Below are 60948 nucleotides of genomic sequence, written 5' to 3'. Positions count from 1 at the left end.
AAGTGTTTATTTGCAGGGAGGGATGTTTCCATTGGATCTGATTTTATGGAGTTCTTTTTCCATGCAGTTAACCAGTTGCGCCTGCTGCCTTATGGAAGAGTCCATCCTTTCTCAACTGATTTGTCATGCTTTCTATCATTATGTATCCAGACTGATTTCCATACTCTTTTATTCCTTTGGTTCATTTGTCTATTGCGGCGCCAACACTATATTATCTTCCTTTAAATCTCAGCTTCTGGTAGAATGAGTCTCCCATCTTGCTCTTCAAAATTATCTTGGCTATTGTTGGCTGTTGGTTCTTCCGTATATTTTAGAATCTGCTTATCAAGTTCTACAAAAACCCTGTTGGGATTTTGTTTGGAATTGTGCTACAATTAAAGATTTGGTAAGAACTAACAGCCTTATGATAATGAGGTTTCCTACCCACAGCTGGTGTTTTGAGAAGTGGAGTATAGACTGGCCTCTGGGATAGAATCCCAGCTGTGATAAGGGACATATCACTTCATGTTCATGAGCCTCAGTTTCCTCAGCTATACAACAGGGATAATAATAGTACCCCCTTCACTGATGGTCATGAGGGTTAAATGAGATAACACCAGTAAAGCACTGAGCACAATGCTTAGCATATAATAGATGCTCAATAAGTAGAACCTGCTACTGGTAATGATTACCCTTTCTGCTCCTCTCACCAAGATTGGTATCTGTTTCCTGGTGCTTTGCCAAGGACACTTCTCTCTGGCAAAAGTTAGGGATTCATAGGAGTGATGAGACATGCAATTTCCTGCCACCTCCCAATATCTTCCCCCATAACGTCCTAGGAGCTTAGGATCCGGGGCTATGCTCCTACCTCAGGCTCAGTGAGTCATTAGAGGTGGCATTTGTTCCTCATTGGAGTAGGCAGCAGGGGTTCAAGGCCCTGGACCTCCAGTTCTGCACCATCTTGAGAGGGAACTGCCCAAGCTATTGGCCCAACACAGGGAAGGATAGACAGCAAGGGAGAGACAGCTGGGCTGATAGACAAGATGGAGGGAATAGACAAAGATAGTATCCTGGAAGAGGATGGATGAGCAAAGCCAGAAGCTCCTTGGAAGTTATCCTGTTACGCTCCTGCCTCGAAATTCGTTGGTGTCTCAAGCCATTCAGACAATTTAGGGTCGGGGTGGGTAATGGCTGAACTCACATTATAAGATTTTCTTGGGGACACTACCTTCTGTCTTTTCTTTTGTCACCCTCTTTCCCTCTCATGCCAGCCAGAGGAAGGGCTGTGAGAGCCCCCAGAGAAGGACAGATGGAAAGGGTATAATGTGGGTGCTCACCAGAAAGACTGAGGGCTCCATCTGCAATAAACAGCAGCAGTAGCAAAAGACACTAGATGCCCACGACTCTGCTGGTCGATGGTCCTGGAGGGCACTGAGAAGAAGTCTTGGTTCCAACAGGGGAACAGACAGCAGCTCCAAGATGATGAGGCACTGCTGGCACTGGTACCTTCTCTCATCTGTCTCCTGAGTATACCACCCCCGTCCCCAGTCATCCAGACTCCTTCCTGACTGGCCCCCAAGGACTTTACAGGACTGGAACCACTGTAGATAAGAAGGAGATGAAGGGTGAAGATCCCCATCAGCTTCAATGAGTGGGCCTCTGGGGACTCCCATTCCAACTGATGAATATCCCCAAAGCCCCTAAATGTCAGCCTTTGCTGACCAGCTGGCAGAGCTCTGGGCCTTCCAGCCTTCCCCCTCAACCCAACACCAGGGAATCAGAGTCTCAGCGACATGGATGAACTTACTGGTCTCCCAACTCTTGGGCTAAGAGCTGGCCAGTTGATTTTAGAGCTGGAGATCAAGCTGACCCTCTCCCCACTGCACAGATGGGGAAAATGAGGCCCAGTGACTTACTCAAGGACGAGAATCCAGTCCTCCAAGGCAGCTCTTCCTATTGTCTAGGACTGCTGCAACTTTCTCAAACTCTTGGGTGGCCTAGCTCAGGAACTTGCTGTGGCTCTCAATAGTCTTTAGTCTGAAGGTCCCAAGGAGACCTCACAGGTCCCAAGTACCCCACCAGATTTCATTCACCTGACCCACAAACTCCTCCTCCTATCTTCCAGCAAACTTCAGTGCTCCTCACCTCTGGAAAGCTGCCAAGATCCATGCTTTCCCAGTTGTTCTCCATTGTCCCAGGATAGAAGTGCCTGTACCTCTATGACTTGGTCAGTGGGTGATCTCATCAGAAAAGAGCATCCCAGAATGAGGGCCGGTCTTCTCTACCTTCAGGCTGTCTCCTTCATCAGACTGGGGTTTCCAGCCATGAGAAGCAGATTCCCACCCCCTCCCCCAACAAAAAAATTAGAACACTAAGGGGAGATTACGTTTTCAGGGTGCAGATTCGCTCTCCCATCAGACTGGAAAGCTCTAGAGGGCAGTCAGCAACTCTCCCTCTAGACAATCAGGCTTTTAAGGGGCAAGATCTGTCTTGCCCATCAGACTGAGGCAAGATTGCCCCAAGGGGATTGGAGATCAGACATATTGATCCCAACACAAAACTTTATTGTCAGTACACAGATGCCTGGCCCCACTGGCCTCACCTTTCTCCTCTTGGTGCTTAAGCCCACTTAGGCCCCAGCTAGCTCTGGCCTCAAGCAGGGGCTAGAGATGTCCACCCTTAGGACAAATCCTGGCTGCCTTGGCCAGCACCCCCCTTCTGTGCTCATCCTTGCTGTGGGGCTCCCTCTCTTCTCCAGCATCCTTGTCCATCTGAATTCCTCCTGACCTGGGGCTCACAGGCACAAGCCCTGGAGCCACCACCCCATTTACAGCCCCAGGCCTCTGCCTAGGTGTAAGTGAGAGGATGGGCTCAGGCCAAGCTGTGCCAAGTCATGCAGAGATGCAGGAAGATGCAGCGGCTGGGTGTGTGTGCTCAGGCCCCTTGGCTCCCATCCTGCCTCTCATCGGCTAGTCTTGTGTTTGTTAAGGAGTATGTTCGGGTTGGATTCCTGAACCTGCAAACCAAGGGGTTTGTCAATCCCCTACCTTCACAGGCACACACTCCCTCACTGCCCTCCACTAGCTTCAGCAGCTACCCCACCAGGCTTCCCGGGGAAGTCCTTCATATATCAGACTCTAGCTGCCTAGTATCCTCTCCCAGCTTGGGAGCCCAGGCTGTGGACATTCACAAGGCTCCGGATCATTCTAGTTCAGTCAGGTGCAGTGGGAAGCAGAGAAAGTAACTAAGTCATGTGGGTGTGTGCCTTTTTCTCCCTAGAAGCTTCCTCCCTCCGGAGGAGTCTGTTCTGATGCACTCTAGGGAGAACCCAGGGATCCCCTGCCCACCGGGGGCCTAGGTATCTGCCACCGGGCAGAAACTGAGCTGGCTCCAGCCATCCTAAGAAGGGGTAGGTTTGAGGGCATTAGAGACTTAAGTGACTCAGTGAGAGGAGCCTGATGGGTGGGGCAGAGCCTCTCGGAGGAGGAGGAAAGGGTGGAACCTAACCGGATCAGCGGTGGCTGCTGCAGTGCGTGGGAGTCCACGCAGGGGATCAGATCTCGGATTAGACAGAAAGTTTGACTAATGGGGCAGAGGCTAGGCTGGGCTGCGGGAGGGGGCCGGGCGAGCACTTATTGGGTGGGAGGGGGAAGCTGCATGCACCTTTTCCCTATTGATGAGCGCAGTGATCAAGTCCTGCTGGCAGGTCATGTCGCGGATGTCCAGGGAGGACCCGCTCTCCACCGAAGCGTTCAATGACAAGTGCTTTTGCATCAGCTCCTCCTCCTGCTCCTGGTTGAAGCGGATGGAGCGTACCTCCTCCACTATCCTGGGGGCGGAGGGGTGAGTACTTTCCAAGGGCTGGGGGAGCGTGGGGGGGGGAGCGGAAGAGTGGGCTGCCCTCCCACCTCGTCCCTGGCATCCACCCAGCTTCGCCCTCCCCCTTCACTCTATGGAGATCCAGGCCAGGCTGTGAGCTCCTGTGAATGGAAGGAACAGGGTGATCTGGATACCCGCTCCTCCACCCACGGACCCCCAGCAAGTCATTTAAACCTCTCTGGGCCCCAGGGTCCACATTATAAAATGGTTAGGGCGTGAAGCCAGAAGAATCTGAGGCTCCGCTCAGCCGGGACTCACGGGACTCGGGGTACCCCCAGTACCCGCCCTACGTGTTGAGCTCATCTCGAATCTCCTTGTACTGCATCAAGTTCTCCTGTATTGCCTCGAGCACCAAACAAAAGTTGTCACAGGTGTTTTCTGAGAGGTTAGATAGGTTGCCCCCCGAAAATGGCTCCAGAGGGAGGCCAGACATCTCCAAACGGGCGACCACACAGTGTACCAGTGGCAACTCGTTTCTTCCATCCTCCACCTCCCTGCCTCTCTGGGAAGAAGGAAATGGGGAGGAGACAGACAGCTCAGCTGCCACCCTTCCCCCCAGCTCCTTCCTGCTTGGCTTGCGGGGAGGATGAGTCTCTTAGGACACCAAGGTTCTAAAGACCCTCATCTCAGCTCCAATCTTAGTACCCCCTACCCTGCTGTGGGTCCAATCTTAGCACCCCCTACCCTGCTGTGGGAGCTCAACTTCAAATGCATAAGCCCCTCCCCCACCTCTGAAAATTCTCACTCCTTTTCAAAACTTAGCGCCCAGTTTCACTCCTGATAAATCCTACCCAGCAAACTTCTAAAGCCTGGCCAACTCTCAAGTCATAGCCCACAGTCTATCGACACTTTGGAAAGTACTCCACCCTCCACTCCCACCAACCTTTTGGAAGTTCCACCCTTGAATGAATAACCCTGTAGCAAACATTTAATGAATTCTACATGTGTGCCAACTACTGCTCATTCATCCATGTAATTCTCATAATAGTCCTATGAGAGAAGTATGATTATTATTCCCATTTTACAGAGGAAGAAATCGAGGCTTAGGTTGGTTACCTGCCCTAAGGTCACCCCACCACTCAGTTTTGAGTTGCCACAGAAACAAGACGTCAAGGAAATCCACACCCTTCAGATGGCACTCAAGGTAGGGGATGCTGCCCCCAGGTCTCAGGCTTGACTTTCTCCAGGCCCTTGAGTGTGCAAGCGTGCCTGCGCCCGTGGGTGCGTGCGTATACACACACACACACACACACACACACACACAGGTGCGCTCAAGTCAGCACTCATACGTTCATCCTCTCTTCCCTTCTGCCCTCCCCATCCCACTCACCTCATTGAAGTTTATTTGACACAATTTCCCGTGGTCTCCTGCCTTCATCATTTGCTCCAGATTCGTGGTCACCACAACGACCAATAAGTTGATGCCAATGAAGGCACCGATGGTGATGAAGGTGGCAAAGTAGATGGCGCCCCCAATCTCCATTGCATACTCTCTTGTCTCTATCCTGGAGATGGCAGGCAGGGGCCCCATCACCTCCCTGGACTTTTGAGTCTCAGTTTCCCCATCTATGAAATGGGGTGATTATTTCAAGTCCTACTGGGACTTCTGCTACCTCACTGCTGTTGGGCAGATGTAATGCCTGCTCTGACTGTCTAAGTAGCTGCTCTTTGCTGAGCACCTGCTGTACTGCCAGAGACAGGCATGGGCCTCAAGCCAGCCCTCTAAGGTGGGGATTTATACATCAGCATTATCAAGTTTAATCTATTGGCCATACTCTTTATGTTTTTCTTATTATCATCAAAAGTAATTCAAGCTCATTATAGGAGGATCAGAAGGAAGATATATAGGAAAAAAGCTTATCCATTCTTAACACTTTATTATGAATCTCCCCTAAAATATTTTCCTAGGTAATAAGGTCTTTCTCCCTTTCTCTCTCTTTCCATACACACAACACACACATATATATGTGTATATATATATTCTGTGCCAGGCTCTCTGCTAAGAGATTTGTACAGCTTTTCTCTATTGATCCTCATAGCAATTCAGACATAGTTAATTATTGTAATCCCCAAGTGGCCGGTGAACAAGCTGAGGCTTGGAAGAGAGACGAAGTAACTTGTCCAAGGTTGCATGGCTAGTGTCATGGAGCAAAGACTCAAAAGCCCAGTCTCCAGTCTACCTTTATTGCACACCCTATGATTTTTCTACTACCTATATCATAATGGGCAATGCCTACAAAAGCCCTTTGCCAACTGTGCTTCTACTCTCACAAGTGATAAAAAGAAATCAGTCAGGGCGACCCATTCCCTGGAGTGGACTGGACACAAATAGGGTTTAGATGTAATGGAAAAGAAGTAAAGAACAGAATCTGGTGACCATCTGTGACCAAAAATGACCTTGGGCAGCAAGTCTAAGAGTGAATGAAATGAGAAAGTTCCCAGGAGTCCAGGCAATGGGCTTGAATGTGGGCTGGAAGGCTGTCCTGAAGCCTCAGATCTGCTTTCTTGCTCAACTACGCAGTTGTTGAGCTTGACAGGGGAAAATATTCATGAGCAGGTCTGCCTTAGGATTTCTTAGGGGTGAATTTCAAGGGGGACAAGGCTTCAAGCTGACCACGACCAGTCCCAGGGGTCTCTTTTTCACCAGTTTGGAGCCCCAGGCAGCCCCCTCCTGCTGGGCCATTCTGTTCCCAAGCCCTACCCCCACTGCCCTGCCCTGCTTGGGGGGGGGATGGGGGAGACACCCCTAAGGCACTCACTGAAAGTCATTGTAGATGTCCACCCAACCATCCTGAGTGATGCAGATGAAGAGGGTATACAGGGCAACCTGCATGTTCTGGAAGTGCATGGGCAGAAACGCACCAAAGAGGGTGACCCCAAACACAGAAAACACCTGCCCAAGAGACCAAAGAAAATGGCTAAAGGACCTTGGAGACATGAACATGCAAATGCCATGCAAATGAATGCTGGCAAGGGAACCGCAGGGATCCAGGCCTATAGGCTTCTCCTCTTCTCCAGACACCCCTGTATCCCCAGTGACCCAAGGCACCCTGTTCGGGGAAGGGGAGCAGCTGGGGGGATAGGGGAGGGCACTGACCAGCATGAAGAAAAGGATGAGGGTCATGATATTGGCCATATCAGGCACCGACTGCAGGATGACACGGATGATCCGGGCTAGAGGCTCCACCGCCATGCATACATGTACCAGACGAAGCGCCCTGTGTCACAGCCTCTCAGGGGTGCCCCTCGGCCCTTCCGAGACCCTCCTCCCCACTGCCCCCTGACCTGCCCAGATGGGCAGAGATCCCATCCATCTCTTTCCCAGGGTCCAGACTGGTCCCCCCCCTTTTTTTTTTACTGGTCCCCTCTTTACCCCAGAGTTCCCGGCTCACCTGAGGGTATAGGTGATAGCGATGACATTGAGTTCATTAATGAAGAACCCCAGGAGCAAGATAAAGATGATAAGGAAGTTGAGGATGTTCCAGCCGTCCTGGGAGGGGGGTGGGCCAGCCCCAGTGGGGTCTATCAGGCCCAGCCCCTGGGGACATCCTGGGTCTGCCCTCCCACCATCCCAAGGATAGGAGTGTCAATGTTCCTCTCAGGGCAGGGCTGGTCATCTGCCATCCACTGCTATTACTTCTGCTGCCCCCCAAATGTGCCAGAAAACACACAGGCACTCGCTGTCTCATATGCACGTCAACAGCCAAGTGCCATCTCAGAGGCATACAGTGGACACTCACATACACACAGCTAGTTTCTAAGCTGAGCACCCACCTTGGCTAGTGCAATGCTGAAAATGGCCTTGCCCTACAGTTAGGTGATGGGAGAATGTTTGGATGCTTCAGGTTTCGTGTGACACACACGACAATAATATAATACAAATAAATACTAAGAAAAACGTTAAAGAATACTGCTTCAGTGGCCCATTCAAAAGTGAACTAGCTCTCACTGTATGAGAGAGAGAGGGAGAGAGACAGAGAATTTTTACAAGTGCTTTGTCCAGGAAGGCACAGAGTCATATAGGAGCAGGGACAGAGGGTATGCCTGGGTGGCTCAGTCAGTTAAGCGGCTGCCTTTGGCTTGGGTCATAATCCCATGACCCTGGGTTGGAGCCCCATGTAAGGACTCCCTGCTCAGCAGTGAATCTGGTCCTCTCTCTGTCTCTCCTGCTTTTGGGCACACATGAACTTTCTCTCAGTCACTCAAATAAATAAAATCTTAAAAAAAAAAAAGATAAAGAAAAGAGTGGGGACAGAGGAAGGAAGCTCCATGTACAAAAGTTCAAGCAGAGCCACCAAAGAGGGGAATTTAGGTAGCAAACAATGGATGCATTGACTTTTTTTTTTTAAAAAAAAAGAATTTATTTATTTATTCATGAGAGACACAGAGAAAGAGAGAGAGAGGCACAGACACAGGCAGAGGGAGAAGCAGGCTCCATGCAGGGAGCCTGATGTGGGACTCGTTCCCGGGTCTCCAGGATCAGACCCTGGGCTGAAGGCAGCACTAAACTGCTGAGCCACCGAGGGTGCCCCTGGATGCATTGACCTTTTAACCAGTGATCCCACTTCAGAAAATCTGACTCCTGGGAACTCTGGTCCCGATACAAAATTACATTTGTGTAAGGTTAAAAACAACTCAAGTGTCTGGCAATGAGACACTGGTTGGGTAAACCATGGAGCACTGTGTAGCCAGAAAAGAGGAATGAGAAAGATCCACGTGCTGATGATATAGAAAGGTGACCAGGATCCATTAAGTGACAAAAGCAAAGTACAAGGGAAGGAGGATGCAGGAAAGTGAAGGTTAAAACATGTACATATTAGCTTATGATTGCAAAATAACTGTGAGGATAAACAAATGATGATGAATATAAACAGATTACAGGGAAGGGGAGGGGAAGAGATGAAGAGAAGGAATGGAAGGAAATATTCTCTGTGTACCTTTCAATATAGTTTTGACCAATCTGTATCTGCATTAAATATTCAAAATGGAAACTATTTTTAAAAGATATTATTTATTTATTCATGAGAGACATACACAGAGAGGCAGAGACATGGCCAGAGGGAGAAGCAGGCCCCATGCAGGGAGCCTGATGCGGGACTCAATCCCAGGACCCCAGGATCCCCACCTGAGCCCAAGGCAGATGCTCAACCACTGAGCCACCCAGGTGCCCTGGAAACTATTTTTTAATGGAAAAAAAATGTTCTTAAATGTATCGGGCATTCCAATGAACACAAGCCCTCCTGGTATCCCACATTCAGCATGCCTGTGACTACACATCCAAAAGGAGATGTAAGTCTGTACAGATCCAGCCCTCTCCCCAGTCAGTATGAAGCTCCTACTATATGCCCAGACCCTGAACCCAGAACTGGATCGTGAAGAAACAGGATTTCTGCCCTGTGGGGCACACAGACTATTTCCAGGAAGAGAGATAGTAAATTTAAACTCCATGTGAGAGAGATAATTACACGGTATCAGGGAGGGATAGCAACACCTAAACTGGTCTAGCAGAGACAGGAGGACTTCCTGGAAGAGAAGACATCTCAACTGAGTATTAAGCTGTAAGCAGGAATAAAGTAAATGAATAAAGTGTCAGGGAGCTCTCTTTTTCCCTATCTGGGCTAGGGGTCAGCTTGGACAAAAGCATGGAGGTAAGAAGCAGCAGCTGTGTGTGTGTGTGTGTGTGTGTGTGTGTGTGTGTGTGCGTGCGTGCATGTGTGTGTGTTGGGGAATGCAACTACAAGCAGTTTGATGGTTGGTACATCAAGGGCAGGGCACAGAATAATAAGGCTGCAGAAGTAAGCAAGCCACATCACGGAAGGCCTTCAGCACTATAAAGCAATTTGGACCCGATTCTATAAACAGTAGGGAACCACTGCAGTAATTTGAAGGATTTGAGAAATATTTAGGTGGTGAAATAGTGATTAATAGGCTGTGGGGGTAAGGAGGAGGAAGGGACCCCACAGGGCAGAAGAAAGGAAGAGCTGGGGACAAAATTTTGAGGATTCCTATAGGGCTGGGTAATATTTTGAGATATTAATTTACAGAATTTCCTCCCTTTCCTGCATTTCCCCTTTCCCTCCTCTTGCCTCCCCTTTCACGAGAGCCATTCAACAGAGCAGGTTTTGTAAACCAGGACCTAGGGGAAGGGAGGGGGGTGAGGAAGGAGGAAACAGAAGCAGTCTCTAACAAGCCCTGGCTTTTGGTACTGGGATCCTGGCCCCAATGAAGGTTAGGGTTTAGGACATTAGCGCTCAGCCCAGGGATGGTTTTCCCCTTCAGGGGACATTTGGGAATGTCTGAGGACATTCTTGGTTGTCACCACTAGGAAAGTGCTAATGACATCTAGTGGGGAGAGGCTGGGAATGCTTCTGAACATCCTCCAGTCCACAGCCCCTACTACTAAGGATTATCCAGGCCAAAATTTGTCAGTAGTGCCAGCCAAGATTGAGAAACCTTGATTTAGGAGATAAGCAGAGTGCCTCAGAGGAACACAAGATTCTCAGTCTTGCTTCAATTCTTTTGTGCTAAAGAAACGCTGGGGCTTAGTCTTGAAAGTACAAGCCCCCTGGGGCACATGGCTGGCTTAGTAGAGCATGTGACTCTTGATCTCAGGGTCATGAGTTCAAGCCCTACACACTGGGAATAGAGCTTACTTAAAACAAACAAACAAAAGAATAAAAAAAAAATAGGGCACCTGGGTGGCTCAGTGGTTAAACATCTGCCTTTGCTTCAGGTTGTGATCCCAGGGTTCTGGGACTGAGTCCCAAATCAGGCTCCCTGCAGGGAGCCTGCTTCTCCCTCTGCCTATGTCTCTGCCTCTCTCTGTGTGTCTCTCATAAATAAACAAAATCTTTTTTAAAAATTTAAAAAACATTGTTAAGAAAATGTGGACTCCCTAACTCTGCTGAAAAGAAACTTCAAGAAGAGATGAAGAAGGAGATGTTTTCTCTTAGGGAACAGGTGTCTGCCTGTGTCCTGGGGCTAGTTCTGGTAAAGTGGTACAATGAAATGGTGACAAAAAGCATGGCACCTACTCTCCTCTTAAGTGTGGAAACATGTAAATATGCACCAGCCCATTCTTTTCTGTTAATAAACATCACTGCAAATGTTATTTGCACAAAGCAGTCTTTAAGACATCCAGACTTCAGAAATGTTCTGGGTTCTATGCTCTGTGTTCTATGGAGTGAAACCTCTAACCCCTGGAAAGCTTATAATTCTAAATGGTTGTCCTGGTAATGGTATTTATTTATTTTTAAAATATTTTATTTATTTACCTGAAAGAGAGAGAGAGAACAGGAGCAGTAGGAGGGGCAGAGGGACAGACTCCTCGCTGAGTGGGAAGCCAGCCAAGGGGCTCCATCCTAGGCCTAGGAGACCATGACCTGAGCCGAAGTCAGACTCAATGGATTGAGCCACCCAGGCACCTCCTGGTAATGGTATTTAGATGATATTTCCTTTTTATGAAAGGTATAAATACTTGAGTTTTTTTTTAAGATTTTATTTATTTATTCATGAGAGACAGAGAGAGAGAGAGAGAGAGGCAGAGACACAGGCAGAGGCAGAAGCAGGCTCCACGCAGGGAGCCCAACGTGGGACTCGATCCCGGAACTCCAGGTTCACGCACTGAGCTGAAGGCAGACACTCAACCACTGAGCCACCCAGGCGTCCCAACAGTTCTTTTTTTTTTAGATTTTATTTTCTTTTTTTTTTTAATTTTTTATTTATTTATGATAGTCACACACACACACACACAGAGAGAGAGAGAGAGAGAGAGACATAGGCAGAGGGAGAAGCAGGCTCCATGCACCGGGAGCCCGACTTGGGATTCAATGCCGGGTCTCCAGGATCGCGCCCTGGGCCAAAGGCAGGCGCCAAACCGCTGCACCACCCAGGGATCCCTAGATTTTATTTTTAAGCCGTCTCTATACCCAACCTGGGGCTTGAACTCACAACCCTGAGATCAAAAGTTGCTAGCTCTACTGACTGAGGCCTCCAGGCCCCCCTGATAGGTTTTTTTTTTTTTTAAAGATTTTACTTATTTATTCATGAGAGACACAAAGAGAGGCAGAGATATAGGCAGAGGGAGAAGTGGGCTCCCTGTGGGGAGCCTGATGCACGGCTTGATCCCAGGACCCTGGGATCATGCACTGGGCCAAAGGCAGACAACCACTGAGCCACCCAGGCGCCCCTGATAGGTTTTTTTAAAGCCTCTTCTCAAACATGCCCAAAGGCAAATACATCCCTTGACTTCAGAAATCATTTGACTGTAGAAGTCCTATTGGAAGAAAGTTTGAGTCTTTGTGTCATTTAATGTAGCATTAAGACCTGTTCCCACCCAGACAGTTCGCTGACACTCTCCAGAACTGAGTCAGCAAGCTATAGCCTGTGGGCCAAATCTAGCCAGGGGCCTTTTTTTTTTTTTCTGTAAGGCCCTCAGGCTGAGAATGGCTTTCATATTTTTGAATGGTTAGGGAGAAATTCAAAACAATATTTTGTGACAAGTGAAAATGATATAAAATTCCAATTTCAGGGGATCCCTGGGTGGCGCAGCGGTTTAGCGCCTGCCTTTGGCCCAGGGCGCGATCCTGGAGACCCGGGATCGAATCCCACATCAGGCTCCCGGTGCATGGAGCCTGCTTCTCCCTCTGCCTATGTCTCTGCCTCTCTCTCTCTCTCACTGTGTGCCTATCATAAATAAATAAAATAAAGTAAAAATTTAAAAAAAAAAAAAAAAATTCCAATTTCAGTGTTCAGTCTACTTATCGAGAACACAGCCCTGCTCGGTTTGTCTGCACTGTCCACAGGGCTTTTGTGCTCCACCGCAGAGGTGAGTGTTTGTAGCACAGACTGTATGGCTCACATAGCTTAAAGTATTTATTTGGCCCTTTACAGAAAGTTAGCTGACTTCTGCTCTTGAACTCTGTAAATTAAGGTGAAAACCCTCAAACTCATTTCTCAGGTAAGGAAATCGAGGTTTTCCCAAGATCACAGAGCAGGGGAAGGCTAACCCAGGGGCTGGAACTCAGGGAGGCTGCAAGTTATTTTCTGCTGCATCACAGACGTGTCAGGAATAGTCAGTCTCTCCACACCACACACACACACACACACACACACACACACATTCAGCTTGTTAGGTAAAAAGCACAGGGGTGGGGTACAGTCACTCCCTAAGGAGGAGTTGGGGCGATGGCAGGGAGGGCCCAGGATCTCACCTTCCAGAAAATCCAGAAGCCATTTAGCCAGCCGAGGAGAACCTCACAGATAAGGATGGTCAGCACAATGTCATCTATGGTAGAGAACAACTCATAGTGTTTCTACATGGAAGACAGAGAAAAAGAGAGGTCAGGGAGGTCAGTGGAGCAGAGCCTGGGTGAGGCCAGAGAGAGGAGCACCTGTGGGGGAAGGAAGGCCCATATCCTTGCTGCTCTTCATCCTCAGCATCTTTGCAGTTCTCTTTAGAGCACATTTTCCATGTACATGTGTCATTCATGGTAGCATCACCATCGTCCTACAAAGTTGGTTTTATTCCCATCTCAAGGAAGAGGAATCAGAGAGGTGCCCAAGGTCAGCCAGTTAGCAGTAAAGACTGTTATCTGACTATAAACCTTTGCTCCCAACCTCTAGAGTAGGGGTACTTGAGAAAGAGAAGTTGGGGAGAGGCAGGACAGGCTCCAGGATTGGGAAAAAAAAGCCCTGGACCCTGAAATGTTGGACACCAAGCCCCATCCTTCCTTCTCTGGTTGTCCCAACTACTCCTGATGCTCCAGCACCCAAATTCCCCAGGGAAGGCCTGACCAGACTGCTGCACATCCCCCACACTCATGGATCCAGTTCCCTGGGTGGACTGATGGATGATGGATGGAGGACTTGATGACCTTGAATTCTTTTTAAAATCCAACTCACTTTCCCCCAGTCTTTCATGAGGCTATGACCCTACTATCGTTTCTGACCCCACTAACAGCTCCCAGCCCTCAACTCCACTTTGGCAGTTACCAAAGTCTTGTAAGGACTCTTCCCTTCCTTCTCTTCCATGACCAACAGACTCGGTGACTCAAGAGTCACTGCTACACACAGAGGCCTCCTGGTTCCCACACTTTGCCATCACCTGTATCCCCTGGTCAAAGAGAGGCTGGGCAGAGCTTCTTAAACCCAGACAGGAGGTTAAGGTTATGGGCTTCCTACCTGTTCCAAATTCCCAAAGGGCATCACAGGCCAGGGATGTCAGTCTACAATGAGGAAGCACTTCCTTTTCCCTCATCTGTCCCCTCAGCTCCATTCTGCTGGCCCCAGGAGGCAATAAGCCCTCCTCCCTGTCTACTGCAAGAGCTTCCTAAATAGTCCTTCCTTCTTCAAGTCATGAGCATCTATGGCTAAATCAGAGTTGCTATCTTTACCCACAAGCCTGCCATGGCTCCCAGTAGCCTGCAAGGCAAGGTTCAAAACCAGTCTGGCATTCACAGGCCCTAGGATTTGACCTTCATGGATACACATCCTCCACCAGGGCCTTTAGCATGTTTGACTGGGACCCACAGTAAGAGATGTGTTTTATATTTCACAGCAAAATTCTCTGCCTCCCTCTTGCTCCCACCTCTCCTTCTCCCTCACATACACACATACAACTTCTATTTCATTCTTTTTCATTCTATATCAAAATGTTGGTATCTGCAGTCTGAACTGATTTCACAGTTGACGGATGGAAGCACATTCATTCTGCCATCTTGGCTGTTGGGTTTATGCCTCCACCACACTAGAGGCCACTCTTGTCAAGGCCACAAGCATTAAACCCAGGGATGCACCATGATCCTTCCCTGGCCTCCTCTTGTGCCTCTTCTGGCCCTGCACATCCTCCTTGACAGCACATTCTCCTGGGGCCTCCCAGTCCTCTGGCCACCCGTCCTCAGTCTCCTTTTGTGCCTCATCCTCTATTCTCTGTCCTTCACTGAGATGCTCTCCTCAGTGCTCTGGCCTGGCGTTCATCCCTTCTCACTGGATACTCTCCAGGTGGCCTCCTCTACTCCTTTAGCTTCTGGCAGCCATCCACTCAGATGCTGTCCACCCTCATTTTGCCATCTCTACCCCCGACCTCTTGGCAGGGTTTTAGAATTGACCTCTAACCTCTCCATAGACATTTCTGTGTGGATTTTGCATGCACATCTCGAACACTACTCAACTCCAACTGACCTCAGCATCCTCCCCAAAACTGCTCATGGTCCTATGTCCCCCATATCCCGACAAACACCATGGTCCCCGCACAGCTGCTCAAGCTAGAAATGAAACTCCTTGCTCTCCCTTTCTCTCCATGTGTGAGGTGACAAGGTATGTTAAACAAGGCAGCAGGTAATAAGTGCTCACTAAGTGTTAGTTGTAAAGAAAAGCAGTCAGGGGATGCCTGGGTGGCTCAGTCGGCTAAGTGACTGACTCTTGATTTCAGCTCAGGTCATGATCTTAGGGTCCTGGGATCTAGCCCTACCTCATCAAGCTCCTCACTCAGCAGGGAGTCTGTTTGTCTCCCTAGCTCTCTGCCCCTCCCCCTGTTCACTCTCTCCTCTTTCTCTCTCAAATAAATAAATCTTTTTATTTTTGAGAGAGAAAGAGCATGAGCACAAGCACGGGGAGAGGCAGAAGGAGAGGGAGAAGCAGACTCCCCACTGACCAGGGAGCCCAAGGCAGGGCTCAATCCTTGGCCCCTGGGATCATGACATGAGCTGAAGGCAGACACTTAACTGAGTCACCCAGGTGCCCCAATAAATAAATCTGAAAGCAAGCAAGCAAAGCAAAGCAAAGCAATCAGGAAGGCCCATGAATTTGACTCCTCGATGCATGCAATCTCTTTTATCCATGACCCTTGCCCAGGTCTAAGCCCCACCATCTTTCACTTAAAATCACAATATAGTCCTGCTGGCCCATCTTTTCCTGCTCCTAGCACCCTCTCTTCTATGGTCTACCCTGTGGGAGTGAGTATAAGTTTTCTAAAACACATGTCTGGTCATGTGACTTCCAAGCTTTAAACCATCTCCTGGCTTTCCAATGACAGAAGCCATCCTCCTTAAGATAACATAAAGACCCTGTGCCAGCTTGCTGCTAACCACCTCTTTGAAATCATCAGCTGCCACACTGGACATTTTTAAAATACTGATTTCAAATGGCGCAATTTGTGGATGTAGTATACTCCTTGTAGGAAATTAAAACATCAAGGATAGGACCAAAATCATACTGGACTTCAAGATGGACATACAGAACTTGCTCACAAGCTGTTTCTTCCATCCCCAAACATGCCTTCCCACTTGTTTCTGCCTGGCTGACTTCCACTTACTTTTATTCTCATCTGAAGCGTTCTTTTTCTCCCCAGGAAGCCTGCTCTGATGGTACAAATTAGGTTTGATGCTAATTCTGAGCGCCCACGTACTCTGTGACACTCAGACAGGCATTTATAATGACACACTTGTGTCTGAGACAGACTTAGGTCTGCTGTGATCATACCTAGAACCCTGGCACAGAGTGATCTTCTCATGGTGACTATTGACTAAAATGGGATACCCTTCCCCACCAGGCATCCATCTGTCTGCCTCTGCACACACCATTTTTCTCCTGCCCTGCCTCTCTACAGATCCAACGCCTTCCTCAAATCTGGGTCCCCTCCAACATGAAGTCTTCCTTGATCTCTAGTTCCCTATAAGGTCAGAGCTGACAGGCCCTTGAAGAACATTCGATGCAATCATCATGAACAGATGAGGAGCCTGAGGCCCAGAGACAAAAGCGCCTTGCTCAGGCCCACCGTGAGATCAATGGGGGCAGAGGTCAGGCTGGAGTCCCACCTGGCCAAGGAAGGAGTTGGTGCGCAGAGCAATGGTGATGGCGTTGACCACCAGCAGCAAGGCCAGCAGGAACTGGAAGGCCGGGTGTCGAAGCAGCTGCTTGACATACATGCGAGTGATGAACTCCTGTATGTCCCAGGCATCCTGGGAGAGGGTGGGGGACCTTCCTTCAGGCAGGTGTCACTGTGGGAGGCCTCTGCCTGAATGTTTGTTCTCAGTGAATGGGGGCCCTGGGGGGGATGCTGCTCTAGGGGGAGAAGTTGCCCAAGAGGAGTCATGAAATGGGGGCATCAGTGTAGGAGCCACTACCTAAATGGCCACTAAGAGAGGGTGACTGCTGAGGGATCTTTGTGGGAGTCATTGCAAGGGAGACCTTTAGGGGCTCTGGTAGAGAGTGGCTGTCATTATATAGAGGTTCCCGTAGGGAGCACTGCCAGGTGGGTCCTAACAAACCATGATGGGGTCACTGCAGAAGTCACCGCTGGGGAGGGTCCTCAGGGAGGATGTTTAGAAATTAGAAGAGGGAGAGTTATTGTGACAGCCTGCTGCCTCCCCCCTCCCCGGGAAATACTGCTGCACAAGGGTGACCGTGGAGGCGGGGGGCCTGCAGGTGCAGCCCCAGCTTCTTTCTTACCTTTGTGCTCATGATGTCTTGGCGGTTGATGAGCCCTTGTTCCTCAGGCCAGGCGTAGGGCTCGTGAGTGGCCCTCTGCAAGGGTGAGGGTGAGGAGAGAGCCCATCGATGCAGCCTCTGTCCCTGGGACCCAGCATGATGCACCTGCACCCCCACTCCTCCACCCCCCAATGTGCCCAGCTTGGTGGGCCAAGGCAGGGGCCACCTACCATGATATTAAAAGGTTTAACATTGGTGTCAGTCCACTGCTGCCACCACTTCTTTTGGCTGTCTATCATAGCTGCTCAGTCTCCTCCCACCTGTCAAAGAAACTTCATTCCAAGTGGTCTTGCTCCCCCTCGTGGTGATATCATAGAGGACTCTATGACCTCCAGCTGTCCACATTCCACCAAGGAATTCTTGAGCTTCAAGAAAAGCTCCTCCCACTGACTCCCCTGGGTACCCCACAGAGGAAGCCTGGGGCACTGAGGGGCTGGGCTGGGGTCAGGGGTCAGAGGCCGATGGGAACAAGTCAGGTTTCTTGTACACCCCTGGATGGAGACAGAGGGGCATGGCCCTACTCTGGGTCCAGAAGCTGGAGGGGAGACTGGGAGGAGGAGAAGAGATCCTCTTCCCAGAAGACCTCAACCTGTACCTGTCCCCACCAGCTTCGCCATCCACAACCTGTCTCAGGGCCATCCACCCTGTCCTTCCACACAGGTATGTTTCTCCATCGAGAGAGAAAGGCCAGTCTCTTGTTTCTATGTGCCTCCCTGGGGATGGGGCAGGAGAGTACCCCCTGGTTTCTGAAGGGTGGGGAAGAGATGGGCATAAGCGGAGGCCCTCATTGGCTATGGATCAGCAGCTCTCATCCTGAGAGGCACAGAACTTCAGGAACAGGGCTCAGGCCAGTGGTCTGCACACATGGCGGACCAGTTACCAAGAGCATTCCTGTCTTTTTTTTTTTTTTAATTTTTATTTAGTTATGATAGTCACACACAGAGAGAGAGAGAGGCAGAGACACAGGCAGAGGGAGAAGCAGGCTCCATGGACCGGGAGCCTGATGTGGGATTCGATCCCGGGTCTCCAGGATCGCGCCCTGGGCCAACGGCAGGCGCCAAACCGCTGCACCACCCAGGGATCCCCCTTTTTTTTTTAATAAAAATTTTATTTATTTACTCATGAGAGACACATGAGAGACACAGAGGCATAGGCAGAGGGAGAAGCAGGCTCCATGCAGGGAGCCCGACGTGGGACTCGATCCCGCATCTCCAGGATCAGGCCCTGGGCTGAAGGCAGGGCTAAACTGCTGAGCCACCCGAGCTGCCCATTCCTGTCCTTCTGATACCTTTCCATCCTTGTCCCCTCTGGGAGCAGATTCCTGGTTCTAATATGGAAGGCAAAGGCACATGTGGATTCATTTTAGATAAGATTGATTTTATTTTGTTGAAAGTGTTTCTTGTGTAAAATGAACACCTATACAAGACTAGGCAGGGAGTGGGTTTGTGCCCCCACAGGTCAGAGGATGAGGTGGGAGAGAATTTCTTGCAGGCCAGCTTCCCACCACTTCATTGGCAAGAGAGAGGATGGCCCAGAGTTCACTTCACTTGACCCCACTCCAGGGGAGAGAGGAGCAGAAATGGTGGACACTTAGGCAGAGGGGGCCATCTCGGGGTAGCACTACTTCTGACCTTGAACAGAGCCGGCAGGGGCCCTGTCCTGGGCGAGTCAGAGGCTGGGGGGTTGAGGTGGTCTTCGAGGCCAGAGGTCAGGAGCCAGAGTGCTGACCAGGGTCAGAGGTCAGGAGGCTGGAGGTTGCTCTCTGGGGTCCAGGGGCAGAGATGAGACTGCTCCTCAGGGTCAGAGGGCAGGGGGTGGGAAGGCTGTTCTCTGGGGTCAGAGCTCAGGACTTGGGAGGGGCCTTCAGCTTGCACCACTGCCCCGGCCCCCAGGCTCTCCAAGTAGAGATCTTGGTTCTGCTCCTTCCACTGTCGGAACTTCTCTCCTGTCAGCTCGGGGTCACCCAGCACTTCCTCCAAAGCCTGAAGCTCCTGCAGCTTTGCCTGTGAAGAGAGTGGGAGCTCGGGGGCATGATCACCTAGGGAGAGGGGCAGAGCCCGAGCTCAGGGCTCACTCTGGGGTCCAGTGCTTGGAACCCAGCACCTGGCCCACTCCAGCCCCAACCCTCACGAGGAGAGGCTGGCTCTGGGAGCCTGGAACTGGTTCGGTCCACAGCTGGGCCCAGAGCTCAGGCCAGGAAGCAGAACCACAAGCCCGGAGCCCTGTCCTCCACCATGCCCAGTGCCCTCCAGCTGACCTTGAGTGTGCTCTGTAGTGCTCGTACGCGGTGCACTAGCTCATTTTGCTGGGGGTCTCGGTTGCGCCGCATGAAAGAGCTCCGCCATTGTTCCTGAGTGAGGGGCTGCGGCTGGCCCAGGAGGGACACGCCCCCCTGCCTCAGCCCCCGCACCATTCCTTCCAGCGCCCCTTCACTGTTGTCTGTGGGGGAGGGGGGCAGATGACCATGTGCCCAGCCCTGCCCCACCCCCTGCCCTCCATCTCCACTCCCAACCCCAGCACAACACCTGGTGGTGAGCCAAAGGATGTCCGTGGGCTGCCCTGCGTCGGGGTAGCTGCAGGTGATGTGTCTCCATGGAGCGGACCCCAGACTTGGGCTGGGCAGGGCTGTGGGCAAAGCAGAAGGAGAAGTGGGTATCATTCTGAGCGCTACGGATGTACCCCCCACACACACTCATCTCCTACTCACCGAGGCCGATCGGGACCCAGCGTCATCGTCAGGGTCTTCTGCTTCTGTCTCACTGTAGCAGTCTGGGGGAACAGGAGCAATTGGGAGCCCACTAAGCATCACAGGGTTTTAGGAGGCCAGGGAGTGGGCTAGGGCATTGGAGTTCCCAGCCCCCATCCCAGGAAAGACAGAGGCTCAGCTGAGACCTGGTGAGACCTACCCCTGTGAGACACCCACCTTCTTCTCGGGGCAGGGAGGCCCGGCGTGGAGACTGGTACTTGGAAATGCAGGTAATTAGATGGCGCACCCACCTGTGTAGGAGCAAACGTGTCTCGGAGTTTCCGTCTACTGTATGCTAGGGGATTTTCACCTGTTATCATCTTCTAACTTAATCCTCAGAGTACCTCTGAGAGGTAGGAACTCAAACTAACCCATTTTATAGATGATGAAACTGAGGCTTGGAGAAGTGAGTGCCTTGATCAGCCACCATCAGAGAACAGGGATCGGAATCCAGGTTCCTGAGCCAGGCTCACAAGCATTCATGTGGAAGCTGGGAGGTAAGGGGGTGGGGATGGGGGCTGGCACTCACATGCTCAGATCCTCCAGGGTGTCAGCAGCGAAAATGAAGGGTTTGTACACGTCATGGGTGAGCTGGAACACACTGCCAGGGAGCACAGGGGCCTCACTCAGCCTGGCTGTGCCCATCCAGAACCCATGAGGCTGCACTGGGAACCCTAGCTACCTGGTGCATCCTCCTTCCCCCCTACTTCTCCCTTTCTCCCTTTCTCAGCCCACCCCCCAGTGTCACACTCCAAGACTTAACTATTTTTTCTTCTGATCCTGACCGCTTTCCAGACTGTAGTTGGAAACATTGATGAGACCTTCAGCCTTCTCATCCTGGGGGGAATTACAGGGTGAGGGTCAGCCTGCAGCCCCAAGACCCTGGAGGCCCAGTCAGGCTCCTGGGGGTGGGGTGGTGGAGGTGCAGCTCCTGGGCTCTCCAACCACAAATCTCCCAACGCCTAGAGCTCAGGGCAGGAATCTGGGATGGGGCAAAGTGTGTGACCAAGGGGTGCCTTAGAGCCAGGAAAGAGGAGCCAAAGATATCCAGGAAGACGGCCACAGAAGAAAAGACTGCTTATGCATTTGTTGTGTTATTAGAGATGCAGGAAGCTGCTCCATACCCCTGAACTTTGCAAACTCTCTTCTCCCTTCCTGGTTTTTTCATCTTTCCATCTGACTAACCTCCAGGCATTGATTTCTCAGCCTTCTTGACGCTCCAGGTTGGACTGTCCACCTCTGCAGGGCTCCTACCCACCCCTGGGCTTCTCCTTTATCATAGCATGGGTTCGCTGAACTGGCCTGGGGTGTGCACTCATCCCCACCACTACCAGCCTGGAGTAGCAGGGACTGTCCCATCCTCCCTCTGTCCCTAGTATGCAGCCCAGAGCTGGGTACACAGTAGGCACCTGAACATTCATTGAATGAATAAGCAGTTGAACAAATGGCCCATCACTAGGATAGACAGGGTAACAGAAGAGGAAGGAAAGGTGGGCAGAGTAAAGGTGACTCTCTCTACACTGCCAGTGATACCTTTCTCAGGCTGCTCTTACACACATATTAGTTCATCTTTCTCAAAGAGTGATCTTATTCTATAGATAGGGCTCAGGGAGGGGGCCTGTGGCCTTCCTGTGACCACAGGGGGAGCAGACTGGTGGAGTAAGGATGAAAATCATGGCTCTGACTCACTTGCTAACCCATGTATGTGGTGGGGGGGCTCACCTGGGGCTGGTGGTACCAGTAAAGCGTGTGTCTCTTGAGCACAAACCAGCAGCGGCGCCAGCGCGGGCCCATGAAGCCACCAGGCACCTTGCGCAGTAGGAGCCAGCCGTCACAGTCTGGCTGGCCCAGTTCCCGGCAGGACACCCGCCTGCGACTTAGTCGAGTCGCCACGCCTGCAGCAGCACAGCAGGGCCTGGGTTATTAGGGGCTGACACGGTGTCCTGGAGTCCCAAACCTGCTCCCTGCCCCCCTACCAGCATTCCCAGCTGATACTGCTGAACCCGTGCTCTGTGCTTGAAATGTCACAGGTGTCTGCCTGAGGTAGAGTGGACTCTTCCCATTTTAGAGACGAGGAAATGGAAGATAAGAGGGTGAGCCATTAGCCCAAAGTCATAGAGCTGGTGAGAGGCCCAGGCTGGAAGCACAGGTCTGTCACACCCAGCTGTTCAGGGGAGGCTGTGTGTGCAATGTGAGGGGTGGTCTTGCCAGACACTATAAAAACTTTGAAGACCTCATATCAAGGGACCCCAACCTAGTCAAGTACATCTCTTACCTTTTGATTTCTTCCGACCAGGAACAGGACTCTGAAAAGGCCATAAGGGGTTACAGAAGGGTCCTGGTCTGAAGCCACACAACTTGTCCTTGCCGAGCCCTCACCTTACCTTGTCAGGGTGTTCTGGGGGCTTCTGAGTATCTGCTACTCCTGCTGGGAGTGTGGCTGGGGATGCAGGGGGAATGGGCAGGGACTCAAGGTCGAGGGAGGTAGAGTCTGTCAGGAGGAACGAGAGAGAGGAGGGTCCATGAGCCCAACCCCAGGCTAGGCAGTAGGGTGAGGATGTCAGAGTTTGCAGGTCAGAGCCAGGCATCCAACATGTCTTGCCCAGGGCATCTGCCACCTGGTGGGACTTTGAAACTACCTGTCCAGGCAGTGCTGGGTCCAGGCCTTGGGTTTGAAGTCAGGTCAAAGGCAAAGATGTCTTCAGACGGGGTTCTGGGGAGAGCAAGGAGAGATGAGATGAGTGAGCCCAGGGCACTGACACCAAAACCCACCTGGGGCAGAGCCTGTTACCTGGGAGATAGTGGAGGGGAGAGCCCGTTACCTGGGAGACCGTGGGGGGCGAGCTGGTGAGGGGGGTGAGGGGACCGTCCGCTGTGGAGAGCCCAGGGCTTGAGGAGAGGTCTGGGGGAACAACCAGAAATGGTGACAGAGCTGGTGACAGGGGTCTGAGAGCAGGACAGGGGCAGGGCTGGGGGCAGGTACCTGTGGAGGGGTCTTTGGCACCGGGACCTTCTTCAGCACTAAGGTGGCCCCGGCTGGCTCCCGCAGCAGCTCCCTCATCACATTCTTATGGGGCCAGCCCACCTGGGGGACAGAGCAGGGGGCGGGCAGGGGTGCTGGGCTGCTGGAACTGCCCAGGAGGCTCTGAGCTAAGCCAACAGCCCTTGCCCTCACCCTCCGCCTCCTGCCACTCCTCCTCCAGGAGACCCCCACCAGCCCTTTCACCTTGACTCTACCAAGGCCACTCTGACCCGGATGGCAGCCCCCATAAGCCTGGTCTCCACAAGGGGCCCTCCCCACCCACCAGCCCTGGCTTCTATTCAGCAGTCCCTCCCCTTCTCACTCACCACCACCTGCTCATTGACCTGGACAATCTCGTCTCCAGGCAGGATCTGCAGCCGAGTGTCGGCAGGGACCTGATAGGTGGGGTAGGCTCATAGGGTTTGCTCTCCACGGGCCTGAAGTGGGCTCAGCTGGAGGGTAATAAGGGGGCCTTGGGGCGGGCAGCTGAGAAAGGCGTGGGATTCTCACCTGGGTTCCCACACGGGACACAAAGTGCAGGCAATTACTGGTGGTGTGGATTTCCAGGCCCTGCCGAGGCAGAGGCGGCAGTCACCGAGAGTAATGGGGGACCAGAATTCTTGGGTGGAACTGGGGAGCGAGCTGGCCCCAGGACGGCACTGCCCAACCTGCTGTGTGACGTTGGGCCTGCCACTCTTCTCTGGGTCCCGCCTCCTTCTCCAATAGGGGCCAGAGGGAAGCGGGGCTTGTGGGCTAATGAGATTCTCAGCAGCCCTCCAGAAAGGATAAGCAGGGCTGGGGCAGGACAGGGGCAGGGCTGGGGACTCTGGTTTTCTCAAGCAGTCAAAGATTAAAGCAAGAAAGTCCCAGTCCCCTAACTTGCCGTGTCTGTGTCCCAGGGCTGGAATGTGTCACCTGAGACCACACCAGCTAAAGCCCCTCAAGATTGGAGAAAGTACTTAACGACATGAGACCCCAGAAAAGCCCTCTGGGCCTTTAAGAGTGGTACAGAATACAGGATTCTGCGGGTTCCTAGAGCCATATTTCAGGGCCCAGACAAGGCTGCCAAGAGAGCAGGGCTCACCAAAGGGTCATCCAGCTGCACACGCTCCAGCACTGCCCTCTGCTCCAGCAGCTCCTGGGGGCTGCAGTTCAGGATGCTGTGGCAGATCCCGACCACGTGGCTGCACTGGGGGAGGGGGAGCAGGATGGCCAGCCTGAACCTCGTCCCACCGCCACCCCAACTCCCCACTCAACCAAACCCATACTCACAATCCTCAGGACTTTGCTCTCCTTCTCAGCCGCTGGAGTGTCCTGGAAGCAGAGAGGGCGTCAGCCTTCCCCGAGTCAGGGGCACTGCCTTCTCCCAAGGGCGGGGGCGGGGGGGCTTCCCTATAGTCCCACTCTGTCCTGCGTGCTGGTCTCCTTCTAGAACTACACAGCCTCAGAGCTTTGGCTCCAAGGTCTCATCCCCTGACGCCTAGCCCAGAAATCACCATACATGCCCTCCCTGGCTCCACCTTTTCCTGAGAGTTAAACTTCCCAAGCCACCCCTGCCAATTAGAAGACCCCACACCCCCATTGCCCCTACCCAGCGGCCAGGCCTCCTTTCTTCCTGTGCCTGCCTCTTCCCAACCCCCACACCTGATTCTGTGCTGATTCATAGGTTATAAAAAGCTCTAGCCTGACTTCGTCTCTATGGCCCAGGCCAAGCCCGGCCCTTGGTTCTCCTACCTCCTGCAAGGCCTGGCCCAGCTCCCCGCACAACTCCCCAATCTTCTGGCAGGCCGAGAAGTCATTTAAGTGGGAGAAGAGGTATCTGGCAGGGGGAAGGGTGGAACAGTGATTAGGGGGCTGTGATGACCAGTCAAGTCATGGAACCACTCAGAGCCGACTACCCGTTTGACACAAGGGGAGAGATAATATCCGCCCTGATGGGTTTTGGTTGGGGTAAATGAGATGACTGATAAATCTAAAGAGCTTAGCAAAGGACTTGTCAAGTGCATAATACATGCCAAGCCCTGTTCTAGGCACCGGGGAGACAGACCTTAAACCTATGATTACATCAATAATGATATGACTTGATCTGCTGTGAAGTATAGGGAGCTCTGAGAACATATAACAGGGAAGGCTTCCCAGAGGAGGTGACATTTGATCAGGGACCTATGGGATAAGCGGCAGCAGTTGAAGGGAGTAGAGAAACTCTTCATGCAGTGTTATGACTGTTCTGATTACAAGCTGGGGGTGGGTGGGAAGCCAGGTGCCCTGATGCCCCCAACACAGACCAAATAATCTTTTTGCCCTGCTCCACATCGGAACAGCCAAGCTCTCTTCTTCATTCCCAGGTCCCAGAGGAGGCCAAGGACAAGGAGGGTCCTCCTCACCAGCCGGCCCAACCAGGGTCTTAGGAGGAGCCCCGGGTACCTGTTGAGCCAGAAGAGGAGGGTATGGGCCTCATGTATCAGTTTCACAGCTGCACTGAGGACATGGGCAGGGGGCTCCACACAGCCCTCCAGGTGACCTTGGACTAAGCCCTGGAAAGCATAGGTCCCCTCCAGCAATCTCTCTGTCAGGCTCTGAAGGTTCTCTGTCTGTAGCCCAGAGCTCTGTGCCAGAAAAAAAGGCAGGTTATCTCCTGGCAGTGGACGGCCCAGATGGGTGGAAGCTGCACAAGTGTGGCCACCATTCACTCACCAGGGCCCGGAGCTGTTCCACCCCTTCCAGGATGATCTCCTGGTGGCCCAGAGGCCACACGGTCAGAGCCTCAAGGCTTCGGGGACAGAGCTGGAGCAGGTACTTGCCAGGCAGTTCCCATTCCTCAAAGCAGTAGTCCTGTAGGGAGTCATCGAGGCCTAGAGGGAGAGCAGGGCTTTCAGGCCACTTCTTCATTCTCACAAAGCCCTCTTTCCTCCCATCTGCTCCTAACAACAAACCTGGGACCCAGGGCATGTTCTGCCCATTTCACAGATGAGACTGCTGAGCAAGTAATTTAATTGCTCTGTGCCTCAGCTTCCTCACCTGTGAAATGGCAACAATAAAAGCACCTACTTTCTGATCATGTGGGTATTAAATGACATGGAACACGTGAAGCACTTGGACCATTCCCTAGTTCACAGTAGACAGTAACAGCTGCCATGGTATCATCACCAGACTCTACCCTGATCTACAAGGCCCTGTATGATCAGGCCCCCCCTGACTCCAGTCTCATCCTCTGGCACAGCCCCTCAAACTCAATACTCTAGATCCAGAGCCCTAACTCCCTGGAGCTCCTGGAATGCTCTTTTGCCTCAGGGTCCTCACATGCACTATTTCTTCTGCCTGGATTCTTCTAGCTCCTTCACCCTTCTTTTTAATCTAACTCCCTCCAGGAAGCCTTCCATAACTCCCCAGGGTAGGTCGGGATCTCTCCAGTTCCCACTGCCCCTCATGCTCTAGGCCATCAAAAACTGTTCCTCCTTAACTCTAGCCCATGCCTGGCACAAGGTAGACGAGGCAGACCAAAGACAGGAAAAATTCCATTGAAAGCTTATGTGCTAGGCAAGATTTTAAGGGTTTTCTATGTATTAACACATTTGGTGCTCACTGAATATAGGAGGTAACGACTATTATTATCCTCATTTTATAGGTGGGAAAATGGATACAAATAGAGATGAAGTAGCTTGCTCACTCTTTGAAGGAGTTCCTTCCATCCCAAGTGAGGCTCCATCATTGGGGAATGTGAGCGGTCATTAATAACTTCTTCGTTCCCCGTGTGACATTAAGAACACTGGACTGGGAGTTGGTGGACCTGCTACTCCAGGGCTCCAGCCCTCAGGCCGAGTACTGTGACCTTGCTGCGCTGCCTTCCTCCCAAGTTTACCTTGAGCCACGCAGGCTAGGCACCTGCTGCGATGGTCTCATTTTGTCTACTCCATGAGATGGCTGTTGACTTTCTAATCTTACGGAGAGAGAAACTGAGACCTCTGGTCGCAGAGCTGGTGAGTGGAGCAGTGGGGCCTGGAACTCAGCCTGGGAGTCTGACTCCAGCCCTGAAGCCCGGCTTTTCCAGGGCTGCTCGGCCTGAGCCTGCCAGCAGGGAGCTCCACTCCCCTCCCCGCTCGAGCTCCCCGGGAGGGCTGTCAGGACACCCCTCCCCTCTCCCAGCTGCAGTCTGGGCCCTTTCCCCGCCTTCGCCTTCGGGTCTCAGTGACTGGCCACCACGTCTTCTCCCCCGAGGCCCCAGGATGCGGCTGTGCCAACCCCTTCGGTCTGACTGGGCCTTCTGTTTCTCTCAAAGTGGAGAGAAGGGAAAAGACAGGAGGACGGGGGATCCCTGGGTGGCCCAGTGGTTTAGCGCCTGCCTTTGGCCCAGGGCGCGATCCTGGAGACCCAGGATCGAATCCCACGTCGGGCTCCCGGTGCATGGAGCCTGCTTCTCCCTCTGCCTATGTCTCTGCCTCTCTCTCTCTCTCATTCTATGTGACTATCATTAAAAAAAAAAAAAAAAAAAAAAAAGACAGGAGGACGGGCCCTGTTGCCCAGCCCAAGCAAATCACTTCCTGGCTCAGTGCGTCAGTTTCCGCTTCTGATAAATGGGTTTAATACCAGCCCACTGAGCCCTGGGGCGGAGGGAAGATGAAGGCGGTTGGGCGGCCGTGGGCGCCGGCCCGTCCCTCTGTTTTCATCCCCCAGGCGCCGCCTCCCCGCCCGCACCCCGGCGGCCCCTCGCGGGGCGCTGGGGGACCCCTGCTGAGCTCCCGGGCCCGCGGGTCGTCTCGTCGATCCCTCCGCCTAGCCCAGGACCGCGTACGCGGCAGGCGCCCCGAACTACTTGTTGACCAAGCCGCTGACAGACCTGGCACGTCCCTTTTCCGTTTCGTCTCCTCGTGCCAGCGCCCCTCCAGCCCGACTCTGCCCAGGCCCACCTCTCAGCCAAGCCGCCACCTTCCCGGGGCTCCAGGTCGCTACTGGCTCCATGGCCCGGACCGCCCGCCCGCAGCCGCTCCCGCCGGGCCCGCCCGCGCAGGAATTTCCGCTCCCGGAGTCCGGCCCGGGGAGGGACCCGGGCCGGGCCCCGGGCGGAGCCAGCAGCACACCTGGGCGCACGGGCACGGCCAGGTGAGGCGCTGCCACTGCCATTGGCCCGCCGCCGCCCCGCCTCCCGCCACCGCGGGCTGCCCGGCCGCCTGACCCGGGGGCGGTGCCGCCGCTGTGCGACCCGGGCGACTTTGGAGCGGGCCGGGATCCCGCCCCAAACTGCACTTTGACCTCAAAAGAGGCTCCTCAAAACAAAACAAAAAAAGTCAGAGCACAGAAGGAGCCAGAACCCTGGCAGCGAAAACCAGCGTTGCAGCTTGTTACCCACCGTGCATGGTTCTCCGCAAAATGGGCTGCTGTGCCGAGTACTGGTCTTAATAGCGCTAAAACTTTTTGGAACAGGGGTTTCTAGTCCCCCTCTGTTTTTGGCACACACACAGACCCTTCTGGCAGTCTGGTGAAACCGATGGACCCTTTCTCAGAATTGTGCTTTTGGAAGCATTAGAGAAATGCTGAAGATTACAAAGAATCATAACCAAAACATATTTAAAACACGGATTTATAAAAAAAAAAAAACAAAAACAAAACACGGATTTATGGTGCCTGGCGGGCTCAGTCAGTAGAGTGTGCAACTCGATCTCGGGGTTGTGAGTTTGAGTCCCACGTTGGGTGTAGAGAAAAAATAACGTCTTTAAAAAAAATCCATACATTTATGATACAGTAATGTGTTTATCAGCATTAGATAACAAGACTGTTGGGTACCTGGGTGCTCAGTGGTAGATCATCTGTCTTTGGCTCAGGTGATCCCGGGGTCCTGGGATACAGTCACACATCTGGCTCCCAGCAGGGAGCCTGCTTCTCCCTCTGCCTATGTCTCTGCCTCTCTGTGTGTCTCTCATCAATAAATAAAATCTTGGGATCCCTGGGTGGCTCAGCGGTTCAGCGCCTGCCTTTGGCCCAGGGCGTGATCCTGGAGTCCCGGGATCGAATCCTGTGTCAGGCTCCCTGCATGGAGTCTGTTTCTCCCTCTGCCTGTGTCTTTGCCTCTCTATCATGAATAAATAAAATCTCAAAAAAAAAAAAAAAGTAACAAGGGGATGCCTGGATGGCTCAGCAGTTGAGCTCTGCTTTCGTCTCAGGGCGTGATCCTGGAGTTCAGAGATTGGGTCCCACATAGGGCTCTCTCAGGGGAGCCTGCTTCTCTCTCTGTGTGTGTCTCATGAATAAATAAAATCTTTAAAAAATATAACAAGACTGTTAAGTTAAATTGTCCTTTTTAATGTTATCAGTGTGGTGTTCAACTTGAAGAACACTAAACTGTGGGTGTGATCTTTGATTCATCTTCTCTCACATTATCAGTTAACAAGTACACATAGGGAATGCAGGAGCATAATGGAGAAGCCTGGGTCACCAGTGTGAGAACAGGGAGATTCACCATTTGGGTCACTGACCCTCTACTAGACCTAGAGATGCCCAATCCATGGCAGCTACATAGCAGGAGTGTCTGAAATGGGTTTATAACTATCATGATTTTGAAATAATTATGAGCATATACAATGTTGAGATATTTGAATAACTATAATTTGGTATAAAAATATCTGTGATTTTAATAGGTGACAAAGCCACAGATACTGTTCATACTTCAATCCATGTAGAAAGAAATGGTAATTTTATTTATTTATTTTTAAGAGATTTTATTTATTCATGAGAGACACAGAGAGAGACAGAGAGGCAGAGACACAGGCAGAGGGAAAAGCAGGCTCCATGCAGGGAGCCCGATGTGGGACTCGATCCCGGGACTCCAGGATCACGCCCTGGGCCAAAGGCAGGCGCTAAACTACAGAGACACCCAAGGATTCCCGAAATGGTAATTTAAAAAAATATTTATTCATTTGAGAGAGACAGAGAGAGCACAACCAGGGGAAGAGACAGAGGGAGAGGGGAAAAACAGACTCCTGGCTGAGCTGGAGCCTGCTCAGTGCTCAATCCTAGGACCCAGAGGCCATGACGGGAGTCAAAGGCAGATGCCTAACCAACTGAGCCACCCAGGCACCTCAGAAATGGTAAATTTCTATTACAAGTTAGCAAAAACATATCATTTTTTCCCATCCAAGTTTATGGGCCCCCTAAATTCTAAATCCCAGTGAGGAGCCTTTCTCTTAAAACAGTAGTCTGAAACATACTGCTTATTGTTGTCACCATTATCACCACCATCACCACCATTATCCCAGACCAGGAGACTCCCAGGAATTTGGAATCAGAATCAGTATCAGTATCATTTGCTGTGTGACTGTGCCTAATCTCCACACCTCTCTGAACCTGTTTCTTCCTGTCCAAAACAGGGACACCTAGACCTTAGTGCTGTGGAGATTTGCTTGAAGTATTTTGAAATCTGTCTTATGGAATAGAGCTGAGTTATTATTGCTTTAATTTTGTGAGCCTCTGACTATCCCTTTGGAATCCCTACCAGGAAAAAAAAAAAAAAAAAAAGGAATCCCTACCAGGGGTGCAACACCCAGCCTTCAAAGCCTGTCATGATCTTGCCCCAAATCCAAATTCTGTACTTGGCCTATGGATGGCTCATATAGTGTGTGTGTTTCAGTTATCATTCCATAATTTCACAGATAAATCCAGTTCTCTGGAACTTGGCCAGCTCTGCTGACCCCTTCCCATCTTCACATGTGGCATCAAACATGAATGCAGATTGTTGGCTGCTATTTTCAACATCTCCGCAGATCCCTGCAGGCCTTGCTCCCTCACTGGTGAACCAGTAGGCTCCAAAGGTGCAACACAGCCCTCACCTCTCTGGTTCCCTCCTTTGCTTCATGCCCCTCACACCCTGTGGGGCACATGCTCCTTCATCACTCCTCCGTGCTGTGTCCCTCTTTCACATTTTTGCCTCTCACTTCAACGACCTGCCCGTGGCACTTTGGGGAAGCCCAAAAAACAAAGACCTGTCTCCACCATCTTAGTTCCATTAAACACCTACCCTGAGTCAGCCAGCCCCTGCCTTCCCTGAACACGTAATCCTGCAGGGGAGAAATGGACAGGAACTCACCACTTGTGCTCACGTGCTCCCCTAAAAGGACTAGGGGCCTAACATTCACGATCTTGCCTTTATTTTGTGCCCCCGTCACCTGCCAGGGCTAGGGAGGTAAGGGCAGAGTAAATGGTAGCTTCTATTTTAAAGATAGTTTTCTGGGCAGCCCCGGTGGCTCAGCACCGCCTTCAGCCCAGGGCATGATCCTGGGGTCCCGGGATCGAGTCCCATGTCAGGCTCCCTGCATGGAGCCTGCTTCTCCCTCTGTCTGTGCCTCTCTCTTTCTCTGTCTCTCATGAATAAATAAAATCTTAAAAAAAATATAGTTTTCTGAGTTTATAAAAGTTACTTCTGCACGTTTATTGTAAAACATTCAAAGGTTAACAGCAGGTCATTATATCTCTATTCCATTCTGGAGTGGGGACCACTGTGAAGTTTCTATTCTCTACACAGGCAGATACTTTACATGCTACTCTGAAAATGTGCTTTTTTAAATATTTTTTTCATTTTATGAGATAGTCAATACCAAATGAAATAATACACATTTACTGCTTAGAATACTGCCTAGCACAGTCAGCTACTGTTTTTTAGCATGCCGTGGACAGCTTTCTTAATCAGTATATACTAAACTCCTTTTATTACTGTCCCCAAGCCAAGAATAGGAAAGTCCCTGCGGGAACTTCATCTTGGAGAAAGAAGCAATATATGCCCTCCCCCAAGGTAGGGGCCGTTGATCTAACAGAAACCAAGTGAAAAGGATTACCAATGTCTGGGGGAAGAGGCGGGTTAATAAGACACCCTGCCCCTCTTTTGCTGAGGGCTGACTGGTGATATACAGTCATCTGAGGGGTATGGATAGAGCCAGGACCCAACTCTGGTTGGCTCTCCTGTACCTGGCCTTCTAGTACCTGGTCCAGGTCTAAGACTTCCAAGTGCTATCAAGCAAGGCCTCTCCTGCTTACCCAGCCTGCCCTCCGTGGTGAGTGGGGGAGGTGCCGCTCAGGCCTGATGCTGATCTCTCTTGACAGCTGCTCCTGAGGCTGGCAGGACGGGCAGGAGGGGGAAGGGACCAGATTTAAAGGTCCATCTGCCCCGCCCCCTGCCAGACCTGGGAGGGCAGACGCTGGTGAGCATCCTCTGAGGCATGGCTCTCATGTATATGAGAAGTCGGAAACCTCTATGCCCGGATTTCTGCTCCTTGGTATCGTGAACACCGCTATCCTCATTCCTGCTTCCATCCCACAGGCCGCCAGGGAGACTAGAGGCATCCACCATGAGATTTCGACGCCTGACCCCTGGCTACTTCCGTGTACTACAGGTAAGTACCTCTCACCGATGGCTTCTGGCACCGACCCCCTACTTTCCCCTACCATTGCTGGGCTGACACCCCCAGAAGCCAGGCGGTCACGTTTCCTGCCGCCTGAGCAGCCAGGGCCCAGATGGGCAGTGAAGCGAGAGGGATTGGGGTGGAATCTCCCTGGGGCAGCAGTGGCATCCATACCTTCTTCACCCAACTGTACCTTCCAGTTCCTTCCTACCCACTACCTTTTGAGAAGTCTCCCAACTGACCCCTCAGATGGACCCTCTGTGTACCTTCAGATGCAGATAGCTGGGGAGCTGAAAGCAGAGCCCCGGAGTCCACTGGCTGGGATTGTGGCTACACTGCTGGCTGTCCTTGGACTGGGTGGCTCCTGCTATGCTGTCTGGAAGATGGTGGGGCAGCGGCGGCCGCCACAGGCCTGATGATAAAGTAGGCGGCCTCCCACCTGGGTCCTGGGGGAGGTGACTCAGCGGGGGCTGCAATCTTGGGAACACACTTCTTTTCTGAGGGTCAGTTCCTGCTCTCATGGGGAAGACGACAGTATTAACCAGACCCTCCCTCTCTCCTTTACTGACTTGGGCTCCCTCTGGAGGCTCCAGCTCAGATGCCCAGGACCCCTGAGGGAAGGCAAGGCTGTAGGGAAAAGCTGGACCAAGTGGGGAACAGACACCCTAGGTCCTGTAAACAAGAGTAACAGAGAAACCGCACAGCCCAGGAGTCTGGGGGAGTGGCCTGGAGATTACAGTCAGAGGCAAGTCTTCTCTATCCAGTTCCTTTATTGGGGGTGAGAGCACCCAGGAGAGGCCATCCACTCCCCAAACCCAGGGCCCAAAGAGGCCGGCACAGCCCCTCTCAGCCTAGCCCTTGCAGTGCTGTCCATGGGCAGCCCCCGCACTTTGCAGCCTCAGGTCATGCAGGGAGTTGTGACCATCTCAGGGACCTCAGTGGATACTTCCGTGGGCACTGCCAGTCGCTGGGGTGTCACATAAGAGCCCATACCCGCTGCCCTTTCCGCCTCCTCCTGACTGTAGGGCTCCACGCTCAGCTGCTTTAGCCTGGGAGAAAGAAGAATGACAGTTGGGAGCTGACCAGATGCAAGCCCTGTGTGCCCAGCACTCATCCATCAATCCTCTCCTTACCCCATACCTTTTCTTGTGGTCTTTGGATCGGAAGTGGGTCTTCAGGGTGGCGGAATCAATGAAGTACCTCCTGCAGCGATGGGAGGCGGGTAAGGAGAAGAGTGAGCTGAAGCCTCAGGTAACGCCCACCTCCCTGAACCGAGCTCTTCCTGACGCCAGGCTGCGCGCCTGAACGGATGGGAGGCCAGCCCACCCACGGGTCCCACGAGAGGAGACCCCGCGCGTCCCGCGGGCCGGACCACACGCCCCCGACCCGTCCCGCCTACCCTTCTCCTCCCCGGGCCAGGCCCGGCCGGGACTCACGCGCAGGCCAGACAGCGATGCAGGCCGCCCCCCGGCAGGTCGGGGTCGGGCTCAGACGCTGGGTCCGGCCGAGACCGCGCGGGGACCTGGGGCCGCAGCTCGCGGTGAATCTCATCGAGGTCGGGCCGCCGCCGCTTCGCCTTCATCTGGCGGGCCAGGGAGCGGGCTCGGTGCGCACCTGTCCGCCGGGCGCGACCCATGTCCAGGGACAACGGGCCCGGGGGGCCCAGAGCAGGCAGCGGAGCACACGTGCGGGCGCTTCCGGATTGCTGGGTGACGTCACGTGACGCCCGGGGGTGGCGCGGGCTCCTCCGGACCGCCCCGGATGACGTCATCGCGCTTCGCAGCCGGAGCGCCCGCCGGCGGCGGTCGACGTCAGTGACGGAGGCCGGGCGGGGCCCAGGGCAGCGTCCTGCGCCTGGGGCGAGGCTGTCGCGGGGTAGCGGCCGGGTGCAGCGCGCCCCGGGCTTCCGGCCCCCGCCCTCGCGTCCCGCGGGGCCCAGCCTGCCTCTGCGCCATCCCCTGGCAGCGTCTCCCCTTGCTTGTTCCCAGATCTTGGATTCCGCGGTCAGTGGGAAGAGGGAAAATGCCTTGAGCATCTCCGGGAGGCACTGAAAAATGTCCGTGATGTGAATAAATGAATTAATGAGTGAGAGTGAGTCAGTGTGCCGCCCCCACAGGCTTCGGGAGAGCCCTCCAGATCCCGACGAAGGCCTTCTCACCACCTCGCCCTTACTCCCTTGCGTCTCCATCCTTCATCCGCCCGCGTCCAAATCCGTGAGCAAGCAGTGTTCCTCCTCAGGAAGCACAGTGCTCGGGCACCCCCTCAGACTGACCGGGGGTCAGCTTCTCCCCGAGGAGGTGCTCACGGAAGGACTTCCCCACTTTGCCCCCTTTTCTGAGCCCTGGACTCCCAGGCATGGGCTAGCAGCCAAGGCAGAGAGCCAGCCTAGGGGTGCGTGATCAGGGCGGGGAGAGGGCCAGAGAGCCTCTCTCCATTCATCGGAGCCTGGTGCCTTCCTGGCTGACCAGAGGAGCTCAGCAATAATTCAGGGACTCCAGCTCTTTGGAACCTGTTGCCTGGAAACAGGGAGACATGCACGTGCATCCCTGGGGAGAGGAATCAGTTTCCAGACCAGACAAAGCAGTGAAATGTAAGCTCAGGGTGCCAACTGGGGGCCTTGGGACCTCCTCAATCCAGTTCACAGCTAAGTAGGGATATAGGGCAGGCCCCCCTGAAGGCACAACTGGTATGGCTACAGTCCCAGAGGCACCAGTCCAGTCTGGGTCTTGGGCCCGAGGACTTTATAAATGGACTTTGTGGCTGAAAGATTTTTCTGGAGCCATTCCAAGAGATCAAATTCAAGTACCCCTAGGGCCAGGAAGGAGGACTCCATAGAGATGTCTTCATTATTCTTGGCCAATATGGGTCAAGACAAGGGGCTGAGGCCACAGAAGCGAGTTCTGTCCCACCCCCACCCCAGACTCCTCTGGATCAGGTTCACCTGCTGGGCACTGTGCCAGCTGGGGAGCCTGGTGCATCTTTAATGAAGTCACCTGATCCCTGGGACAGGCTCTCGGCCTCACCAAGTTCCTGGAGCCAGACCCACTGGGTGCCCACTGAGTCAATTGCCTTCTTGAGCTTGGGTGCCAGGTCGGTTTCCCCTGCAGCCATGAACCAGGCATTCTGGAAAACCTACAAGTCCAAAGTGTTACAGACCCTAAGTGGGGAATCTGAGGAGGACCTGGCAGAGGAGGTGGGTACCATCCATGTTTGCTGGGTGGGTCATGGCAGAGGGGCTGCAGGAGTGAAAGGTACAATGAAGGGCAAGGGACAGGCTTGGGATGGGGGCATATTTGTGCAGAAGCAGTTGGCACATTCAGAGATGACAAATGGCACAGTATAGAAAGCCAGGGCATTTAAGAAAACTGAGGAAGAAGATTTGGGGGCCACCAGAAGAATGGTTATTGTCTCCAAAGATCTCAAAGGCGACCACGTGGAAGATATCCTTCCAGGACCAAAGGGCAGTAGCCACACAGGGTATATGCAGCTTGACACAACTTTCTAATGAGCAGGGCTGCAGACCTGGGATGGCTTGCCTTAAGAGGGAGTGAGCTCTATGGTGCTGGAAATAGGAAAAGTGGTGCTCGCACATAGGTCACTGTCGCAGCATCAGATGAGAGCCAGACTTGGATCATGTTTATCCTAACATTAAAGATCAAAAAAGCTCTGAAACTGGGAACAGTCTTGCATCTAGAGGCTGTGATAAGTGGCAGTTGTGCAAACAGATGTCACAGGGACGGGAAATATTTCTGAAGGGTGTGTGTGTGTGTATGTTTGTAAATAAGTTTATGTCTAGACCGCTTGGTATCCAAGGAGGGGCTTGTGTAGAAGTATCTGTGGGTCAGTAGTAGGATTGGAATCCATGTAAAATACCTCATGAAGTTGTATGTGTAGGTGTGAACCAGATATAAGTATTCAGGAAGTATATAAGTCTCTTCCTGAATCCCTCTGTGAAGGCATTTGCAGGTCTCAGGTTTGTATAGCGTGTGTGTGTGTGTGTGTGTGTGTGTACATGTCTGTCTTCATGTCTGTGGATGGATGGAAAGGTTTAGTGTGCTGCAGGTGGGCCTTGGCACAGATGTCTGCATTCATATAAGTTCACAGGTATGAATGGTATAACTGTGTATGTGTCCTTATGTAGGTGCTTCACAGCATGTACATCTATGTACAGGTGAAGAGGTATAGCCGTGTGGAGGCATGCGAAGTACGGGTGTGTGTCCACATCAGCATGCATACCCTTGTCCACACATTTTTGGGTGTGTGTGGATATGTCTGTGGGAGGGCAGGTATGTGTGCTCAAGGGTGTCTGCAGGGATTAACTATACAGGCAAGGTATGTGATTGGGAGCTTTGTGTAGAGGTATAACCTGGATGGATGGATGGATGGATGGATGGTGTGAAGGGACTAGATGGGTGTTTAGGTGTGAGGGTTTGGGGTGCCAGGGTGTGCATACCGGGCTAGCAGTGGGGGAGGGAGGTCCTGTTCGTCTGGAGCCTTTCTCATGCTAGGGAGGGGGTCTTGTGTCCCAGCGAGGGAACCCAGCGTTAGTGGAATCTGAGCCAGCCAGACCTGCGGAAGAGGCTTGCCATCCCATGTCACAGCTGGCCCGCCGGGTGAGTTCTTCCTTCTTTACCCCAACTCCTGGGGGTGGGGGGAACCTGGTAGAGGCTACTGTGGAATCCTGGGAGGTGGTGCTGTGACCCCTCCCTGATTCCCAGCCCCTTCCTCCCAGGTTCAGGGGGTTGGGGTGAAAGGTTGGCTGACAGTGTCATCTCTGTTTAACAAAGAAGATGAGGACAAGTTGCTGCCACCGGAGCCCTGTGCTGACCAGTATGTGTGTGTTGGTGGGGGCTGGGATGGGCCTGGAGTCCCCCTTCTCCCATGTCCTTTCTTTCCGGTCTATTTGTGTATCTTTCTGATCAAGGAGGGAGGGGAAGGGCCAGCCCCTGGCTGTTTCAGTTTCTCTCAGCAGGAAAGAGGCCAAATCAACATATCTGGAGATTAGGTTAGATCTCAGGAGGATTTAAAGGGCTGTTGGGATTGAGGTGCTAGAAGGTATTTTAGGTGCTCTCTCTCCCCATCCACATGGGAGGGGCCATCTCCCTACAGTCAGGGAACAGAAAAGTGAAACTTTAGATGTTTGGAACAGAGGGTGGCCCAGATCATTGATTCCCGATACCGGTCTAAACCCTCATCCTCCTAGGGAGTTTGTGCCAGACCCTCCTTCAAAGATTCTGATTCAGCGGATATGGACTGAAGCTGGGATCTATACTTGCAGCATGCTCCTGAGGACCCGAGGCACACTAATTTAGGAACCACTGAATCAGAAAGGCTTTGAAGCTGAGGGGTTAGCGGTTGGGACCCCAGGCAGCTCCTCTCTCCTAGCTCTATTCCGGCCTTCCCTCCAGCCCAGCAACGCCCCCTTTCTTTGACATTCCCCTATTCCTTCCTCCCGGGGGTCCCCCAGACCCACCCATCTCTCCAGCCGCAAGGTTTCCTTTCTTCCTTCTGGCAGTCACCGCCTGACCCTCCCAGGGCTCCAAGGACTCTTCCTCAGATCTGAGGCTCCCACCTCAAGACTCATCACCAATCCTTGACTACCCTTCCCCCCACACTCCCTGCCACCCACCCCCCGCCCCTCCCCACTAAGCCCTGATCTAAGCCTTTCTCATCTACTTGGGTCGCTCCACCCGTCCTTTTTTCTAGTGTTCCCTCATTTTCCTAGTCCTCCTTTCCCTCCATCACAGACCCTCATCCCCGCCCCCGCCGTGCCTCTTTCCCCGGGGCCGCAACCTTGGCTTCCCCGACTCCAGCTCCAGGAGCCTGACCCCGCCCCAAGCGCCGCTGGGCCCCGCCCCTCTTCCCGGGCTCCCCGCCCCGCTCTCCACACCTGGCGCCTTGCGCTTCGCGGAGGCCGCGGGCTCTCCCCGGGTCTTTGCTAAACTCTCTCCCCGGGGAATCCTGGTGTCGGCTCCCTCTTCCCAGACCCCTCACCTAACCCCCTGACCCTGTCCCACCCTAGCCCCCTTTCCCTGTGCCTCTGAGCTCCTCCCCTGGCCTGCAGTCACCCTGCGCCCCAGGTCACCAGACCTCCGCCTGGCTCGGCCTGCCGCACTCCTAGCGCCTGCGCCCCGTCTCCCCCTCTTCGTCCTCTCCCCGGGCCTCTGGGCCGGTGACGCTCGTCCTTCTCCCGCAGCCCGCTGGCGGCGCAGTCCCCCTCGCAGGCGGTGACCGCGACGGAGGCGGAGCCGCGCGGGCCGGGGTTCTGGGACGCGTTCGCCAGCAGGTGGCAGCAGCAGCAGGCGGCGGCGGCGTCCATACTGCGCGGCGCCGAACCCAACCCGGAGCCGGACCCCGAAGCGCGAGACGAGGCCGCGGAGGAGGCTGCCGAGCGCCCCGAGCCGGGGGAGGCCGACACCGTGGCCGGCTTCAAGTGGGGCTTCCTCACCCACAAACTGGCCGAGATGAGGGTGAAGGCCGCGCCCAAGGGCGACTAGCCTGCGGCCCACCAGGGCACCCGCTCCTTCCTTCCCCCGCGCCCATAAAAACCCTGACCCGACACCCCGCGTGACCGCGTGTCTTTGTCCGGACAGCGGGGATGACTGCTTTTGGGTGGGCAACCTCAAGGCCGGGTCCAGCTCAAAGGGTCTTCCCCCTCCCTTCTCCCACAAACCTACAAGGGAAAAATGACCAGACAGTCCTGGTGTAAGGATAGATTTAGTCCGATTTAGGGCGCAACTTTCCAGGAAACGGGGGCCCCAGAGGACAGGCCTCATTGCCCTGTTCAGCCTCTTTAATTCGACAAGTAGCCCGTGGCCCTGCTATGTGCACCATCCCTGTACAAGGGGAAGACCAGCGGGTCCCACACAGGTGGCACGTTGAGTCACAAAAATAAGGCTGCACCTGGGAGCTCAGAGGAGATGAAGCCGACTGGGGAATTCAGGAATTTCTGAGGGAGAATGAATAAATGTAATCTTGGAAAGATTGAGTGGAAAGAAAGGGGAAGGTAGCCCAGGCAAAGAGGGGAACCCTAAGCAGGGACTTGGAGGTGTGGTCGCATGAAGCAAACAAAGGACCTGGCGTGTCTCTGAGGGAAAGGAAGATAGTGGCTAGATGTGAGGCTGCAGGTTAGCAAAATCCTGCTTTGAACGGATCCCTTCAATTCTGAATTCTTCCTTTCTCAGCCCATCCATAGCTAGTAACCAAAAGGAGGCTGCACATCTCCAGGAATGGGGCCCCTTTTCGGGTGGGGGACCCCAGATTTCTGGAACAGACCCCTCCCCAAAACTCTTCACAGGCGCTATTCCTGGCTCCTGGATCTGGTTGGGACCGACCTGGGGTCGGTGGAGGAGATGATCACAAGAGTACTAATCAGTAGTGGTCTTAGCGTCTGTCCTTTATCGAACACTTTCTGTAATGCAGGGCACTTTGCAACGGTGCTTTAAGACCGTTTCAAAAATACCCTGATCATCGAGGGGTGCAGCTGTGCTTCGAGGAGGTTAAGTGCTTCCCCAGGGTCACACAGTGAGCCTGGAACCCACACTCCAAAACCCACGGGTGTAACCCCGCAAACCCGGCCCTCCTTCCTCCATACCTGCTCTCTAATCCAGCATCACGACTCCTTTAATTAACGTTTTGCCTTTATTCAGTAGATTCTCTGATCCCCCACTCCAGGCTTCTCTCCCCAGACCCGGCCTCCACAGGAGCCACGTAGCTGCCCCCTCCCCCTCCGTCGTCTACTCTGGGAAGGGCCTTCGGAATGATTTTGTCCCATCCTCCCAAGGTTCACAGGGAGAGACCAAGAACCCGGAGGGAAGGGCTCCCTAGAGGCACCCGGCGCGTCGGAGGCGGGGCGTCCCTGCCCGTGCCCGGGACCAGCCCTGCGCCCACCCCTTCACCCTCCTGGGGTCCGGGACTCCCCGGAGCCCGCTCGGGCCGCAGCGGCGGCAGTCACACCTCCGACTCGCGCGGCGGGCCGCGGGCGCGCTGGCAGCCGTACAACCACTGGATGACGCGCGCGTTGCGCTCCACCACGGACACCTGGGGGCGCCCGTCCCGCGCCGAGCCCGCCGCCTCTGAGCCGCCGCCGCCGCCGCCGCCGCCGCCGCAGCCGCCGCCGCCGCGGTCAGCACCGTCCGGGCGATCCGTGTCGCCATCGCTGGACGTCCAGTCGGTGGTGTCCCCAGAGCCGGGCGGCGGCGACGCTCCGGGTTGGGGGCTGGCGTCCGCGCCCCAGCTCTGCGGAGAGAAGCGCTCAGCGCCCAGCACCTCCACCAGCGCGCGCTCCAGGCCGCAGTAATTGAAGAAGCGCTCCTTCTCCGACAGGGGCAGTGAGCATGTGGGGCACAGCGCCCGCTTTCCTGCCGCTTCCGGGGCATCTTGGGGCGCTGCCCAAACCCCAGGAGCTGCTGGTCGCTCCGTTGGGCCCGGACTACTCGAGGGGGCGTCTCGGGGGGCGCCCAGGAAGAGGCGCCGCACCAGCCCCTGGCCCTTGGCGTTCTCTTTGTTCACCGAAGCCTTGCAGTCCCGCTTCTGGCGGTAGAAGATGAGGGAGTCAGGCCTGGGCAGCCGCCTGCCGCTGCTCCGGCGGGCGGGTCTGGGCGTCCTGGGCGATGCAGGGGGGCCCAGCTCATTGCAGGCGTGCGGGGTGAGCGGTCCGGGACCCCCACGCAGAGCTGGCTCCTGGCGGCGTGCTATCACCTGGTGTGTCTTGACATACTTGGCTTTGTCGGCCTCCAGCCTCTCCACCGCGCTGGGGGTCCGTCCCCTGGATGGGGTGGAGGGAGAGGCCAGGATCATCTTAGCAGAGCTGGGCAGGATAGTACCCCATAAGCCACTGGAAGTAGGCAGCTACTTGAGGAGCCAAGAGCAGTTGGCTGGGGGGGGGGGTGTCCCCCTGGTGCCTACAGGGAAAGAGGAACAGTCAGTCAGGGAGAGAATAGATGTCCCTGCACCTCTCCTGCAACCTCTCCTGCAGGCATTCCTGGGAATAGGATCAGTCAGCCACCCCTCCCCCAACTAAAAGGGCCAGACCGTGCCTAAGGGGCAGAGGTTCAGGCTACCCCTTCCCCCCTCCTCTATCCCTCAAAGACATTGAGCAGGGGCGCCCTGGTCACCCAGAAACATGCCCCTTTGAGGGTGCCCCAATCTGACTGGAGAGCCATGCCAAGCAAGCATCAGCAAGTGGGACACTTGGAAAAGGAAATGGGGCTGGTCCCAGTTCAGTTCCCGAAAGTGGCCTCAACCGGAAAAAATACCTCTTCCCAACCCAGCAACTTTGAGTCCAAGACAAGAAGGTTCCCCAGCCACAGGCTGGCTCCAGCAGGGCCCACCCTTCCCGCCCCCAAGCACCGAGGTCAGGGATATAACCACAGGGTAGGAGCCTCCAGTAATTGCAGCCAACTGCCCTGCCCAGTCCCAGCAGGGCCAAGGGGGAAGAAAGAGAGGTGGCCACCAGGTCATGGCAGTCAGCTACTTGCCACCTCTGTACCCCTGCCAAGGGAATTCCTCAATGCCTACCTGTAAACACCACCTCCCCTACCTCTGCATTTTCATTTACAGAAAAGGAAATTGGTAGAGAGGAAGGGGCTTGCTCAGGTCTGAGAGTTAGAGACTGGGGTTGAAACCCAGGTCTCTAGCCTTGCAGTGCAGAACTAGTTCAGATGGCTTCTCTCATAGCCGATCAGAACTTCCCTCTTATGTTTTGCTTCTATTCTTGCTGCTATAAAACCAAGCTCTTTCCATTAGACATGGGCCCTTTGCCTCACTAAAAAGTTGCTTCCACGAATTCTTCCCAATAACCGCTCCCAGAAATCTGCCCTTAGGGTCCCTGCCTTCTTCTCATCCTGAGACCCTGTGACCCTTGTCCGCCACCTCCCCTCTATCACTGGGGAAGGGGACCAGGAGGGGCTGTAAATCAAGAGCTGACAGTTCTGTTGGCAGTAACAGAATGGGCCACCCACACAGCTCAGCACACCCCATACCACCCCGGCTCCCTCCTTCCTGAATCCTCCATTCAGCTGAAAGGGGCACAGAAGTTCTGAGAGCTGAAGGGACCTCCAGTCAGGAGGCAACAAAAGAACAGAACTTGCAGGGTTGGGGGGAGCCCCCCCCCCCCGCCCAGACCTGTCCTTGCTCTGTCTCTGTCTGTCTCTCTCTCTGTCTCTCACAAACCCCTATCTAGTGTCTAGTAAGTCAGTCCATAGGTAGTTGGTAACTGGGAACCCAGGCAGCAAGAAGAGCCTGGCAGTGCTCTCAAGAACTCTACCAGGCAATGGGTCAGATTCCAAGGTCTCAGGAGGGCATTGTGCTTGTCTGACCTTATGGGTATCCTCCCAGCGCTCTCTCCTCTTCCCAGCCCTGAGCAGCAAGGCTATAAAAAGTCCCTAAACACAAGGACCAAAATAGTCTGTGTCGACTGTCTCTTCCCTGCCTCCTGGGTTGGCCCTGATGCTCACCACGGACGTTCCACCCTAGAAGCCTGGCAGACATCCTTGTGCCCTCTGTCCCTTTGCCCACCTCCTCCCAGTCCTGTGGTTAGTGGTCTGAACTTTGCCCATGACTTCAGCTCTGGACGTGGGCTGGGGACTTGCTCACCGGCTTGGCGCCGGCCTCCCTGCCCTTGGGTCCCCCAGTGCCTTCCCACCCCAGCCCTGGGTTCAGGAAGCACTCACCTCTGGGTATGGAGGCTGAATGTAGGGGTCCCTGGGCAGGATCAGACAAGGGCAGAAGGGACAGCAGGGACTGGAAGTAACTTTGGTGGCAGCCAAACCTCACTCTCCACAGGAAAAGGAGAGAGAGCCTCCCCCCCCCCCCAGATTAACCCTTGCCTTCCTGACCCAGAGCCCAGTCTCTAGTTAACTCCTTCCTGGTCACAGTCTCAGTGCTGGAGAGGACCTTTGGACCATGTCCAGCTTCTTTCATTATTTTATACAGATGATCACACAGGCCCTGACAGGTTATGCGATCTGCATGAAGGTGCAGTGAGCTTGGGGTACAGCCAGGACCCAGACAAGGTCTCCTGACTCCCTAGCTTCCTTCAGAGGCCTAGGGTAGGGATATGCTATTCATGGGGGGGTCAGCCTCCTCTGCTAGGCTTTGGAAGAACCTGTGGGTTAAAATGCAAAGGCAGAGCAGGGTTCTAGCTGACTGTGCTTATTTTCCTCTGTAGCAGGTTTAGGCCTGTCCTAGTTGGGGTGTGTGGATGGTGGCAGGCCCGCTCTCCCTAGAGGTGAGGCCAGGAATCTGCAGCCGAAGGGTGAGGGCACTGGGGCTGCGGATGTGCAAGGTGAGCCAGTCCTAGCAAGTCTTGGCATGACAGTCACCTCGGAGCCTATTGGAGGTGCCTCTGCCCAAGTCCTCCCATGGCCAGTGGAATTGGATGGGAAGAGGGTTATGAATGGATGATTCCAGGGGCCTTTGGCCTCCTTTCTCCTTTGCCCCATTGGGGACTTCTCTTGTCTCAAGGGGGAGCCATGTCCCCAAAGTGCTAGTGCCAGGAGATCACCTCCCCTCTGCGTAGTAAACTGCAGCACCCAGAGCTCAAAAATCAACACCCTTGCCAAGGGGCCCCTGCCTCCCTCTAGCTGGCCACTTCCCACAAACCTTTTGCCCTCCCTTGTAGAACTTGTAATGTTTGCAAAGCACATTTGCACCCGTGCTCTTGGATCTCCCTTGTCTCTCCCAAGAATTCTAGAGGGGGACCTAGGAGGAGTGACCACTCCACTTGATGGATGAAGAAATGGGATCTTGCCAAAATCCAGTTCCAAAACCACTCTTTACACTGCCCGCTCTGCCTGTCAAGCAAGATAATGAATCTGATAAAACAGGAGGTCCATTTGTAGTAAGAGATTCTTTTTCACCTAGTTAAGGGAAGGTTTTTTGTTTTTTTGTTTTGTTTTGGGTTCTTTTTTTGGGTCCATGATAGTTCCATATTGTACGGTTATGGCTCTTTGCAAAATACTTTCATCTACATGATCACAATTCATCCCTAAGACAATCTTTGGGGAGTAATGGGTTTTATTTCCCCACCTAACAGCTGAGAATACTGAGGGTCAGAGGTGTGAAATGACCCATCCAAGCTCACATAATGAGACTAATAGCTAACTTTTATTGGGGGATTAATATATGCTAGGCACTGTTCTGTGATTAGTGAAATGGGTGCTTTTATTCTAATTTTACAGACACAGGTTGGGGTACAGGCCCCTAGCACTGAGATCTGGTCATGAAGGGGTTAAGCATGGAGGCAGGGCAGGGCCCAGCTGGGATGCTGTCAATGGCAGGAAACCTGGCCTGTGAAGGAGGGGGAGGATGGGGCTGTTGTGTCTGACTTGATACAACCCCCATCCCTTTGGTCTTAAAGGAGTATCCGGGTTGGGTGGAAGGGCAAGCGGAATGAGGGTGGGAGGTGGGGGGTGGGCTTCTCAACTCTTTTCTAGGGACCAAGACAGATGCTGAGCTACAGAAAAAGGAGATTCAGAGTGGAACACAGGTGCCACCCTGGGGGAGCCCCTGATCTAAGGACTGGAAATGACAGCACCTCTTTGCAGGAACACTCCGTGTGGGGGTTGCTGAAGACCAGCTCCAGACCTTGGAGTGCCCAGTCAGAGAGGGGAGGCAGGAGACAGAAGCTCTGCCTTCAGGAGTCCAAGGTGGGAGGTGGTCAAGGAGCCTGGCTCTCAGGAGCTCCCAGTCTGAGGGGAGACAGTTCCCTGTCCCAGGACGCCAATGGACACAGACCCTCTATCGACCGACCAGAGTAGGCTCTTAGAGGAGAGGTCAGACTGGATTGGCTTTCTGGGTCAAGGAGCCTTGAAAGAGTCAGTGGGAGCAGGGAGATCATGAGGGTGCTGTCTGCCCTGCAGGGTGTCTTGGGCACTCTTTCCGTGAACAGATCATCTGTCTTTCTGGTCCTGGATCCCTAGGGAGATCCTTAAAGTGGCTCCTTCTGGTGCTAGAGCCAGGACCTCGGGCCAGTGGGAGGCCAAATCCAAGAGGTGTTTCCTTCCTATGTCCAAGCTCATTCCCGGATCACCTTGATGATCGATTGGAATAAGCCTGAGTCAGAACTGGTTCCTTCCGGAGGAGATAGTCAGGGAAGGCTGAGGGAGGAGCTCTGGTCAGTGTCGGGAATAAAGAGATGGCTCAGGGGGGCCTTGACATCTAGCCACAGACCCCAGACCCACAGTGGTACCTACCTCCCTTAGCCACCAGCTACAGCCCTCTCACCACACCACCCACACCTCAGCCCTGCCTTTGATGCTAACCCTGGTGAAACCACTCACTGGCTGTGTGGCCTGGAGCACGAACTTAACCTCTCTGAGATTCCTTCTGTGTAAAATGGGAATGACAAGACCCAGCTCCTGAGTAGCATGAAGAAGTAATGGCTGTGGCAACTGAAAGGTCCCTGGTGCCTTAAGGGGCTCATAAATGTTAGATGAATCTGCGTTTTACCCCTTGCCCTGCATCGACACCTTGCTGACGCCTCCGACCTAAATCCTTTCTCTCTAACCCCAGTCTCAGCTGCTGTCGACAAGTCATTCGAACATGCTCTGTGCTGTGAGGTCAGCAAATAGGTCAGACATGGTTTCTGCTCTCAGGTAGCTCAGCCTGCTTAGGGGTTGGGGTGGGGGGCGTGGGGCAAAGGCGTAATAGACTTATCCCAACTCCAGCCAGGGCAGTGCTTCTGTGACAGAGGCCATCAAAGCAGGGGACAGGGGAGGACATTGGTTCTGCCAGAGAAAGGGGGTGGGGCAGGAGGAAGCAATGTCAAAGAGTGGGTATCTCTGTGCCCCTGGAAGGGATTTCTGGCCTGGTTGGGATGGGAGGTGGGGGTGTTGGGGGAGAGATGGTGAGAGCTACAGGCCTAAAGTCAGCAGGAGCCCGAGCCTCCCTGAGGGGTCAGGGAGGGACTCTCACGTTGGGAGGGGATCAGGGATAATGTAAGTCTCTAAGGAATTTTGGAAGCAAGGTTTCCAGGGCCTTGAGGCTAGAGAAGGAAGGGGCTGGGGGGCGGGGGAGGACACACAGAGAGACAGAGAGTGAGAAGGAAAGGAAGAGGGAGGGAGGAAGAGGCTCAGCAGAGCTGAGAGGGAAGACAGGGCACAAAGAAGGGAGGGGATCTGTGAGATGAAAGAGGTGATGGGGGTCCTGAGAAAAGGGAGCTCACAGGGGAGATGGGGCTCCAGGTGGGGTCTGGCTCAGCCAGGAGGAGGGGCTCACGCTGGCGTCGGTGGGGCCCCCTCCGCCCGCCCTGTGCACCCCCACAGAGATTAGAGCAGCTCTCCCGTAATTCGGGGCCTTCCGTTTAGGAAAGAATCTCAGCCACAACAATAGCCTGGCTCCCGCTCTCCCCCGGTGAGGGGTGCGGCCTCTGGGCAGAGCCGGCGCCCCGCACCCACCGGGGGCGCGGAGAGGAAGGTGTCTGCAGCGCTGTTGGCGGAGCTCCTCCGCGCCGCCGGCGAACCGAGCGAGTAAGGGATCGGCCTCGGCTCTCGCCGCGCGGACGGCCCGCGGCAGGATGAGGAAGCCGACCCGACCCGGCGCCCCGGGGGCGTGCGCCCCGCGCCCCGCGCGCCCGCCACCTGCTTCCCGCGCAGCCCCCGCGGACGCGGCGGGGGGGAGCCGCCCAGGCGGGAGGGGCGACTCAGCGGGGGCCAGGCAGGCCTGAGAGCCGGGCCGCCCCGGGGGCTCCGGGCCCCCGCACCCCACCCCAGCGGCACGCCGGCCTCGGTCCCCCGCGCGCCTGCGCCCCTGCGCGCCTGCGCCGCCCGCCTGGAGGAGGAGCCCGGAGGCTTCCGCGCGGGGGGCGGGGGGGGGGACCCAGGGCAGCCCGGCTGGGCGCTCGCCACCGACACCTGGTGCCCGCCTCCTCCTCCGCACCTGCGTCACCTCCGTCCTCACCTTCCACCGCTGTGCTCAGCCAGGCGCCTCCAGATCCAGGACCAGGGACAAAAGCCATCCGGTCTCGACCCAGCACGGTAGCGAGCACTTGGGCAAGGAACCGGGGTTCCCGTGCAGTGCAGCCCCCAGAAATCTATCCTCCTGCAAATACTGACAGATACACGGTCCTTTTTTTTTTATTTTTTTTTATTTATTTATGATAGTCAGAGAGAGAGAGAGGCAGAGACACAGGCAGAGGGAGAAGCAGGCTCCATGCACCGGGAGCCCGACGTGGGATTCGATCCCGGGTCTCCAGGATCGGGCCCTGGGCCAAAGGCAGGCGCCAAACCGCTGCGCCACCCAGGGATCCCAGATACACGGTCCTTAATGACACGTTAAAAAATGTTTTGATTTTTTTTTACACAAAGTCATGAAAATATCAAACATGACTGAATGTAATTGTTATTGAACATATTTGTGGGTATTCTGGTCAAGGGCCAGCTGTACTGGGTGGGTAAGAAAATAAAGATGTGAATAATTCACAAATTGTTCCATCTTAATTCCATGAAATCTATTTTTTTTTCTTTCCTTGATTGGAGCAAAATGACCAAGTATGTTACTATAATGAAAAATTTCAGGGGCCCTGCCTGGCTCAGTCATTAGGACATTTGACGCTTGATCTCGGTGTTGGGAGTTCAAGCCCCTATAGTTTACTTAAAAGAACAACAACAAAAAACCAAATGTAAGAGTAAACTACATTAACATTGCAAAAATGTTCCTCTGCCGTCATATGTTACTACTGCAAAAATCATCTACTTGTTTGAAACTCTTGAAGTGGAGCAAGAAAATGATGTTCAGCATTTGCTGGGGGATAGTATGTTCTTGCTACAGCATTCCTGCTCTCAGAGAGGAAGAATTTGACAAGAGAGACAAATTCTCATTTGTCTTGCCTAAGGTCCCTTACCACTCCGAACTCCACAGCCTGGAACCGTGGCTGTTTGTGATGCCAGCAGCTGTGCAAAGCTTCATGGTATTTGGATGCAGTGATCTTTTGTTTCAAGGACAGAGAGCAAGAGGCGTGGAGAAGCATTTGTTTCCCTGGGGCTGAATGATGTTAGGTATGATAGCAGATGTTGAGGATTACAGCTTACACTGTTATCGAATTGAGATGTCTGTATGGTCTTTAATAAATGACTTTGGGGGTGATTTTGATATTGGAGCCCCCTTTGAAGGGCAGGGATCCCTCTAGCTGGTTTTAAGGTTGGCACTGAGCGATGGCCAGAAAGGTGTTGTGTCACATTGAATATACCTGATGGTGGGGACCTGTCCTTCTGTATATGAGCAAGTTCCCAGAGAATGTAGAAGCCGAGATCTAGGTAGATGCCCAAAAAGGTGACTTATTATTATAAGATGTAGGAAAAGGCGTTAAGTTTCGAATCTGACCGGCAAGAAAGAATTGAGATGTCTTTGGTGCAAAAGGTGATTTTATTAAAGCATGGGGACAGGACCTGTGGGCAGAAAGAACTGCCCTGGGGTCATGAGGAGTGACCTACTCTATACTCTCAAGTTGGGAGGGGGTCAGGTATGATAGTGTAAGTCTCTAAGGAATTTTGGAAGCAAGGTTCCCAGGACCTTATTTATTACCGTCTAATAAAACCTTAGGCAGTAGACTCTTCAGATGTATATCAGTGGGCTATATGCTTGGGAGGTGATTGCCAACATGTATCTTGGGGATGTTAGAGATAAAGGAAATTTCTAAAGGAATTTTTATATATTAAAGTAGACTTACAGGATCCTGGGGATTAGGCTAAGATTGCCTTTTGCCCTTAGCAAAGTATTAACATGAGGCAGTTGAGTCCCTAGAGGAATGTAACTGCCTGTTTCAAGGACTTGTCAATGGGCTGTAGGTAGTAAGGAAATTTAATAATTTCTCTTCTGCCATTGTTTCCCACATCAATAACCATCGTTGCTAATATCACCATAGCATTGTTTTTTTTTAAGATTTTATTTATTTATTCATGAGAAACACAGAGAGAATGAGAGGCAGAGACACAGGCGGAGGGAGAAGTAGGCTCCATGCAGGGAGCCTGATGTGGGACTCATCCGGGGACTCCAGGATCATGCCCGGGCCGAAGGCAGGCGCTAAACCACTGAGCCACCCACGCATTCCTCACCATAGCATTGTAACTAACACCTTAATGTTACCCCTAGATTATTGTTATTATTTTTTAAAGATTTTTAAAATTTATTCATGAGAGACAGAGAGAGAGAGGCAGAGACATAGGCAGGAGGAGAAGCAGACTCCTTGAAGGGAGCCGGATGCGAGACTTGATCCCAGGATCAGTACCTGAGCCGAAGGCAGACATTTAACCACTGAGCCACCCAGGTGCCCCTTACCCCTAGATTAAAATCGTCACCTCCTTCACAGTGATTGTCAACTTCTCCATGGTTCCTAGCACTGTGAACATTGGAGGCTTTTGCCATTCAGCAGTTGCTCTCATCCTGCCCTGACCTTGGCCACCTGTGCTCTCAGAGTGGTGTAACTTGACTCAGAGTGGGGCACTTGACCTAGGCTTGGGTCAAAAAGCCTATCGCGTTTCTCTGGCCCCAGCACTTCATTTAAAGATGGGCATATAACTCACTTACAGCCAAGGGGACTTTTGCTGAGACTGCAGAGACAAATCTCTATCTCCCCTGCTGTGCAGGAATCTAAGCAGACAGAGCCCAGAGGGTCTAGCCTGCCTGAAGACTGAGTCAGCAGAGAGAGAGAGCAGCATTAAGAGTCAGACAGTGAGGGATCCCTGGGTGGCGCAGCAGTTTGGCGCCTGCCTTTGGCCCAGCGCGCGATCCTGGAGACCCGGGATCGAATCCCACGTCAGGCTCCCGGTACATGGAGCCTGCTTCTCCCTCTGCCTGTGTCTCTGCCTCTCTCTCTCTCTCTCTGTGACTATCATAAATAAATAAAAATATTAAAAAAAAAAGAGTCAGACAGTGAAAACCCCACCTTGAGGAGTGAAGCTTCTGTATCTGGTCATGTCTGAAGCAAACCTGTAGCGGTTCTTATAGTTGGGGAAGACAATACCTTTCCTTTTGGCTTAACCCCTGCTCGGTTGGTTTTCCAGTCACAACCAAAATAAACTGGAAAGAAACACATCATGCTCTCCAAAACTAGGGTCACTGTTATCACAGGGCTTGTAGCATTGGACATGTGCAGCTTTTTTTGGCTTATCATTGCAACCCATCTCTGCACGAATTTCTGGAGAATGCTGAACAAATGCCTCCAGGTTCACTGTAAAGCTGGCTTGAAAGAGCAGAAGTTCTCGTAAGGAGTCAGGACACTAGAGTTCTGGTCCAACTCACTCTTGGTCTGAAGCAAGCTGCTCTCTCTCACACCTCAGATGCTGATCTGTTAAAAAAGGAAGAAAGTGGATTAGACCAGTGGTCTCCCAATGCTATTCCTTGGTGGATTCTGGTTGGCTACCTCAAATTTACCTGTGGAGCTTGCTAATGAAACAGATGCCAGACCTCTGCCCTCAGAGAATCTAATTTAGTAGATCTGGTGGGGAGTCAAGAAGGAAAGAATATAATAGTTGATCAGTGTGATTTTATTGATATGAATGCCCTTACTAGAGCTTCTAGATTTAATGTGTTACCTCTCGCAGCTGAAAGTAACTTGAATATTGCTTGTTGAGTTGACGGAAACCGGTGTTCAACATGACCCGTATACACTGAGGTTGAGATATCAGCATTTCTCTGGTTAATGTCTCTCCTGTCCAAGAAGACAGGAGTATTGGAGATTTATCACATGAGACTGCATCTATTCCCTCATCCCATTGAGGACATTCCCCCAAGTGCTTCACCTTGCTGTTGAGATAAGCACAAGTGAGAACAACACCAGGATCCTTGAGAAATTTTATGGTGGATGTCCTCTGCAGTTTGGGTATACCGGGAGAGGCAGTGCTGAGGTGGCTCCCTGATTTCATTAGGGGCGATGGGTTCCTGAAGGAGTAGAGGGCAAGCGGCAGGGCTGAACTGCCAGCGTCTAGGTAGATGCTTTCACTGCAGGATGAAGTGATCACCAGGATGTTTTCACTTGCAGGGACCTTTGATCAGAGTTGCCCTAGGAATGAAATAGATGAGCAGCTTATTAGATATCCTTGAGTTACATAGAATAGTAAAAGCTCCATGTCTTATGGCCAGAAATCTAATGTGAATTGTCACAATGGAACATTCCGGCCTTGCGGCTAATTTCCACACCCAAGCTGGTTCACAGAGCTGAAGTCCCCACTGAATAGGAGGCCAGGTACCTTAAGGGAGGAACTTGTAGCTACAAGGGGGGAGTGTATAGTGTATGTCTTCCTCCAAGGAAGGGGGATGGGAAAATTCAGACCTATTAGACATTACTAGGCGGTGACTTTGAATTGATGCTAAGATCTGGGAACCCATGATTCAACATGTCTAAAACTCAACTACTCATCTATCTCTTATCCCTCCAGATCCATCTCAGCGTTATTCCAATTGCTCAGGCCAAAACCTTGGAGTCATTTGGACACATGTCTTTCCTTCACATTCCACATCAAATCCATTCGCAACATCTGTTGGCTCTATCTTCAGAACGCACCCTAACTTAGGTCACCCCTGTCCCAACCCACTCCTACCGCCTCGATCCGAACATTATCCTTCCTTGCCCGGATTGCCGCAATGCAATAGCTTCTGGGGCTCCCACCTAACCTTATCTGCCCAGCAGCTAGATCAGTCCTTTCAAAGTGGAAGTTAATCACCTTATCACTTCGCCGCTCAAATTCCTGAAAAAGGCCCCACCTCTTTTTGCTGGAGTGAAAGTCAAAGCCCTTAAAGGCTTGCAAGGCTTTCCAGGACCCGGATCTCTCTCTGGCTAACCTCCCTCTCACCCACCCTGCCCCAGGTCCTTTGGTTTCCTGGCCTATTCCTGGAACACGCGGCCATGTCTAACCTTAGGGCTTTGCCCCTTTGCCTGGAATGCCTTTCCTTTAGCGCTCCACTTTGCTAACTCCTTTATCTCCTTTAAGATGTGGTTCAACTCTTGCCCCAGTGAGATCTACCCTGACCACTTCATTTAATAATTCGGCCAGCATCTTTCTGCAGCATCCCCAACACGTTTTGCCCTGCTCTACTTTTTCCTTGCATCTTCTTGTTTGTTTGAACTTAGCACATTCTATAATTCTAAATAACTTCTTGATTTATGCTCATAAATGTCTCCCCCACTAGAATATAAGTTCAGTGAGAACAGGGACCTTCATTCTGTTCACTGATACATTCTGAGCACCTGGCACTGTGCCTTGTGCTTAGCGGTGCTCAATACATTTGTTTCATGAATGGATTTCGAAGAAATCATGGAAAGACTGTGGAAGGGGCTTGAGAGGGTCTCTTGAGGGTCTTGGGACCAGAGCGATGCAAGCTTTGGGCCCCTGAAGGCCTTCTAAAATCACATGATTTCCTTTTCTGGCCAGTGAGATGCAAGGAAGTCTTCTGCAGGATCCTAGGGAAAATTTCCCTGCTCTCAAGGAGACACAGGAAGAAATGGTCCCTTTTCTCCTCTAGAGGAGCTGCCTAGATGTGATTTTTAGAATGATTCTGGTCATCTGGGGACTACGAGTAGAGTCAGTCTAAGGAAAATGCAGCGGGTGGGGGGTGTGGAGCATCTGGGTCCTTTACTCAGGCACCCTCAAGGAATGGCTCAGTGCCCTCATCTGTGGGCAGTGCAGTCAGTCAACTGCCTGTGCCTCTCACCTCCTTCAGTGTCTTTCTCAACTGCTGAGAGCCCCTTTACGCAAGGTCACGCCCTTCCCCAGGTGGCCCGCATCTGGTGACTGAGGCAGGTGAGGGTATAAAGATCTGCCGTTTTGGTCCCAAGTGGGACACCGATGAACAATACTTATTCCAAAGCATTGACTAATTCAAAGACCTTTATGTGGCACTGTGTCCCCATAGGAAGAATAGAGGAGTACAGGAACCAAGGGTGAAAGCAGGAGTGACCCCACTTACTATCAATCTAATATCCCACTGGAGACCTCGTGCTTCCCAGTCCTGCTGTGGAGGCCGAGAAAAATTAAGGCCATCCCACCTAAAGTTTAGCATTAGCACGAGTACAGCCATCTTAGGCCCCTGTGAATATGAGCTGAACTTTACAGGAAAAACTGCAGAATGTCCTCGGCAGGGAATCCCACATCAGAAAGACAACAGAGCTTGGAATTGCCCTCGGCAGAGTTCTGAAAATCCCCTAGATCAGCCTATAAAAATCCCAGCTGTAACCCACTTCGGGGTCCAAGTCCCTGCTCCGCTGTGTCAGGTATACTTGGACCCAAGCTCGAGCTTGCTAATAAACCCTTGTGCGCTTGCATCCGTGTCGGCTCCTTGGTGGTTTCTCGGATTTGCAATCTTGGGCACAACACTGCCACTCTGGGCTCTGCAGGGTAAGAGGTCCTGGCCCTCAGAGGAAGCACATTTTTGTCAAAAGGAGTTGCATTAGATTATAATCTGCCTGCTGGGTGTTCTGAGCTCCTTGTATCCAGGGACTGGATAAGGGGCCACTGTCATGGCCGGGCGGGGGAGGGGGAGGGGTTGACCCTGCTTATAAAAGGAATAAAGCTGCTGTTACACAATTAGGATCATCGATTCCAGGTGATCTATTTGAGTGTTTCGTGATACTCCTTGGTACAGCTGTGACTATAAATGGCCAGATAATACAACTCTGACCTGAGAAGTTCCTGGAGACCAGGGGCTCAGGCTCCTCGAGGAGGAGGGGCCGGATCATGCCACCAGATGAGCCACTGAGGCCAGCTGACAGTAGGGTGGAATCTAGAGTGGATAGAAGAGAAGAGACATGATGATTATCAGCTGCAGCCCTGAGACGTCTGCAGTGGTGGGGGATCTAGTTTGTCCCACTAACATTCCTCCCAGGTTCTCCTCTTTGGACTCGCTGGCCAGTGGACTCCTGAATGACTCTTAGTGGACTCTTAGAATGTTTACGGGGAAGCAGATTCAGGCAGCTCCAGGGCAGTCTATGGTAGACACCAGGCTTTAGAGAAGGGGCTTGCTGCCCATTTGTGGTGAGTGCAGTCAGCCGGAAGCTGTCCCCTCCTTTAGGGTGGGCCTCCCCTGCCCAGATCCCCCTCAGGTAAAGTCATACCCTTCCAAGGGCAGCTTGTTATCTGCTGACTGGCAGAGGTGGGGTGTGAAGGTTGAGGCTTTCCAGCCCAGTGCAGGACACGGACTGACCTAGCTCACGCCAGAGCTCTGGGCAGGTCCTCTGAGCCAGGTTTTGCCAGCCTGGACCATGGTTCAATCCCTTCCCCTGCCCGAGCTAGCTTCCTGCCCCTTCTCTCATAGGGGTTGAGGCCCTAATAAACATCCTTTACCCAAACTCTGTCTCGGGCTCTGCTTTCAGAGAACTCAGCTGTGACATCAGCGGCGTATTACCTTTGGAACATAACAAGTCCCCAGGAACAATTCGCCTCTGTCTCGGGCTTCTCCCCAGAGCCCAAGGCCATCTGAAGGGGGCTTCTGAGCAGCTCCTCCAACACGGCTTCCTACTCTACTTGAGATTTACACATCCTATCCCTCCTCCTCCCTTCAACATTTGCTTTGTAAACAAATATTAAGCACCCACTAGTTCCAGAGCCTTGACAATTTTTAAACGCCTTTCAGAGAGAATGGGAATAAATATTTTCTCCATAAAGGGCCTAAACCCTGCGTGGTCTGCTCCATTCCGCCTCCTGAGGTTCCAGCCACAGGTAGAGAGGCCATCCCTGCCAGTCCTAGCGATCTGAAACAGGTTGGTGGTTAGGAGCCTAGGCCACGTCCCCTCCCTGGCATCTGTGGTTAATTGCTTCTTTTTTTTTTTTAAGATTTTATTTATTTATTCACGAGAGACACACAGATGCAGAGACATAGGCAGAGGGAGAAGCAGCCTCCCTGCGGAGATCCTGATGTGAGACTCAATCCCAGGACCCCAGGGATCATGACCTGAGCCACCGAGGTGCCCCCCACCCCTTCTTTGGGAGGGTCCCCAACAAGCCTCTGAGATGAGGCGAGCTTGGCACTGTGAGACACAGGCCACAGTGATAATTTTGTTTCCAAATCACCCCACTCTACCCTCCAGTGTCTGCAGGAATCATGAGCCGAGGGGATGTAGGGGCTTAGGCTGGGGAGAGGTTTCCCAGGGACAGGCACGGAGCACCTCGCGTTTGCGCCGAGTATCCCGGGCGCATCCACCAGAGGGCAGGCTTCAGCCTTCGAGAAGCCTTCCTGATTCGCCTTCACCTACAGACTCTCTTTTCCAAGCTCCCATAGCCGCAGGGTCCACAGGGCTGCCTGGCATTACTCGGCGCTCCCGGGCATCTCAGCGCTGCTGTTCCCTCTGCCGACCACTCCGACGTTATTTACGTTGATGCTTGGTGCTGTGCAATACCAGCTAACCGGTAAGAGCAGCCACTCCTTCATTTATATTTTTTCTTGTAGTTTATGAAATATCTTCACATGCATTATTCTCATTTGGTTTGCAAAGCCACTTGGAAAAATAATTTATTGTAGGGCCCCTTTTTAGAAGAGGTGATGAGGCTTACAGAGGTGAAGTGGCTACACTTGGAAAAGTCACATAGTGAGTTCCTGGTGCGGCTGTCATTGACACCTATTGGGCACTTTCCATGTGCCAAGGATGATGTACAAGCTGGCTTGTAATTTATTTAATTCTGCGGTAAATGAGACCATGAAGTATTGACAGTAGGGATAGACAAATAGATGACTGGGACATATAGAACTTATTAATGACATGGTTTAAATCTCCCATCTTCCTACTGAATTTCTGTTTGTTTACCTAACCTATTGATTACTAGGATTGGTGTGTTAATATAGCCCATCATAGGATGGTGGATTTCTCCATTTCTCCATATTTGTCCAAAGCATTTTGAGGCTATGTTATTAGATGCGTACCAGTTTAGAAATGTTCTATCTCCCTCCCTCTGGTGAACTGAACTTTATCATTATATAATGACCCTCCTTATCTCTAATGATGCTTTTTGCCTTGATATCACTTTTATTTATTTATTTAACCTAGTTTTCCTCTTCCCCAACTTTGTCAATCTGTGTTCTGATGTTTTAGATCTGCCTTATGTAAACAGAACATCATTGGGTTTTGTTCTTTTATTTGATCTGACATCTTTTATCTCTGAATTTGTTTATTGAGATGAATTTATTTTTATTTACTTTTCTCAGCTTGTAATGTGCATTGTATTTTTGTACTCCCCCCCCCTATTTTTTTTTTCCTAAAGTTTTTTAAAGATGTGTTTATTTATTTGAGAGAGAGAGGGAGAGAGTGCGTGTGAGCAGGGGAAGGGGCAGAGGGAAAGGGAAAGGGTGAAGACCTCCAGCAGACTCCCTGCTGAGCGCAGAGCCTGACAGGGCTCCAACCCAATACCCTGAGATCATGGGATCCCTGGGTGGCGCAGCGGTTTGGCGCCTGCCTTTGGCACAGGGCGCGATCCTGGAGACCCGGAATCGGATCCCACGTCGGGCTCCCGGTGCGTGGAGCCTGGTTCTCCCTCTGCCTATGTCTCTGCCTCTCTCTCTCTCTCTCTCTCTGTGTGTGTGACTATCATAAATAAATAAAAAATTAAAAAAAAAAATACCCTGAGATCATGACCTGAGCCCAAACCAAGAGTTGGGCGCTCAACCGACTGAGCCACACAGGTGCTACCCTCTATTTTCTTAAAAACATTTTTTGGATTGATCCCCAGCCCTTGCCTCTTTTCATTTAGAATTTACAGGTTCTATGTCTTTCAGCTGTTACATTGGCCATTCTAACCTGATGATTAGTCTGCTGAATTTTCAATTTCAATCAGCATGTTTTTTCATTTTCATAAATTGGTTCTTTTTCAAGTTTACTACTTCCCAAATACATCAAGCTTCTCTTTTATTTTCTGAACATATTAAGGTTATTTTATATTGTGCGTCTGGTGATTCCGATATCTTTGAAGATCTGTTTCTGCCATCTCAATTCTATGTGTTTTCCCTCATGTGCCTTGTCACCTTGTGTGTTTGGTTCTTTTCTTACCGCGAGCTGCTCACATTGCCTAGAAGTTTGTAGGAATTATTTGAGGCCTGTGTTGACATCAAGTTCCTCCAAAGACAATTTGCATTTATTTCTGTCAATAATGCTCTGGTACTACTAACCCATACCACCTTAAATTAAATTCTTTACTTGAGGATTTTAAGATTACATAAGTAATGTGATTTGACTTCCTATTTGATGAGGGAGCTGGCTTGCAAATTATGAAATTTTTTTTAAGATTTTTATTATTAAGGGGACACCTGGGTGGCTCAGTGGTTGAGCATCTGCCTTTGGCTCAGGGCATGATCCCCGGGGGTCCTGGGATTGAGTCCTGCATTGGGCTCCCCACGGGGAGCCTGCTTCTCCCTCTGCCTATGTCTCTGCCCTTCTCTCTGTTTCTCTGTGTCTCTCATGAATAAATAAATAAATAAAATATTTTTTTAAAAATGATTTTATTTTAATCTCTACACCTAACGTGGGGCTCAAACTCACAACCTAAAGATCAAGAGTCACACACTTTACTGACTGAGCCAGGTGCCCCTCTTTCTCTCTCTCTCTCTTTCTTTCTTTCTTTCTTTCTTTCTTTCTTTCTTTCTTTCTTTCTTTCTTTCTTTCTTTTAGATTTTAATTTATTTATTTGAGTGAAAGAGAGAAAGAGCAAAGAGAGCAAGCACAGGAGCAGGGCAGGAGAGGCAGAGAGAAGAAGCCAACTCCCCACTGAGCAGGGAGCCTGATGTGGGGCTGGATCCCAGGACCCTGAGATTATGACCTGAGCAGAAGGCAGATGCTTAACAGGTGCCCTACAAATTATGAATTCTTAAAGGAAATTTTATTTGCCCCTTTTCCCAGGGCCAGAATTGACATAGGAAGTTTTAACTCTCCTCCCTTTTGGGTGCTAGTATTTGTCTCATATTAGTCCTTGTGCTGTAGTTATAATCCTTTGGGGTCTCATATTAGTGTTCCCATCTTGGCCCTGGGATTTATCTGTCTCCTATATGTCCTATGCAGACAGGGAAGGAGGATGTTATGGTGGGCAGGTGTTGGCAGGCACCCTGAGGGTTAAAGATAATTTGTGCATTACTTTCCATAGTTCCTGGTTTCACTTCATTTTGGGGCAGGGCCATACTCCTAACTTTCATGGCAGCTCAGCAGCATAGTAAAAAAGAATTAAAAAGCACCAACAACCCTCCTTTATACAACATTTTAATTTTTTTCATCAGGAGGGTTATTTAGGTCTCTAATCCACTATATTGTTGGAAAAAAGTTTAAAACATGGATTTCATGATCACAACTCACATTTATTTCATGACATTTTTATAGTCTTCTTACATTTTAATGGTATGAGTTTTATATGGTATGACTGTGTATGTTATTTATAATGACATTTAACTCTTACAACTAAGAGAGGGAGCTATCTTTATGTTTTATTTTATTTTCAGTATAGTTAACGTATGGTGCTATATTAGTTTCAGTTGTACAATATAGTGATTTGACACTTCCACATTTACTATGGAGAGGTAGACATTATTATCTGTTTTTTTTTAAGATTTTATTTATTTATTCATGAGAGACACACAGAGAGAGGGGCAGAGACACAGGCAGAGGGAGAAGCAGGCTCCTGCAGGGAACCCGAAGTGGTACTCAATCCCGGGTCTCTAGGACCATACCCTGGGCTGAAGGCAGGCACCAAACCGCTGAGCCACCCAGGGATCCCCTATTATCTCTGTTTTACAGATAAGGAAATGTAGGCTCTGAGTTTTGCCCAAGGTTTCACCAACCATATGGGTGAACAGGGACTTAGCCATTGATATTCACCCTCCAAAGTTTCTTAGCCTTTGGAAGACATGGGTCCACATATGAATCTGATGAAAGCTCTAGCTCCTCTTCCCCAAAATATGTACATTGATATAATACACTAGAATTGTAGGGGGTTCCAGATGCTACAAAGTCCATCCATGGATAATACCATGGAAGAACCTATGTGTGTTATAATGCTGAGAGTAGATGCTAGCACAAAAAGACACATTAATTTTTTTAGCTTTGATCACAAGTTCATATTCCTCTGCCTGTCTTCAAAGACCCTTCATATTCTGATCCAGCTGTCTTCATCCATTCTTTTTTTTCTGACATACATTCCCTGAAGTAGTCCTTCTGGGCTCTGTTTGTGGCTTGCCTCTGTGTGGGGAGAAGCAGTGACTAAGATTACAGGCTCTCACAGTCTGGGTTCAGATCCTGAGCAAACTGTAGACCACAGGCAGGTTATGTACCACCCTCTCTGTGGCTCTATTTCTTTTCTTTCTTTCTTTTTTTAATTTATTTATTCATGGGAGACACACAGAGAGAGGCAGAGACACAGTAGGAGAACCAGGTTCCTCGCAGGGAGCTGGATGTGGGACTCGATCCCCAGACCCAGAATCACACCCTGAGCCAAAGGCAGACGCTCAATCGCTGAGCCACCCAGGCATTCCTTATTATTATATTTTTGAAACCAAACATTGTCACTTTAGGTTTTTTTTTTTTTTGGTAGTTTCAAGTTTTTATTTCAATTCCAGTTCATTAACATACATAGATTAAATAGTTCTCAAAAGTATTTAAAAAAAGTACTGGGCACACAGTGGTGCTAATTTCTTGAAAGGCAATTTTCCTGTTGCCATTTGAAGAGGGTAATAGTGCGTTCTGTCCTGGAGTCCTAGGGGTTCACTTGTCCCCGTGGAGAGACAAGTGCTTTGCTTTTCAAGTCTGAAGGGTGATGAAATGGCTCAAAGTGTTACAAGATGGAAATAAGCAATCCTACCTACCTCTGCAAAAGTGGGACTTCCTGAGACTGAAGGGGTGGATATGTGGTTGATTTCTTTGAGAATTGAGTTCTAATAGTGACCCATGGCAGTGAGACTTCTGATGGGATGGAATGGGACTCAGGCCTCTGTGTCTGAATAGGGCTGGCCTAGGGATCTGGTCACTAGGCATCTCAGTGGACAGAAGAGGACCAGAGGACTTTCTCCAAGTCTGATGGATAATTCTGGAAAAATTCCCTATAATCTTGACTGTCCTAGAAGGATGAAGGAACGTGACACTTCTTATCTCTTGGTGTCTTTGAGGAAATTTATAACGATACACTGTGTGTTTTGTTTTCTCAACCGAGGGCAGGGATATGTGACCTTTCTTTGTAAATCTCATGATCCTTTCATTAATAATTTTCCATGTTGAATTGAATCATTGAATCTTAGAACTGGAAGGCCTATTAGAAATTATTCCTAGTAGTGCTGACAGTAATTATTATGAAGGCAGAAGACACTTCCCTATTGGACCCTTTGGGTCCTATGTCCCTAAAAGATATCCTGAAGTTGGGAAGTTTCTTGTCTAAGGACCCAGGCCTAGGATGAAAGTGAGACCAGATAAACATGTAATTTATCCTCAAAGAACATTTTCTTCTCCACAGCCCATTGTAGCCCACAGGCACTGACATGCCTTTGGGAAAGACTAG

General features: G+C 52.0%; 6 protein-coding genes across 8 annotated transcripts; 2 read left to right on the top strand and 4 right to left on the bottom strand.

Moving 5' to 3' along the window:
• Positions 1–2941: 2941 nt before the first annotated feature.
• Positions 2942–17585, bottom strand: CATSPER4 (cation channel sperm associated 4). Its single transcript, XM_055330997.1, has 11 exons — positions 17517–17585; positions 17308–17382; positions 16674–16817; positions 13071–13172; positions 7251–7348; positions 6956–7076; positions 6618–6751; positions 5189–5363; positions 4149–4360; positions 3643–3808; positions 2942–2995 (listed from the first exon to the last, which is right to left on the bottom strand). The coding sequence occupies exons 1-11, from the start codon at positions 17583–17585 to the stop codon at positions 2942–2944; spliced, it is 1350 nt and encodes a 449-aa protein (XP_055186972.1).
• A 1117-nt stretch (positions 17586–18702) lies between these two features.
• Positions 18703–28199, bottom strand: CNKSR1 (connector enhancer of kinase suppressor of Ras 1). Of its 3 annotated transcripts, none has more exons than XM_055332727.1 (21): positions 28019–28199; positions 25809–25966; positions 25539–25720; positions 24849–24933; positions 24387–24428; positions 24199–24303; positions 23625–23684; positions 23441–23509; positions 23076–23177; positions 22915–22994; positions 22732–22805; positions 22477–22583; positions 22368–22398; positions 21815–21987; positions 20856–20929; positions 20622–20693; positions 20270–20343; positions 20054–20115; positions 19872–19971; positions 19604–19785; positions 18703–19349 (listed from the first exon to the last, which is right to left on the bottom strand). In XM_055332727.1, exons 1-21 carry the CDS (start codon positions 28068–28070, stop codon positions 19080–19082), a joined length of 2154 nt encoding a protein of 717 aa, XP_055188702.1. In that variant the 5' UTR covers positions 28071–28199; the 3' UTR covers positions 18703–19079. The 3 variants fall into 3 exon arrangements, with proteins under 3 accessions (XP_055188702.1, XP_055188703.1, XP_055188704.1); XM_055332728.1 differs by lacking the exon at positions 28019–28199 and adding an exon at positions 26782–27117; XM_055332729.1 differs by lacking the exons at positions 24849–24933; positions 25539–25720; positions 25809–25966; positions 28019–28199 and adding an exon at positions 24706–24745.
• Positions 28200–30663: 2464 nt separating this feature from the next.
• Positions 30664–33213, top strand: ZNF593OS (ZNF593 opposite strand). Its single transcript, XM_055331006.1, has one exon. The coding sequence runs from the start codon at positions 32350–32352 to the stop codon at positions 32911–32913; it is 564 nt and encodes a 187-aa protein (XP_055186981.1). The 5' UTR covers positions 30664–32349; the 3' UTR covers positions 32914–33213.
• A 36-nt stretch (positions 33214–33249) lies between these two features.
• ZNF593 (zinc finger protein 593) lies at positions 33250–34224 on the bottom strand. Its single transcript, XM_055331005.1, has 3 exons — positions 33934–34224; positions 33638–33700; positions 33250–33546 (listed from the first exon to the last, which is right to left on the bottom strand). Exons 1-3 carry the CDS (start codon positions 34131–34133, stop codon positions 33396–33398), a joined length of 414 nt encoding a protein of 137 aa, XP_055186980.1. The 5' UTR covers positions 34134–34224; the 3' UTR covers positions 33250–33395.
• A 1382-nt stretch (positions 34225–35606) lies between these two features.
• CUNH1orf232 (chromosome unknown C1orf232 homolog) lies at positions 35607–39056 on the top strand. The gene is made up of 4 exons (XM_055331004.1): positions 35607–35690; positions 37027–37110; positions 37230–37327; positions 38694–39056. The coding sequence occupies exons 1-4, from the start codon at positions 35607–35609 to the stop codon at positions 38992–38994; spliced, it is 567 nt and encodes a 188-aa protein (XP_055186979.1). The 3' UTR covers positions 38995–39056.
• A 1050-nt stretch (positions 39057–40106) lies between these two features.
• FAM110D (family with sequence similarity 110 member D) lies at positions 40107–43521 on the bottom strand. The gene is made up of 2 exons (XM_055332111.1): positions 43171–43521; positions 40107–41400 (listed from the first exon to the last, which is right to left on the bottom strand). The coding sequence occupies exon 2, from the start codon at positions 41294–41296 to the stop codon at positions 40448–40450; it is 849 nt and encodes a 282-aa protein (XP_055188086.1). The 5' UTR covers positions 41297–41400; positions 43171–43521; the 3' UTR covers positions 40107–40447.
• Positions 43522–60948: the final 17427 nt, after the last annotated feature.

Source organism: Nyctereutes procyonoides, unplaced genomic scaffold, assembly GCF_905146905.1.
Source record: "Nyctereutes procyonoides isolate TBG_1078 unplaced genomic scaffold, NYPRO_anot_genome, whole genome shotgun sequence".
In the NCBI taxonomy this organism is placed as follows: Eukaryota; Metazoa; Chordata; class Mammalia; order Carnivora; family Canidae; genus Nyctereutes; species Nyctereutes procyonoides.
This window is presented reverse-complemented; position numbering and strand designations above follow the sequence as displayed.

Excerpts from the sequence above, each read along its gene's own strand:
- CATSPER4 (XM_055330997.1), bottom strand. The coding sequence starts at position 17,585 with ATGATAGACAGCCAAAAGAAGTGGTGGCAGCAGTGGACTGACACCAAT. Across the intron at positions 13,173-16,673 it reads CCAACTCCTTCCTTGGCCAG|AAACACTATGAGTTGTTCTC; the intron begins GTGGGACTCCAG and ends TCTTCCATGTAG. Across the intron at positions 4,361-5,188 it reads GTCAAATAAACTTCAATGAG|AGAGGCAGGGAGGTGGAGGA; the intron begins GTGAGTGGGATG and ends CCTTCTTCCCAG.
- CNKSR1 (XM_055332727.1), bottom strand. The coding sequence starts at position 28,070 with ATGGAGCCAGTAGCGACCTGGAGCCCCGGGAAGGTGGCGGCTTGGCTG. Across the intron at positions 22,806-22,914 it reads CGCCCCCCACGGTCTCCCAG|AACCCCGTCTGAAGACATCT; the intron begins GTAACGGGCTCT and ends TGCTCTCCCCAG. Across the intron at positions 22,584-22,731 it reads ACCCAGCACTGCCTGGACAG|ACTCTACCTCCCTCGACCTT; the intron begins GTAGTTTCAAAG and ends TCCTCCTGACAG.
- ZNF593 (XM_055331005.1), bottom strand. The coding sequence starts at position 34,133 with ATGGGTCGCGCCCGGCGGACAGGTGCGCACCGAGCCCGCTCCCTGGCC. Across the intron at positions 33,701-33,933 it reads CATCGCTGTCTGGCCTGCGC|GAGGTACTTCATTGATTCCG; the intron begins GTGAGTCCCGGC and ends CCATCGCTGCAG. Across the intron at positions 33,547-33,637 it reads TCCAAAGACCACAAGAAAAG|GCTAAAGCAGCTGAGCGTGG; the intron begins GTATGGGGTAAG and ends TCTTTCTCCCAG.
- CUNH1orf232 (XM_055331004.1), top strand. The coding sequence starts at position 35,607 with ATGAACCAGGCATTCTGGAAAACCTACAAGTCCAAAGTGTTACAGACC. Across the intron at positions 35,691-37,026 it reads AGGAGGACCTGGCAGAGGAG|CGAGGGAACCCAGCGTTAGT; the intron begins GTGGGTACCATC and ends CTTGTGTCCCAG. Across the intron at positions 37,328-38,693 it reads CCGGAGCCCTGTGCTGACCA|CCCGCTGGCGGCGCAGTCCC; the intron begins GTATGTGTGTGT and ends CTTCTCCCGCAG.
- ZNF593OS (XM_055331006.1), top strand. The coding sequence starts at position 32,350 with ATGCCCGGATTTCTGCTCCTTGGTATCGTGAACACCGCTATCCTCATT.
- FAM110D (XM_055332111.1), bottom strand. The coding sequence starts at position 41,296 with ATGATCCTGGCCTCTCCCTCCACCCCATCCAGGGGACGGACCCCCAGC.